The sequence below is a fragment of the Juglans microcarpa x Juglans regia genome, chromosome 2D (genome assembly GCF_004785595.1).
Source record: "Juglans microcarpa x Juglans regia isolate MS1-56 chromosome 2D, Jm3101_v1.0, whole genome shotgun sequence".
Classification (NCBI taxonomy): domain Eukaryota; kingdom Viridiplantae; phylum Streptophyta; class Magnoliopsida; order Fagales; family Juglandaceae; genus Juglans; species Juglans microcarpa x Juglans regia.
In genome coordinates, this window is record NC_054596.1 from 444,598 (window position 1) to 513,451 (window position 68,854).

The 68,854-nt window shown below is 36.6% G+C and overlaps 9 protein-coding genes, 1 long non-coding RNA gene and 1 pseudogene across 19 annotated transcripts in view; 1 reads left to right on the top strand and 10 right to left on the bottom strand.

The window, feature by feature from the left end:
• Positions 1–625: 625 nt before the first annotated feature.
• LOC121250877 (zinc finger protein 2) lies at positions 626–1,075 on the bottom strand. The gene has a single exon (XM_041150112.1). It carries the CDS (start codon positions 1,073–1,075, stop codon positions 626–628), a length of 450 nt encoding a protein of 149 aa, XP_041006046.1.
• A 7,659-nt stretch (positions 1,076–8,734) lies between these two features.
• Positions 8,735–16,004, bottom strand: LOC121249557. The gene is given in 7 exon segments (XM_041148265.1): positions 8,735–8,933; positions 9,678–10,043; positions 10,046–10,315; positions 11,509–11,589; positions 12,718–12,969; positions 13,088–14,882; positions 15,677–16,004. Coding segments are annotated over 6 exon segments (2,271 nt in total). The 5' UTR covers positions 14,336–14,882; positions 15,677–16,004; the 3' UTR covers positions 8,735–8,879.
• Positions 16,005–17,539: 1,535 nt separating this feature from the next.
• On the bottom strand, positions 17,540–20,624 carry LOC121249558 (probable inactive shikimate kinase like 1, chloroplastic). 3 transcript variants are annotated; one of them, XM_041148266.1, is made up of 10 exons: positions 20,266–20,623; positions 19,521–19,567; positions 19,242–19,296; positions 19,070–19,142; positions 18,898–18,985; positions 18,552–18,634; positions 18,307–18,433; positions 18,090–18,168; positions 17,938–18,002; positions 17,540–17,837 (listed from the first exon to the last, which is right to left on the bottom strand). In XM_041148266.1, exons 1-10 carry the CDS (start codon positions 20,501–20,503, stop codon positions 17,769–17,771), a joined length of 924 nt encoding a protein of 307 aa, XP_041004200.1. In that variant the 5' UTR covers positions 20,504–20,623; the 3' UTR covers positions 17,540–17,768. The 3 variants fall into 3 exon arrangements, with proteins under 3 accessions (XP_041004200.1, XP_041004202.1, XP_041004201.1); XM_041148268.1 differs by having other exon boundaries at positions 19,242–19,307; positions 20,266–20,344; XM_041148267.1 differs by lacking the exon at positions 18,090–18,168 and having other exon boundaries at positions 20,266–20,624.
• Positions 20,625–22,778: 2,154 nt separating this feature from the next.
• LOC121249559 (uncharacterized protein At2g33490) lies at positions 22,779–28,212 on the bottom strand. 4 transcript variants are annotated; one of them, XM_041148271.1, is made up of 12 exons: positions 28,064–28,212; positions 27,800–27,925; positions 26,726–26,798; positions 26,308–26,382; positions 26,091–26,152; positions 25,951–26,019; positions 25,549–25,577; positions 25,263–25,470; positions 24,920–25,153; positions 24,289–24,342; positions 23,133–24,142; positions 22,779–23,014 (listed from the first exon to the last, which is right to left on the bottom strand). In XM_041148271.1, exons 2-11 carry the CDS (start codon positions 27,911–27,913, stop codon positions 23,195–23,197), a joined length of 1,866 nt encoding a protein of 621 aa, XP_041004205.1. In that variant the 5' UTR covers positions 27,914–27,925; positions 28,064–28,212; the 3' UTR covers positions 22,779–23,014; positions 23,133–23,194. The 4 variants fall into 4 exon arrangements, with proteins under 4 accessions (XP_041004205.1, XP_041004203.1, XP_041004204.1 ...); XM_041148269.1 differs by having other exon boundaries at positions 27,800–27,977; positions 28,064–28,202; XM_041148270.1 differs by having other exon boundaries at positions 22,779–23,011; positions 23,135–24,142; positions 27,800–28,197.
• A 7,512-nt stretch (positions 28,213–35,724) lies between these two features.
• On the bottom strand, positions 35,725–37,473 carry LOC121249561 (annotated as a pseudogene).
• A 2,745-nt stretch (positions 37,474–40,218) lies between these two features.
• Positions 40,219–41,829, top strand: LOC121249562. Its single transcript, XR_005937617.1, has 3 exons — positions 40,219–40,518; positions 40,576–40,634; positions 41,609–41,829. It is a non-coding gene; the product is annotated as an uncharacterized LOC121249562 (long non-coding RNA).
• A 636-nt stretch (positions 41,830–42,465) lies between these two features.
• On the bottom strand, positions 42,466–45,698 carry LOC121249560 (glycerophosphodiester phosphodiesterase GDPD1, chloroplastic-like). Its single transcript, XM_041148274.1, has 7 exons — positions 45,480–45,698; positions 45,130–45,314; positions 44,176–44,235; positions 43,723–44,004; positions 43,529–43,624; positions 43,237–43,433; positions 42,466–42,810 (listed from the first exon to the last, which is right to left on the bottom strand). The coding sequence occupies exons 1-7, from the start codon at positions 45,574–45,576 to the stop codon at positions 42,594–42,596; spliced, it is 1,134 nt and encodes a 377-aa protein (XP_041004208.1). The 5' UTR covers positions 45,577–45,698; the 3' UTR covers positions 42,466–42,593.
• Positions 45,699–49,067: 3,369 nt separating this feature from the next.
• On the bottom strand, positions 49,068–51,356 carry LOC121249563 (double-stranded RNA-binding protein 5). 2 transcript variants are annotated; one of them, XM_041148275.1, is made up of 4 exons: positions 51,132–51,356; positions 50,711–50,958; positions 50,342–50,561; positions 49,068–50,248 (listed from the first exon to the last, which is right to left on the bottom strand). In XM_041148275.1, the coding sequence occupies exons 1-4, from the start codon at positions 51,190–51,192 to the stop codon at positions 49,251–49,253; spliced, it is 1,527 nt and encodes a 508-aa protein (XP_041004209.1). In that variant the 5' UTR covers positions 51,193–51,356; the 3' UTR covers positions 49,068–49,250. The 2 variants fall into 2 exon arrangements, with proteins under 2 accessions (XP_041004209.1, XP_041004210.1); XM_041148276.1 differs by having other exon boundaries at positions 51,068–51,198.
• A 1,000-nt stretch (positions 51,357–52,356) lies between these two features.
• LOC121249564 (probable protein S-acyltransferase 7) lies at positions 52,357–57,367 on the bottom strand. Its single transcript, XM_041148277.1, has 5 exons — positions 57,004–57,367; positions 54,841–55,023; positions 53,964–54,260; positions 53,295–53,528; positions 52,357–53,176 (listed from the first exon to the last, which is right to left on the bottom strand). The coding sequence occupies exons 1-5, from the start codon at positions 57,088–57,090 to the stop codon at positions 52,652–52,654; spliced, it is 1,326 nt and encodes a 441-aa protein (XP_041004211.1). The 5' UTR covers positions 57,091–57,367; the 3' UTR covers positions 52,357–52,651.
• A 2,003-nt stretch (positions 57,368–59,370) lies between these two features.
• LOC121249567 (serine/threonine-protein kinase PBS1-like) lies at positions 59,371–62,760 on the bottom strand. 2 transcript variants are annotated; one of them, XM_041148281.1, is made up of 5 exons: positions 62,627–62,760; positions 61,509–61,714; positions 61,157–61,346; positions 60,475–60,863; positions 59,371–59,891 (listed from the first exon to the last, which is right to left on the bottom strand). In XM_041148281.1, exons 1-5 carry the CDS (start codon positions 62,748–62,750, stop codon positions 59,520–59,522), a joined length of 1,281 nt encoding a protein of 426 aa, XP_041004215.1. In that variant the 5' UTR covers positions 62,751–62,760; the 3' UTR covers positions 59,371–59,519. The 2 variants fall into 2 exon arrangements, with proteins under 2 accessions (XP_041004215.1, XP_041004216.1); XM_041148282.1 differs by lacking the exon at positions 62,627–62,760 and having other exon boundaries at positions 61,157–61,363; positions 61,509–61,643.
• Positions 62,627–68,854, bottom strand: part of LOC121249565 — a 6,247-nt gene continuing 19 nt past the window's right edge. The window contains exons 1-8 of one of the 3 annotated variants that reach the window (XM_041148280.1): positions 68,369–68,854; positions 66,808–66,970; positions 66,193–66,393; positions 65,874–66,119; positions 65,009–65,156; positions 64,456–64,687; positions 64,033–64,323; positions 62,627–62,760 (exon numbers count right to left, since the gene is read on the bottom strand). The exon at positions 68,369–68,854 is cut by the window's right edge and continues 19 nt beyond it. In XM_041148280.1, coding sequence (XP_041004214.1) covers positions 62,759–62,760; positions 64,033–64,323; positions 64,456–64,687; positions 65,009–65,156; positions 65,874–66,119; positions 66,193–66,393; positions 66,808–66,970; positions 68,369–68,708 — 1,623 coding nt within the window. In that variant the 5' untranslated portion in view covers positions 68,709–68,854 and the 3' untranslated portion in view covers positions 62,627–62,758. Of the gene's footprint in view, positions 62,761–63,678; positions 64,324–64,455; positions 64,688–65,008; positions 65,157–65,873; positions 66,120–66,192; positions 66,394–66,807; positions 66,971–68,368 lie in introns of those variants that run through there. The other 2 variants (XM_041148279.1, XM_041148278.1) reach the window with 2 other exon arrangements.

A 68,854-nucleotide genomic window follows, 5' to 3' on the forward strand; every position in this document is an offset into this window, starting at 1 on the left:
GGAACATTATTGGAATAAAAGGTAAAAAAAAAAAAAAAAAGAGTATATGTATGCATCTATATATATATATATATATATGTGGTATGAAAACATATTTGATATGCATGCATGGCCATCACAATCAACAGATGAGAATCTGCATCTTTCAAAACTAACCAGCTCGAACAAAGAGAAAGAAGAGATGAGAGCTTAAGATGCATCAACTTCAAAACTTAAACCCAAATAAACATGTCAATATTCCAGAGTTCCAAAACCCAAACAAACACATCATAAATAAATATGTAAAACTACCAATTCTGAATCAACTTTAAAACTAATTAATCCCCGAAAACGAAAATGTACGTCGACTTAAAACCCCTTTAACTGATCATCAGTCCCTCCATCAACTTCTTATACGCAAAGCAAAAGCCTCCCCAACTCTTTCTCCCAGCTAAAAGCCTCTCTATTTCAACGTACTCTCACTTCTTAATTACTCACTTCAAGTGTTCAAAACCCACCAAACCAGAACTACTCCCAAAAGGTTAGCAACAGGGGAAAAAAAAAAAAAAAAAAAAAGAGTAAAGCAAAAAAACGAAGAAAAGACTTCATTAATTTTGTTTTGGTTTGTCTTAGAAGCTAGAGACATCTATAAGCGAAGGGTGAGGTCAAGGTTTACGTGGTCATGATTAGCATCAGAGGAGGCTGGAGAAAGAGCTTCTGGAGTTGCATTTCCATGAAGACCAGCAAGATGAACTGAGGTTGAGGCGCGGTTAAAGTGGTGAGTGGAGTGAATGGGGTCGAGCCAAAACTGTTCCACAAACGGTGCGACCGGATTTGCAGGCGGTTCGGTCTGGAGGAGAGAGCTAGCCAAGCGGTCAGTGGGGTAGCTTCTGCGAAGGGCGGCTCGCTCGCGCTTGTGGGCATTTTGGTGACCACCGAGAGCTTGGGAGGTGTAGAACTTGCGAGGGCAGTAGAGGCAAGGGAATAAGCGAGACGAGGAAGCTGTCATGGGCTGTCTCTGTGTTGGCTTTCTGGTGGGTTTTGAGGAAGCATTAGTGGGATGGTTTAGGAAGTCGTAGATAGCTGGGTCTGCCATTGAAAGCTGAGAGAATCGCAGAGCAGAGCTGAGAGAGAGAGAGAGAGAGAGAGGGGGGACTTGGATGTGGGGATTGGGAGAGAGGTTTATAAGAGGTTTTGGGTTTTGTTTTTATCTGTGCAGAAAGCTAGAGGAGGAATATGATTGGTTGCGAGTGAAATGACGGGAATGCCCCTAATGATTTGATTGGTTTGTTTCTCCCTATCTCCCATCTACGTACATCCATTATAACTAATGCCGATTTAAGCACGCATTCGATAAATCAGTGGCCAAGTTAAGAAAGTGAATTTTTTTGGGGGTGGGGGAGACAGTACTACTGCTAATTAATTACAAGTACTGCCAGACTGAAGTGTGTGCATGTTAGTTATTTCAGATGGATGTGATCCCTAACTCATAGCTAATTAATGAATACTGTAGCCTATCCATCTTCATTTTAACTCATAATTATATATATATATATATATATATATATGCTCGATGAAACAGATTCCATTCCACAAGCATACAATATTAGTCATTTACAATAAGTTTTGGAACGCTTGGGGATCATTTATGTAAAAAAAAATTCTTCACATCGATCACTATTTATTACTCCACATCTTATAAAAAATATTTTTATATTTTAAGAAAAAAAAAATATAAAAATAAATAGTAACTAATGCATAAAATTTATCATTTCATTCATATATATATATATATATAGTTATAGCTAGGTAGCTGAATTGGTTCACTGGTATTATAACTCAATATTGCATGACAAATGTCAATAATTGGAACATTTGGGCCCTACCTAGTACACGAGGCAGCAGATAGCAAAACAAGTGCAGAAAATAAAGCAATTATTCTTTTCATTTTTTTTTTAATATCTTTAAGAGGAAATTGGACAAGAAGTCCTGATGGCTGATCATATATGTAGTGGTGGTGGTTCCCGTACTAATGATCATGATCTTTTAGTTTTGGTAGAAGGCTCATATATATATATATATTACATTGTGAACGAAAGAGGGAAAGGTGGCTCCTTGAGGATGGTAAGGCTAAAAAATCTACAGTTATATGAGCCAAAGTAGCGGTACCCACACGATTCTTTTTCTTTGTTGGTGAGACTTGTGGGCATGGGAGCCTCACTCTTGGGCATATGAGAGTGAGAGAGAGAGAGAGAGAGAGAGAGAGATAGAGAGGCCATGAGCTCATCCTGATGGAAGTGGACGCGAGGCATGTACAGCCTAGAATTTGATACACAAAGGAAAGGTCCTCATTGTCCAATCACCTACAACAACTGATGGATGATGCAAGGACCAATGGAGAGAGAGGAGGTTGATACGTAAAGGACAGGAAGTGGAAACACTATCCCTCCTTCTGAGCGTAGATACTAGCTAACGAGTGTTGGTTCTGTGCTCAGAATCATCAATCAGCTCCTCTCTCTCTCTCTCATCCACGTACAGCACATGACCACAGCCCCGGGTGACTAAAAGGGCTCGTCCGTTTGGGTGGGGCCAGCAAATGCAGAGGAGACACGTGTGGAGCAAAGATAGGTGGGGAACCCACAGAAAAGTGGTAATCGTGGGGAAGGAATGGGGAGTCAGAATGAGTAGTGGGAGAGAGATCAGGTGATTGGTTGGAAGTTATTTGATTGAAAATATTAATAATAGTAATAATCCGTAATCCGAAGGAAGAGAATGGAAGCGAAATGTGAGTGATTCATAATCATATAAATAGACTATGCATGGGGGCATAAGATGCGTGCGAGACGTTGGCCGGTTGGATTGGCGATTGGGGTTGGGGAGAGAATATTATGAAAGGGTCAAGTCAGAGTAGACATCTTGATAGGGAGAGAGGTGATGGAAGTGAATGACAGAGTGATATTTGTTTTTCAGAAGATCAAGAAAGAGTGTTGGGGAGTTGCAGTCAGTCAGGAACTAGTTAATACTAAATAGCGAGAGTAGAGGACTCGACTCAGAGCCCCACTCCACCTAATTATAGTAACAGATCCCAAGTGGGTGTGTCTAAGACTTTGGAGTCATGTTATTGTAGACTCTTATCTTTATTTTTGATCGGTAAATAAATTTTTATTAATTAAAAAAGACAAAAATGTTCCAGTATATGAGACATATACATGAGCAAGTTTATGTCTAGTTTAGAGATACAAGAAAATCAAGAAAATCGGCTATAAAAATCAATTACAATCGACCAATAGAGTAAAGTATTGAAAAACAAAATTCTAAACTCTTTCATTGATCTCTATTGATCTTCAAAGTATCTTGTGTTCCGCTCCCTCCAAATGCACTATGATAAACAGATAGATAACATCTTCCATATGGATGCAATTTTAGAGTTGCTCCTAATACCTCTCCAAGGGGTTAAAAAATCACATACCCTTTCCGACATCACTCACGCTAACCCCAATCGTGCTAAGACTACAGTCCACAAGGTCATGGCAATCTCAAATTGTAGTAATAGATGGCCAGTGGACCCACCGCTCTTCTTACACATGTAGCACCAATTCATAACTATAATGTCACGTTTCCTTAAGTTATCTATAGTAAGAATCTTCTTCAAAGAGGTTGTCCATACAAAAAAAGCTGCCTTTAGAGGTACCTTTGTCTTCCAAATGCTCCTCCATGGGAACAGGGCTGAGTTGTGCATGTTCAAGGAGTGATAGAAAGAGTGTGCCGTAAAAACTCCCTTCTTAGAGGGACGCCAATATATCTTGTCTTCACCTTCTCCCCACACACAAGTGCAGTACACAAGGTCAAAAAATGCCAAAAAGTCATCCATCTCCCAATCTTGTGCATCTTTATGGAAAGTGAGGTTCCATTGGGAAGGACCATTGGAAAATATAACTAACTCTACTATTGATGCTTATTTCCTTCTTGCTAAGCTATAAACTTGTGGAAAGACATCATTGAGTACCCGATCACCGCACTATAAGTCATGCCAAAATTTTACCTTCACTCCGTTGCCGACTTTGAAGCAAGTATGTGCTGCATAAATGTCCCACCCTTTTTCAATATGTTTCCAAAGCCTAACTCCATGAGGTCCACTAATCTCATTAGAACACCACCCTTCCCATGATTCCCTATGCTTCAAAACAATAACGGTTCGCCACAAGGCCTCCCGTTCTTGGTGATATCTCCATAACCATTTGCCAAGCAAGGCTTGGTTGAAAGATTTCAGATTTCGTATACCCAAGCCTCCTTCTTTGATGGGGGAGAAAATTGTGGCCCATTTCACCAAGTGAGATTTAAACTCATCCTTGATCCCTCCCTAAAGGTAATCACGTTGAAGTTTCTCCATGCAATGAGCCACCTTGGCGGGGAGCGAAAATAATGAGATGAAATATGTTGGTAAGTTAGAGAAAGTGCTTTTTATGAGAGTTACCTGACCCCCTTTGGATAAGTACATCCACTTCCAACCAGTTAATTTTCTCTCTATTTTTTCAAATATATCATCCCATATAGATTTTGATTTGAACTCTGCACCCAACGGAAGGCCGAGATATTTCATGGGCAACTGAGATATCTTACACTCCAAGATGGACACCAGACTCTCCACATTGGGTACATACCCCACTAGCATTACCTCTGATTTAGCCAAATTCACCTTCAGCCCTGACACAGTTTCAAAACATAATAATAAAGCCCTCAATGCTCGAATTTGCTCATGTCTGGTCTCACAAAAGATTAGTGTATCATCAGCAAATAATAGGTGAGAAATGTTAAGTGAACCTGAACTTGCCTCTCCCACTGAGAATCCTGATATGAACCCTCTCTCTACCGCCCCTGAATCATCTTGCTAAAAGCTTCCATCACAAAAACAAAAAAAAAAAAGAGGAGAAATAGGGTCTCCTTGTCACAAACCTCGGGAGCTTTTGAAAAAAGCTTTTGACGTACCGTTCACCAATACGGAAAAATAGGCCGTAGAGATACAATGATGGATCCAGGAACACCATTTAGTGCCAAAGCCGCATCTCTCGAGCATATAAATTAAGAAACTCTAATTGACGTGATCGTACGCTTTCTCCATGTCTAACTTACATCGGAGTTCGGGCTCTCCCGATTTAATATGACTCTCCAGACATTCGTTGGCTATAAGTACCGAGTCAAGGATTTGCCTACCTTGAACAAATGCATTTTGAGGTTTCAAAATCAAGCTTTCCATCACCTTGCTCAATCTATTCACCAATACTTTGGATAAAATTTTGTATAGCCCACCCACCAAACTAATGGGATAAAAATCTTTCACTTCTACGGCACCAGGCTTTTTGGGAATGAGTGCTAAGAAAATTGTTTTCTCGAACTGCCCACTTCCATGAAATTCATGGAAAACCTCCATGATATCATCTTTAAGCACATCCCAACAAGTCTGAAAAAAGGCCATGGAAAAGCCATCGGGACCTGGAGCTTTATCGCCCGCCATACCCTTGAACACTAATCTGACCTCTACCTCCTCAAAAGGCCTTTCAAGACTTTCCACAACCTGCGAGTCAAGAACATCAAAAACCAGCCCATCAAGTCTCGGCCTCCACTCAAATTGTTCCGAAAACAACTTATCATAATAATTGACAATGTGGTTTGAGATCTCAGTATGGTTGGATAAGACCGCCCCATCTAGCAACACAGTATCTATAGCATTGTTCCGCCTATGTGAGTTGGCCACATGGTGAAAAAACTTGGTGCATCCATCCCTTTCCTTCAACCATAATGCTCGTAATTTCTGTCGCCACAATATTTCTTCCAAAAGAGACATCTATTCAATGTTCACAATCACTTGGGACTTGCAGGCCCGCTCAGTTTCAGAAAGAACCCTCCCCTCTTCTACACCCTCTAAGCCCTTAAGCTCCTCCATTAGAACAATTTTCTGACTTTCCACATTACAGAACTCTTGTGTATTCCACTCCTTCAAGTCATTTTTCAAAAACTTTAATTTGCAAGCCAGCGTATAGCTAGCATTACCATGAAAATGGTAAGAAGACCACCATTGACTTATTCTGTCCAGAAAACCCTCTGACTTCAACCACATGTTCTCAAATTTGAAGTGCCTTGGGCCTCTTTTAATTCCCTCGCAATTCAAAAGAATGGGAAAGTGATCTGAACATAACCTGGGTAGTCACTTCTAAATGAGATCCGGATAATGTGCCTCTCATTCCGGTAAGATTAGAAATTTGTCTATCCTTGACCAAGATGGAAGATCTCGGTTGCTAGACCAAGTAATGGAACCACCTGCAAGAGGAATATCCTGTAAATTCTGTTTAGAAATGAAGTTAGAAAAATCTACCATGGGTGAGTTAAAACCCGAAACACCTGATCTCTCAGTCGGGAAACGAGTGACGTTGAAATCACCTCCAATACACCAAGGTAAGTCCCATATGCTGCTAATATTGGCCAACTCATCCCATAAAAAGCTTCGTGACAGGTCAAGATTAAGCCCATAAACACTTGCAAAAGCCCACTGATAGACATCCATGATATTCTTAAACGAGCATCCACCACATAATCCCCTAGGAAATCTTCCATATTTTCCACCACTCTTTTATCTCACATTACTAGTATGCCCTCGGATGCTCCATTGGATGGTAAATAATGTCATCCCACTTGAAAACAATCCCACAAACTCATAATGATACGAAGAGAAATAACTGTCAATTTAGTTTGTTGTAGGCAAACAATGTCAACTTTCCAACTTCGCAGAAGGGATCTAATACGTAGGCGTTTATTTACGTCATTGATCCCTCTCACATTCCAAGACAGTATTTTAGGTTTCATTAACAAAAGAAGCGTCCCTCCCTTTTGCTCTCTCTCTCCCCGAAATTCCCTCCTTATTATCGTAGTTAATGGAGCATTGCAATCGTTTCAACTCTCTCTCCTTTCTAACAACTGACTTCATTATCGTAAATCAACCAGCTTCCATGGCTACTAAGAGAGCCATGAATTGGTCTTCATAGCCATCACAGGAAAGTCCCACCCAACCATGAAGCTCCTTTACTTTTTTTAATACTCAATCTGATGCTCGAGGTGCAATATGAGGTGGGAGCATCTGTAAGGGTGACGGGCTACCCATCTCCACCTCCTCACTACCCTTAGAATCCACAAAAAGACTCAACAAACTGATACTTATCTCCTTTTCCAAGACAGAATCCACTCCCGCCATGGCAGAATCCATTTCCTCCACTCCTAGCACGAAGAACACCTCATTTGACCCACCCATAACTTCCTCAACAGAAATCAAAACTTTCTGTGTCTGGTTAAAAGGCAATGACTCGACAACAGTAACCAAGGCAGCCTTGTATATTTGTCCCAAAACTTCCCCTTTCTCAAAGGGACTACTCGCACCCTTACCACTGCTTGCAACCATCTCCACAGGCCTCGGCGTAGTTGTCTGTGCGCCGGGACCTCCGTCGTGGTGGTCTATGTAGCTATCAAGCCTTCGTGAACATTAGAAACGTCTGAAATCCCTCCACCATACTCAAATATTGCAACCTCCAACGATGGGACCTCCATCGGAGCCTCTACGACCTTCAACGGGGTCGACTGAAGCCTCGTCGTCGACGGTGGCTCAGGCCCACGTGTTGGCCTGCTATTCTTGCCTTGGGTTGGAACCTGTTGCCCTCATAGGTCTGGCCCTTCCCATAAGGCCCACCATTTGAGTTCCGTGAGCTCAACTGGTAGCCCGAGCCCACACCCACTATCGCATAACCCTCAACGCACCGTATTAACGATACCACACTATTTGTTAACTCCCCCAACAAAGTCTGCATTTCACGTAGCTCATTCAATATTTTTTCCTCTTTCAGCCCGATCGACCCTCTGCCATCTCTTCCTCCACTCTGAGCAGCTACCGAAAAGGGAGGTGAGCCCTTTTGCATGTCTGCCATCACAATGTGCTATGCAGCTCGAGGAAACTCCAGAGCCTCCTTGTACAACCTCAACGATAGATCTATCGCCATCACTTGCAGTGAGTTTCTCCCCTGAACACCTATTCTGCCCATATCCTTTAGTACCGCTACCATCTTCCTTCACCCCATTCTAGCCTTGTCTTCAAGTATGAGTATGTAACTCCGGCAACCTCCCCCACCATACACTGCCAAAGCCATGTAGGAGCCATGAGAGTTTGAGCATCGCAGGGCAATGAGGCCTCTGTCACTTTCCCGTCAAGCAGAGTAGTAACCTTTGCTCCCAGACTTCCAACAAGCCTCCAGTGAGTTAGTCACCCAACAGATAGTCTCTAAACCCAGCCATAGACAGCTCACACATTTCCATCCTTTCTCAGTAATGCACAACTTACCCCATCTCTTCTCACCTCAAAACAATAACTAAACAACTAAAAGAACTCATAGCCATGCTTTGATACTAGATAACCCCCCGTCAACAGCCCACAACCACCATTTACAACGTGAAAATCTGTTCATAGTTTATGATGAGAGAATGCCAAATCAATATGGTAGTTTAAGTTTATAGATTCCTATATTGTAACTCCCCAAACAATAGAAAAGCTTCCTGAATGTTCCCCAACCTACAATACCCGTTCCTGAATGTTCCCTCGTAGACTCTTATCTATCGGTTAGGCTACTCCCTTGACTCTTACATAAATACATACATACATACATACATACATACATACATATATATCTTCCATCAGGGGCAGGGCAGGGCAAGATAAAGATAGTATTTAAACATCAAATTATATTGAATCTAATTCTTTACAAGCAAATAAGTTTGGGTTAGTGTGTTTTCCAGATGAGATTGACTATGGACACAGCAAATAGGCTTTGCTTGCTTTTGGCAAAGTTTATTTAATATATAGACATTCAGTTGATGTCGAAGTATCTCGGATCTTCGGGGAAATGATACTCCACGTTCAGCTGCCAAAAGAAAAAAAAATTATGTCAGACATACAGACGAGCTAAATTAATGACCAAGATATCAAAAGCTTCCTAATAGCATTCTAATACCATTGCTATTTGCTGATCTTTCAGCCAACATCACCCTACTAAACTGCTGGGCTCACATTGTTCCAGCAAACTACTCAAGCTAGAGTCCCGTTGATCTTAAAATCCAAATGCAAAGAGACTGGTTCTCCATACAGGTTCAATTTAGAATAGAAGTTGGATGCATTAGGCTTTGCCACGGAATTCTTACGTTGAGCAACAATTATGTAATGTCATAAGATAAGAACATTTTATACCACTGTTTTACTACTCTTTTACTTGATTAAAAAAGAATAAGAAAGCAGGTCAGCAACTCGACAATGTCTGAACTATTGAGGCAGGAAACAGCTTATAACCCATTATGGTTTTGAAGCAACAAAAATCAAATGACCATTGAGATCTACCAAACATGGTAAACTTATTACATATAACAAAAAGACAAACATGGTGATGGTAAAACAACCAATTAAATAGAGCTTAACCCCCCCCCCCCCCCCCCTTCCCAATCCCATAGTATGCAATAAAGATGAGTTTAAGCAATCAACCAATGCACTCCTAGCTAGCATTCACACCATGTATCAAAAGAGGATTTTTAGAATGCATTAGGGAAAAAAACGCACTCTAAAGCAATACTGTATGTGAATTCATAATACTATATGTGAATTCATAAGCACGTACCTTGCCCTCATCAGTATCTGAATGGCGTTGAGGGAACACAGCCTTTAGGTCATTGTATAAGTAGAATCTACGCACCCCTTTCACATCCTTATTTTCTTGTACGGATAGAAGATCAGATTTGCATCTACGAACTGGCCTTGAACAATTTTTTAGGAAAGGGCAAATAAAACGGAGGTGAAGAGCATAGCGAAGGGCACCGGCACCAGCAGCATTATCATTGGCCTTTGAGCAACCATGTGATTTCCTGAGAGTCTCATGGCATTTACCCCCACAGCCGCTGTCCTTCCCCTCAATCTTTTGGCATTGATCAGGGTCGCAACCGTGCTCAGACAAGAAGGATGGGTCACTTAGCCCTCCTAAATTAAGGGATTGCTCACACAGCTCCCTTTATCCATTGAATCAACCAATTTAGAGTCTTCACTTCCGCTAATTTCATTTTTTTTATCTATGGATCTCACTGCATGTACAGTGTCAACTCCTGTACTCCTTACTTCCTTGCTAAACTGTATGGGATGGCTTTTCTGCGAGGCTGGAGCCCCCTTGTCTATAACTGTACTATCTATATCTAGATTCCCTCGCTTCAACTGTGCAGAATTTGGGCTTGATGAAGCTAGGGTGAGCTTCTGGCGCAAGAATGTCTACTTACATTTAAAGAAAAGGAACTCAGAAGACTCACAGTATAATACCACATGCAAAAAATAGATGCACCATTAAATATTCCCCACCCCCACCTCCTTAAAAAGGGGGGTGGAGAGAGAGAGAGAGAGAGATGCACATATAGTAAAAAATGATATTTGCATGTACAGTCATAAAATGTAAGTGAAATCTTAAAGGACATACTATCCACCGATTGCAAATTAGAACACAAAACTTCAAATTTTGAATCTCAAAACCATGAAAATATTATTAATTTAAAAAATTTAGGTCAACATGAAAATCTGTAAGCCAAAATTATTTGCTACAGGAAAGGAAGTATAGCCACACTGGAATTTATTTCTTGTATAGATGCCCAACAATTCTGAAAGTGCATCTGAGACTGCTACTATAACAGCAATTTTATAACCAATAGTCTAGAGTAGTAGTTTTATATGACCCCGCTGATCCTACAAGCTAACTCAACAGTACTTTCATTAACACCACCCCGGCCCCAATTAATAGTATGTCCATATTGATAACTCAACAATATGGATGTAGCATGTCCAATCTATGTAATAAAACTGGTGATGTCTTGTATTCAAAAGAAACGCCTCTTCTTTCGGTATGTTTGGGAGCCAAAAAGATAAATAAGAGAAACAATCTGCTTAAGTTGATGAAATTGGCAATCATCAGTCCAAGGATAAATTATTTCAAACCTTTTTTTTTACAAGTATAAATTATTTCAAACTTAATATGATCTTAAGCAACAAAGCACCTGTAATACACAAGCACTAAAGACAGTTTCATGATAACCATGCTTTTTAGTGGGGTTACACAAGCACTAGCGACTGTAGTTCTGGGCTTATCTATTGCGCCAGAGTAAGCCGCAGAGAAAACTAGAAGACACAACAACAAAGGGAAAAAAAATAACAGAAAATATATGTTTAAAGGTAAGCCGAAGGGCAGTCTGCGAAACCATCAGGTTGCTAACCTCAGATGTCAAATTAGAAAAGACTGCATGAAACATTCTAATAATGTTATATTTAAGTAAATTATTGTCATGCAAATGGTGGAAGTTTTCAGGCCACTGCAAAAATTTGATATCATATCTTTGAAATGAGAAATAATAAATCCAAAATCTCAAATGAGTCACAGCACTCATTCAATCCATAATTCGGATGAGAGCTCATCTTACTTTGGTACCAGCTGGCATGTCGCTCAAATCATAGTTGCAAAGGAAAGTGTGAAGAGGTGTCTTCTCTGGATTGCTGAGAACCTGTGTGGAGAGCAATTCAATTTAATAGTAAACATCTTCAAACATCATCCGATGTTACTTATTAAAAAAAAACATCCTCGGATGTTACAACCATCATAAATAAGACTTCTAGAAATCTTCTACAAAACTGGAAAAAAAAAAGGGTGCAATCATGTGATGCAATATCGATCATGAAGAAATATTCCAATAAAGAAAAAAAGAAAGAAAAAGCAAACAATTACTCATCAACTAATTATAAAGCACTACATGATTGTTTTACCCATGAAAATAGATAGTGTTAACAAAAAAGATTGACCAATGCAAACATACCACTTAAAAATTCGCACAAAACCCCTAGGGGTGGCTCAAGTGGTAAAGGCCTTGGGCTTAGGGATATGACTCTCATGTCTAAGGTTCAAATCTCCTTAGGTGCAAACAATCTCTAGGAGCCATTGGACCGAGGGATTTTCTCCTTGAATTACCGCACTTGTGGGAATCTCCTTGCAGAGGGCCTGTGTGCCCCCGGGATTAGATGGGATGCTGTTCCCGGAACCCAATGCCAATCAAAAAATGAAATCTCACAAAATTGATTGCTCTGTGATAGAAACAGGCATGTTCTTGGAAGCATGAAAGCAACAAAAAAATAACATAATATTCCCATATACTTCCACGAATTGCCAACAACTCCATATTAGGGTTACTTTTTTTCCTAAAAGTTTATGGCAATGCAACCACTTGTAACTAAAAGATCGATATATGTTTAAATACGCAGTACTACATTCTATCAATTGGTTCACTGAAGTATTCCTAACAAATATGCAGAAATGTTAGATTACTTTGTAACTACCAGTTAAATAAATAAGAATAATATGTCATAAGCCATGAGAATAGACAAATCTTCAATGGATGCAAATTACGCAATGAAATTAAGAAAGACAATCTCATCAACTTGGCTATTCAAGGCTCTATGACTTAAATTTGGCTAGGTGAAAGAAGGTTGTACTGCAATACCTTGTCTATAAACCAGACAATCATTAGAAGGTGCAGCAATACTACAGACAGAAACTACAATTGTTGGCATGTTTAATACAACGGTCATATTGGTGATACAAGAGTTCATTAATCAGTTTCAAGACATAAGTGAAGTACCAGTTGTATGCGCCCTTTCATAGGAATGCGCAGGCGTCTCTTCACAGTTTGTGAATCATCATTGTTAAGTCCTTGTTTCAGTTTTTGGCCTCTGCTCTTGATCAATGATGAATTCCCCCCGAGATCTATGGATGCATAATACAGCAGGTAGCAGTCTCCATCTACACTGGTTACTGAAAATGGAAGCTTCCTTGATTGCGGTGAAAAATTCCCTCCAGTAATGCTTAGTACAGCTAGAAAACCATCAATTCTCTACATAAATAAGATGCCAACAATAAGCAGCGGACTCTGATGTCTGTGAAGAATAAATTCCAAAAACTCAATAGAGGATATAAACAAAATCACTTCGCAATTTTTAATCATTGCTAACCTGACAGAGTTTTCCACATAAGAACCGACCAGACAATAGAGATTCCTCAAATGAACCTACCAGGGACCTCCTAACGGGAAGTCCACTTAGACTTCTAATGAGTCTCACGCATTGGGAAGTTGGAGCTGACTCTTGGGGAAAAGGCCAACTTACATCGGTATTACTTTCCAAGGAAGATGGACGTAACTCTTTTTGCAAAATGTAAATCTCTTCAAATGATTTACTGCCAAACCTATAATCCTCTTCTTCACGGGCAAGGATAATACCTTTGTCAGATCTCCCAAATGATTGTTCTATATTTTTTAAGGTTAAATGACTGTTCTCGGTAGTCCTGCATCCTCGTGAAGTTTTCATTCTTTCAGAAAACTTAGGACCAAGAGGTGACAAAGAAAGTGATGGTGTGACGACCATTTTGGGAGATATCGATATTGCCCCACTTTGAGACCTTATCTTACTTGATTCTTTGAAGTGATCAAGACTAGGTGAAGGAAAAAAACTACTACAATCAGGTGGTTCTTTGTTTTCCAGCAAGGGGCCATCAGTGAATAACGTGGACTCCCTCCTGCCGTTATCATTCAGCGTGTTCTTCTGTTCCAAGAAACTTGTCCAGGTGAGATGGTTTTGGCTGCCCACATTTGCTTTCTTATTATCTTTTGCAAAAGAAATGCTAAAATTATCATTCAAGGTAGGTGAGTTTGCCTGAATGTTTCTGCACCCAATGTCTAAAGAATCGCCATTAAATTGATCTGGAGAAAGCATGCTACTCAATGGAGACAACAATCGCTTCCTGACTAGCGATCCACTAGACTCGGTTTCATTAAGTGTGACATTATTATTCACGGAAGAATGAACATGGCCATTAGTCAGAGATGTTCCGCCTGATCTAAAACCCACGACCCTAGAAACAGGGTTCTGAATATTCCGTCCACTTTTAGGAGTGAACCAACCACCTTTATCCACAGAACCAATCCTCATACCATGAATATTGGAAGTAACTTCCATTGCCCCTCTAAACTTAGCCGAGTTTTCATGAACTTTTGCAAGCTCCAAGCAGGTATTACTGCAGAAATCTATCTTAGAAGAGAATGGTGGATTCCCAGTGGATGGGCTCATGCTTTCACTGTGCATTCCATCCATATCAGAGGTGCTCACATCGGTAAATCGAGGTGGATTCTTCAAAAATGTATCTGAGGATGCTGCTTCAACTTCCGCACCAGTTTCACTTGAGGGAACTTGAGGCAAGCCCATGAGTAGTATTTGCAAAAACTAATCCGTATCCTTTCTAAAAGAAGAGCTTAATGACTTGCTTTTCTCTTTTTCCCTTCTTAGGTGCAGTTTCAGTTTTCATTCACCCTGCACCGCTTGTATGAATTCACCATTCTCCAGTGAGTCTTCTAATCAACAAAAACGCTTTAATATAATTTAATGAACACATGAAGCTGTCAATCCAAATGCCATCATTGTCACAGTTACTTGATAAAAAGATAAGCTCCACCAATTCTGCCACATTCACGCCAACAGCATTGATCCAAAAATCTAGAGAGAAGCAAAATACTATGTATCTACCACTGGCATCCACATTCCCAACATTTCTACTCCCATTCCCTTAAAAGGATGCAAAGAGAGACTCAAGCACATAATAACTATCCAAAAATCGCGAGTGGCACAGATCTTCCGACCACCACACCAGTATATTGAGCTCATGGCTGCTGAAAGAATCAATGCATACGCCTGAAACACATCGGAATCAAGATTTTGGCTTAGTGCCACATGCGTATCTGAACTTCCGTCCTTTCTGTATTGACACAGCCAGAGCAAAAAAATGATCCGTTTCAGCTCCTTTTTCATTGATCAAATGCAAATAAATCATAAAATTCTAAAAGTGATCAACATAGGCAATCACAAAAAAGTTGCTACACATGTTTTCGATTCACACCAGAATTTTAAAAATAATAAAATCGAAGCAAGGAAATTAAAGGACAAAAGCAGACTCTCAATGGAAGACGAAAACAACCCATAAAAGGGAGGGGAAGTCACATATGAGATGCTTCCAATATAGCCTATTCATGCCTCTAGAACTGATTTGAAATTTGTGGCATTCTCTTGCAATTAGATGCAAGGAAAAGAAAAGGACAGAGCAACACATCAGAAGCCAAAACAAGCTGCATATCAATTGAATCGATCAAAGCAGAATTCTCAAGCGAACCGCGGAATATTGAATAGCCCAGAAAACGTTCCCTCTAAACAATCAGCCAATGACTACGTCAAGAACTCACGAAGGGTTGGTTACTCATACTATTCACCATGAAACTACCAACCTTAAGCTCCTGATTCATCATCTACTAATACTACAAGCAGTTGTTTCTTCCTTTTCTTTTGTTTATTTTGAATTTTATTAAAAAGTAATAATATATTCCAGTTTTCACAGACCTATATAATCACAATTCCTCCAAAAACGATCAAATCAAGGCAGAATCAAACTAACGACAGCATTAACCCAGCTTGATCACCAAAATACCAACTAAGACAAACAAAATAACAGAAGAAAATGGGTTGGTTTCACATATTTAATTCAATTAAGAAACCCACCAACGAAGGCCCGTGATCAAAGACAAACCCAGTAACCAAATCATTTCAATGATCTCCCATGGCAAATTAAATCCAATCTTCAGATCAGATACCCATTTAAAATAATATAAAATCAAATCAAAGATAGGTTAGAAAAATGGGAGAGAGTAAAAATGAAAGGGCTGTTGAATGTTCCGATCAAATTTTCTTCTTTCTGGGTCTAGAAGGAGGAGACGGAAGATAAAGAGGTAGCAAGGGAAGAAGAGGTGAAGGTGAGGGTTTGGTATGGCTTTGCAAGACTGATAGGCAGACCCATCTCTCTTCCCCATGTTTATAATCCCAAAACAAAACACAATCGTCATCATGTTCATAATTCCCCGGACCTATTCCCACAAACTATTTATTTTCCGAGAATTTTTACAAATACACGCTTATACTTTGGAAAATTCTTTTGCTTCCCGCACCAAGTCTTTTAATAAAATGGTACGAATCGAAAATAGAAATAATTTTTATAAGATATATCAGTATGATGTGCAGTTTAGTGCGTTAAACCGTTTATACTTAACAAGTTTAAAAATATCACATTTATATAATTAAATGAAAATAAAATAGGAATGTAGTCTATAGCATTAGTTATTTTCTTTTAACAAATATGCTTTCTCAAATTGTAATTTAGACATAAATCGAACCTGAAAATATTTTTTATAATTTAGGTAGAGATCTATTGAGCTTTACAATATTAAATACTACTGTAAATAGTGAAGATCTCAATATTAATACATTAAAGTCTACGTGTTGTTTTTAATTATATTCAAATTATAAAAAAAAAAAAATCTCAAAAATTATAAGGATATCAAGTCGCATTTCCACAAAATATTGTTAGTAAACCACACTAATATAAATAGACTTATAATACACATCAAGAAATCTGTCGTATGAAAGAAATTTATGTAGAGAGATGTGACTTATTTTTAGTATTTTTTTATCAATTATATTGTCAGAAAATAACATGAAATATTTACTTATTTTTTTCATTATGATCAATTGTATCTATTTATTTCTTTATAAGACGCATTCAATTCAATAAAAAAAAGATATTGTGTGCTTCTGTATTCATACAAGTTTGTAAAATGAAATATGTTGTTTTTTGAGTCAAGTGAATCTCATGGAAATGAGGACGTAAAAAAAACTTTTCGAACTAAAAATAAATAAATAAACTAGCATTTAGACTACGACTCGATGCTAAGACGATTTTAAATGATCTAAATTAATATGTAAAGAGCTTTGCTATTTATAAATTCCACACACCACACACTATAATTTTTGTTATTTTTTATTTTTTTTAAAACTATTTTTGGTTTTATTCTTCTTAAAACAATTGAATTCTTCTACTCATCATTTATATACCACATATTTGGTAAGAGAAAAAATTAAAAAATAACAAAAAGGGCAGTGTGTGGTGTGTGAGGCTTATGAATAGAATTTTTCTTATGTAAATAGTAGTATTTTGTAAATCCTATTGAGACGTGCTTGAATGTTTGAATTGGATTGAGATATGTATTTGAATGTATGAAGAAGGTTTAGACATATTTAACTTTTTATGAAAAGTTGAAACTGTAGTTAATCTTTTCAATGATTACTTTGAGATAGATTCCACATCCAAACATAGCCTAGTATTAGACTATTAGTAGTAGTAGTACTTTGATCTTAATATTTGCCAATACGACTCTTCCCAAACCCCAGTTGCTTAATGATTTGAAGAGTGGCATTAATGATACTTTGAGAAAAGAGGGGTTGAATGTTGAATATTATTAATAGGTTCAGATTGGAGGATGTCGAGTCTAATTAGCGTGCTTTACGGCCTTACAAACCGAGCAATAAATGTATCAAAAGACATCTTATATTGACGGATTTGAATATATCTGTTACAAGTAAAAGGTCTTGTTTTCTGTACACATAAATATTACATGTTACTCAAACAGAGAAAAAACTTAGGTGATGACCCACCAAGACAAGCAGAAAAAGCTCTCTAGAATGGTTATCCCATAACATCTGGTTGAAATGTTGATAGTCACCACAAGTGATTTACATACAGGAGCAGAGCCGTGGCTGCCTAAAAGGGTCTCGCTGCTGATTCCATCATTTTCTTAACTCTTGTCAGTTTTTCAATCTCCTTGAGAACCTGAAATTTTTGCAAATACGGTGCAAGAAAGGACACAGCTTAGTCCTATAATCTAGTTCGCAAACCGAAGCATGTTCTCATTGTAACGATATCTCTTCACCTCTAAAGTCATGTTTTCCGTGGTTACAGCATCAAGATCATCATAACCTAATTGGCAAGCAACCTCTGCAAAGAATCAGAAGCTCTTAGAACCAACAAGAACATATAGTTGAATGCGTGATGGCATGAGTATGATTATGCATGGGGATATACTTTGTAGTGAAACAGTTGCATCTGCTGTAGCATATCCACCTCTCGTTTCCTCATATAAAGTTGTTAACTGAGTCAAGACCTGGCTATCATGTGTCAAATTTGTGAATGATTGAGAGGGCCAAGAGCATCAAAACTACTGCCTTAATTTTTAAAGATTAACAAGTGTGATAAATAATAGGCCAGATATATGACTAAAAATAATATAGGAAGTCAAGACCTCTGTATAAGCTTCAGAAGCAAATAATTCCGAGTCAGAAAGTTGAGACTGGTTTTCAAACACCCCTCTGGCCACCATGTCTAAGGGTACATCAATCCATATTGAAATTCCATGTCTCAGAAACGCCCTATATATGTAAAAAAGAAGTCAGAATAAGTAGAAAACTAACATTAATAATGGTGATAGGTTCCCATGCAAAAGACTACATGTGGGGAATTCAGAACAGATGGGAGCAGAACTCTTACAGATTAGTAGAACTCTGAACTGCGCCATCTCCAGCACAAACCACCAATCGTCCCATGGATGACAGCTGCTTCAATACTTCAGTCTGCAGAAACATGGAAGTTCAATTATAAGCCAGCTTATTACTGTGCAATTTGTATGTTAGATATTTTGAAAAATCTAGTAAATGTACTTTTAAAGCCTCAGCCAGCCTTAATAAGTAGATTGATCATATGTGTTCTTTCTATTGTTGAACTCCACTTCTATGTGGAATTGTCTTAGAACACAACTAACTTTACAGGCCTTAGAGGTTCATTACAAAGACAACAGAAAGCAACTACAAGTACATTTGAAAGTTCAAATAAATACCTCAGACTCATGAAATCCCTTTTTGTCGCTCTCCTTAAAAGATTTAACAGCAGATGCACCTCCAGCAGCTTCCTCAACCAAACTGTCACTGGGTATAGAACAACCCAAAACACAAGTTTAGCTGGTATGAGTTACTTGATTTCCTGCCTTTTCAATTTAAAATGAATGATACCTGTCGAAATAATAATATCGTAATGCATCCGCTAGAAGCTTTCCCAAACTTGTTTTTATTGAGCTTTTCATTCCTTAACACCATTGCAATCACCACACCAAAAGTACATATACCAGAATGAGCATGAGATTTAAGAATCAAAAAGTATTGCTATGTCTCCAGTAATTCTTACCCACTAAAAATATTGAAGTTCCTTTCAGTTCTGTAGACATATCCATTGCTTTGTTCTGAATTAAAACTGAACAGTTAAAATGAGAACTTCAAACCACAAGAAGTTAACAGGAGTAAATTCTTCTCACCCCGCGGTTGTCACAGAAACAATTAAAAAATAAATTTCCCAGCTTTCCCCTTGCGAAGCATTTTCTTTTCTTAGATTGGGTCATTTTTGTTTTCCTTTTTCCAAAAGAACAAAAAGCATGGTAAGATTGGGCAGAAGGGAATGACATCTCACCTTCACTGCAAAAGAGGGATCAATCACAGCATCCTTTGTCGTTGAAACTTTAATTTGGGCAAAAATGAAGAGAAGAGAAAAAGTATAACAAAAGTAAGGGAGTTAGAACTTGATAATATGTTACTTGACAACAATTGAATAGTGAAAACACAAACTCAAGTTGACTAAAATTTCACCATCCAATCCAATTATATGCAAACGGGTACTCATGTCGCTACTTCTTTTTTGCTGTAAATTGCCATAATGGAGACAACGTGATTATGGTAACTTACTTTGGCACACATAAGGCTGACAAACGCTATGGCTCACCAACGAGAAAACCAATATCAAACAAGTGAGATGCATTTCAGAGAAGATACAAATATTGATTACGTATACCTAGGTAAATTACTGAGAAACAAAACTCATTCCACCAAAATCCAAACAACACTTCAATCGGTAAAACGAGCTTATATGTATAGAATAAAGAATTACAATCGTCTTGAACAATTCAAGTAGTTCTGTAATTAAAAAACAACGGTTGATAAAGCAAAAGCAACTCAACACAATTAAAAAAAAATCAATTTTTTGTTTCTATCTATCACTCTCCCCGCCAAAAAAAAAAAACGCAACCTCAATGCAACGGAAAATTAACAATATTATTCAAAGGAATCGGGAAAAAAGAGGGGAGAGAGAGAGAGAGAGAGAGAGAGAGCCGGGGGAGTGGGGAGAAAAAAGAACTTATTGGGTGTAGAAAGCGACTCACGGAGAGTGCCATCGTTGGCCACAGAGCAAATCGAGGAGAGAGAATTTGGGAAGGGAGCGCGAGACGGAAGGGATGCAGAAAGAGGTGGGTGGAAGCGGAAGAGGCTGGGATTGTGACGAGTGGATAAGGAATGTAGGAAGCTGGGGAGGCCGAAACTCCGAGGTACCGCTTGAAAATGGAGCGACGGAGTACGAAATTGGAGGCCACTGCAGGAGGAGTGCAAGGTTAGGAGCTCCATTTAGGGTTCTGTTATCGGTTTCCCACTTTTGCTCGCTCAGGTTTTGCAAAATGCAAACTACCATTAGACTGATGATTGACACCAGTTCTTAACCGTATAAACTGTACCATTTTTTTTTTTTTTTTTTCTATTTGTACAAAAATGAATCTAAATATATATTTACAAATAAAATTGGCTGACATTTTGACATTGTTAATTAAAGATTTCTTTTACTCAATTCCAGATAAGTTTCAAAAATTCAAATAAAAACTTTTTATGTATGGTTTTGTTGCACTTAAATTTAAGAATAAACTTTTTCCAGGCCGCAGGTTGCATGCCTGGGCCTGTATGTGAACTCAAAGTGATGGGCCGATCTGAAATTACTTCTAGAGGGAGATTTCAAAACAGTAAAACAGTAGTGATGGCAGTGCAGACTACTCAGATGCCAGGACCTCAATTATTTTGATTTGTTAATTTCAGACTTTAAGACTTGATCAAATGCATCTTTAAAATTTAATTAATATTATATTTTTTTATATTTATCTATTTTATTTAAATTCAATCCTTATATTGAATTAGTCAATCACTTTCTATAAAATAATAAAATATTATTAAATTAATAATTTTTATTTAATTTATTTGTATCACATTTTATAATTCTACCAATTTAATATTATTAATAATTATATTCTAATTAAATTAATATTAAAAAAATCATATTTTCAAAAGTCATTTAATGCTAATAACAAAAAATATTTGATTAAACTCATCTAAATTTCTATCTAAATTTCTTAATTACAAACCAAATAATATTTTTGATTAGAGTTTGAAATTAATATTTTAATGTTTACTTGGAGTAAGAAATTAGTATTTTAATATTTGGTGAATCAATTATGGCTCTCCATCTTTGGCCAACCACTGTAGCAGAAGTCCATCTTATTTTAGATTTGGTCAATCTATGGAGTATTTTTTACATCAATTATATAAATTTTAGCTAACTTTCCTATTCAGCCAAGCCAATGTACTATGTAGATGCTCTTAGAGTTAAAATGCAGTGCTTTGAAGATTGCTCTATCAGACATATCAAAAGAGAAGAAAATACAATTGCACATACACTAGGAAAGAATGCTCTAAATATACAAGATTGTATCGTAGACATGGAGGAAACTCCTCAATGTGTAATGTCTCTTTTATAGAGAAGTTAATCAAGGGAAAGTATGTTTTCAAAAAAAAAAAAAAAAAGTGATGGGCCGATTGATTCAATTATAAACGACTAGGCATATCATCCAAAGCAGAAGGGTGACTAAATGCCTATACAAGTATAGAGTAGTGCTACTCTTTCGTCTGAGTCTTTATTTGACTGCTAGGTCATTTTGGCCCTTTTTTTTCTCATTTTTCTTTTCATATTTATTTGACCGCTAGGCCATTTTGGCTTTTTATTTTTTTTTTCTCATTTTTTTTCATATTTTTTAATATATTTAAATATATTTAAAAAATAAAAATAAATCAATCAATATGTTAAAAATCACTTTTTTAATCATTAAGTAAAAAAAAAACTGAAAAAAAATTAAATACATAAGTGATCAAAGTAAGTGGGCAAACTAGTATTTTCCTACAAGTATAAGGATGGCAGCAAACAATCGATTTTAGATGCTCCTTTTTTTAAATTATTAATTATCTCAAAATTTAAATTGAATTAATTAAATTATATTCTCTAATACTCTCCTCGTGTGTATAATTAGACACCACGTGCGCAACCCCCACGTATTTAAGAAAGAATTGAACATTTAAATTGAGATTTATGGTTTAAATTAAGTATGCTTAATTTTTTTTAATTGGTAGCAAGTGTTTGAAAATAAAAAATCCCGAAAGTGCACAAACTCTCGATAAAAAATTTTCCGCAAGTAAATCTCAAAATAGTTTAAGGAAAAGTTCTCCGACTCCTATCCCTCAGGAGAAGATTTAAATCTTAGACTTAGAGAAAATATACCACCAAGACCAAGATCTTTATCCTTTGAGCCAAACCCTAAGGTTTTAAGAACGCAAGTGTACCTCGGACAAGAATTACTATTCTGATATCACGTTGAATCATCAATTATTAAAAAAATGTAAGTTGATTGGAGAAGGCTCATTAAGTTTATACCTTCTAAAAAAAAATAATTTGCGGCTGTTTCCAATTGGTTCGGTAAATGACAAATTAACAATGTTGAGACAGATGTTTATGAAAGCAGAAGGTGAGAAACCTCAAATAGTCGTTGATCTGCTCCCTCTATTTGGAAGTTGGAACTCCTTGGTATAAATGAACAAAAATTCTTCATTTGAAGATACTCGTGAGACGTTACAATGTAACTGACTAGAGTTTAGTTCTCATCCTTTAAAATAAAACAAGCAATGGACAAAAGACTGAGATGAGAAACTAAACCATACATAAAACGTCGTATTTACAGACCTGTTCCCACTTCCCAACATGAAGACAATGACCCAAAAACAATCTTCCGCCAGGCCGACCCACGGGGAAAAATATTAGCTCTCTCACCTGCATGTACTGCAGATATTAACAAATAATAACGATGTGCAAAATTACTAATGCAAGAAAATAAATTCTTATTATTATGCATGAATCTGAAATATAACATCAATATAAAATGTTACCACACCAAGCTTGGGTTTGACCAGAGTGAGAGGCCACTTCATTAACAGTTTGATGCTGGCTTAACGTTTTGACAGGGAAATGGGTGTTAATGGAGGTGAAGCAACTTCTTCAGCCTTGCCTGAAACTTGGGGAGAATCCAAAAGCTTTGTAACTTGCATTGCCATCGCTCTCTGACCACTTGAGGGTATAGAGAAACTCCGAGGGACAATTAATGGTGGGATTGGAAGTGGAGAAGCCGCAGTTGATGCCTCCAAAGGAATTTTATTTATTCCAAATGGCTCCTGATTTCTGAAGGACAATGGAGCAGAGTGCCCCAGTAAGCCATGAGATTTTGCTGGCTTGGAGGCTGGATTACCTGGGGGTCTAGGAAGCTCGTGAAGTTCACTTATCTTGGGTGAAGACACAGGGGGAGGTGAAGCACTTGGGGATACTTTTGGAGATGAAGGCTGAGGAATTGGCAACCGAGAAGGCATTCCAGAAACTAGTTGGGGCAATTCAGCAGACGCAATGGGACCACTAGACGATAAAACAGGCTTTGTTGACCCCGGCTTACCAATTAATGGACCAGAAAAAGCTTGTCGCTTGATTTTGCTAGTGTCAGAAGCATTAAACGTCTCAAGCTGAGAAAGTGAAATTCCCTGCACCAAAGGAGGGGGTAGCGCAATGGTGGTATTATTAATGTTGCTCTCTTTGAGTACAGACACACCATCACCAGAATCTTTCTCATGCTTCTTATCTTCCAATGGGGAAGAATGCCACAAATTGTGGGTGCGTCCACTTGGCATCAACTGGGGAACTGAACTACTTGTTCTTGATGAACTTGAAGCCTTTGCATCAACTGGTGTGGGCAACACATATGTGTTAGGCCTTCGAGTAGATGAAGGTTGCATATTTATTACTTTTTCTGCTGGATCAAACATTTCTGTAGATATTGGGGCCGAATGGCTACCCACTCTAGGTTCTCTACTTGAGATTCTGAGATCGTCTTGGCTTTTGTCAAGATTCATCTACACAAGGAAAGACGTAAATTTAAAATTTGTGGTTTTGGTTATGTGATTTATATTTGTTACTTTTGTCTTTTGCAAGCTCAAAGTTGAATGACAGTATTTTTACACCAGAAATGTACACTAAGTAAAGGCATGTAGGGTACTACCTCAGCATTTTCCGTAGTCAAAGCTTGGGGAAACGTAAGGCCCGCTTCATCTACCTGTGTAGTGAGCCACCAAATCATAGGCACACGAAAAAGGCATAGTGGAAGTGAAAACAAGTCCAGACTGATATATGATTATCACAATGCCAAAAATGTTTACGTTTTTACCATTTTTGGCATCACACCGATGGTGAATCTACCTACAGGGAGGAAGGTGCCATACAGCCATGGTGCCCATGACTTTTAAAACTTCCTGCATCCCTTGATATATTTTCTACATATACAGCCTGATTTTTACTACCAAGCATTTAATTCTCATATAAAATTAAAAAAAAAAACTTATATAGCCCCAATTTTGTTGGGATATCAAGGGGCCACATGTAGTCTCCCACCCCCGCTCTCAAAAGACGAAAAGAAAAGAAAGAAACAAATCCTGAGTCCGCTTTGTTATAACCACATGCTGGGGTGGGCATTTTCTTAAATTGAACCACCAACCAACCTGACCAAAGTTGTTGATATTTAGAGGATTTAAGCAGGGTTCCTAACAAGACTCTTTAAGTATCTTCCCAATCAGTTTTGGGCTCTAAATAGTATCATGAACAAAAACAGATTATTGATTGCAATTGATACTCACCTCCATTGAACTCCTGGAAACAGCATCAAGCCCCTGCCTAGTTCGTCTATAGTCAAAACTCAATTCCCCAGCATCATCAGCACTATAGCTATTCTTGCCATCATCCTCACCATCTTCCACATCATCATCTTCAAGTCCACTGAACTGGTAATCAATATGTTGCTGTTCTGTAACCCGTCTAACATGTGGCTCAACAGCCTCAAGTGATTTGAGTCCCCTCCGAAAGAAATTCAACTAAACTCAAAGTAGAACAAAAGAGGGGAAAAAAGGCACATCATCCTCAAACTCATAAAAACAACTGTAAGTTATTGAAATTTGAGAATTTTGGACATATAAAGACAACCTGAGCCGCATGGTGACGAGCTGCTTGTGTTAGAAGACTTCGAGATTGCCCTTGCTTAAGAGATTTCAACCGGAAAACACATAGAGTGGCCTCCTCATTATATTCTTCATGAGCTGCTTGCAGTTGCTGTACAGTAAAGTTTTCACCTTTCCCACTCTTTGATCTTCCTTTTTCTCTCTGCTGTGCCATCATGTATTCATATACATCTCTGCACACAACGAATTACATTTAGAAGAAATTTTGCTTTCAAATCCAACAAAATAGATCATTTTAGAATCATCATGACCTCTTTTCATCGCATTGTATCTTCATCTCCTGCACCGGAAAACAAATGGACAGTTAGTCTAGATAATACAAGGTGACGGGGAACTTCCTGGGCTAGTGAGGCAGAAGCATTTAATTGGTTTGACAGATAGTATCCTATTTGTAAACAAAAGATTACTGGGTTTTCGGACCAACTTAGTTGAAGGTAAAAGGCACCCTCAGTCACTATGTCTTAGAAAGCCTATGGCCGTTGCCCAGCCCTCCCATAGATGTGAGGTGTTACAATTATCATCACCATAATCATCATTTCAACTATAAATGCTTCATTTTGGACCTTTTTCTACAGCCAAGTAAGAAAATTATAGGCATCTCAAATGATAATTGAGAGATAGAGAGAGAGAGAGAGAAATGCATATGAACAAACCTCAACAGTTCGAAGTTCATTAAGAAGAGACTCTGAAGGGTTTGTGATTGTTGAGAATATATGAGAGCGCTGAAGCACGGAAAGAAAGGTCAATATGAGTCCAAAGGTGCTAACTAAAAGATAGGTCAATAAGCACTTACATAGTTATCGACAAGTTTTTGAAGTTCGTACTGCACTTTCCCCAACATTAGCAAAACTTCACCTGTTGGTAAATGTGCAGCAATTACAACACCAGCCATAAATGATTTATAACACCTCAAATTCAACCTGATGAATAAAATACTAAAAGAATTCTCCATCCACCCCACCCCTCACAAAAGAGAAGGAAAACAAAGTAACAAATTTTGGTTCCCTTACCATTTTCTTTGTTATCATGTAATACAGTCTTCTCCAGCAGACAAGCACCCATTTCCCGCAGTGATTCTGAGAATTCTGAAAGTATAGATGGAGTCAAATGAAAGAGTCAATGATGTTAAGTTAAACAATTAATATATGACAATGCGGTCAGCAGGTGTCAAGCATATCCAAAAATACTTGATAGCTTATAGATGTTCTTATCATGCTGCTACATTATAGCTCATACAGAACATACAAATTGGTTTATACCTCACATCCCCCTAGTCTGTCAGAAAAGCAACCAGAAAAATTGTTGGCAGAATAAGGTCATCAAGGGAGATACTAGATTTTTTTTTTTTTTTTTTTTTATCAGTAAGAAGATACTGGATTTTACAAGATATAATAAGTAAGTTTTCATGGAAGATCATAAAATGGTTACCATATGCACTATTTGCTGTAGCAGCTGCTGCAGAGAGTATGCTATCATAGCAATTTCTCATCTCTTGCATGTCCTGCAAAGTAAAAAATAAGAATAATATAAAATTGATGACAATAATAATTTCACAAAGGACCTAGATAGCACATCAAAATTCATCCATATGAATTGGTGGGCATAATAGCTGGAGTACATAGAAATAAACGCTGTCAATAAAGTTCCTTTCCTGACAAGAACCATGAATAAGGCTCGTTTGGATAGTGAGATGAGAGGAGATGGTTTTAGATGAGTTGAATAAAATATTGTTAGAATATTATTTTTTAATATTATTATTGTTTTGAGATTTGAAAAAGTTGAACTATTTATTATATTTTGTATGGAAATTTGGGACAGTTATAATGATGAGATTGAGATGGGTTTTATATGTTCCCCACTGCAAGCTAAATAAATCCAAGAGGGAATCACAGTCGCAACACACTGCAGATAATACTAAGTTGTAAATGTAGAAGATATTACTCTGCAACAACAATTCACAATTTAGAGACGATAACGGAAAGCAAATATCATACACATTGAATGAAATATTCACACGCGAAGAGCACAAGGCAATTAATTGTAAACTTATTTTGGAGCTCCGCTAAATATTATCTCCTCAATTTACCATGACGAATGCATAGCCACTCCGAAACAAAATCTGATCATTCTATTACTAGAAAATACTTATTTTCACCGTTGGCTCCACCTAGATTTCTATTAATATAATTTTTACTTGATAAAAAACCTTAATTTCACCGAATGGATGTTTTTCAAAATAATATAAATTAAACTGAATCTTCATGTATAATCGTCCCAAAATTTTCACACAGCTAACAGAATCAATATGTTGCGGAGATTTAGGCAAAGATGTTTAATTATTTACTGCCGAATCTATTTTCCCAGGTAAATCCGGAGCTATCTTCAAGAAGCCTTCGATTAGAATAAAGCATTGAATTGAAGAAATATGAAAATCGTAATCAATTACAGTTAACCGAGTTTTATCGGAGAGGGAGAGCTTGAGAGGGCAGTTTGGGGGAGTACCTTCGCAGCCTCAGCGAGCTCATCCAAGTGTGCAGAAGGTAGAAACCCCGTCTTCTCCTTGGCATCGTTCTTGTGAAGTGCCAATCTGCGAAGCTTACCCAACGAGGACTTCATTTCCCCCGAACCCTAAGAACAATGACCGCAAACAACAGATACAGAGAGAGCCACCGCAGACGCCCTTAGAAATTAAAAATAATAATAATAAATCCGCCTTCCCCTGTCCCTGGGAATTAAAATCGAGAGAAACAAACACACAGATTTCACCTCCAGAAGCCACGGGAGGAGAGGTATGGGTCTTTTAAAATCGATAACTTCAACCACATTGAAGAAGAAGAATAAGGAGGAAAGAAAGAAGAAGAAGAAAAAAGCTCGCCCTTTGCGGGTCAAAACGACTCGTAACAGATCAGAGAGAGAGAGAGAGAGAGAGAAATCCTAACGTCATTCACCGAAGTGAAAAAAAAAATATTCACTTCTAGGACGACACGTGTTCGAAAAGGCCAATTTAGGTAATCCGTAAAATGAGAAAGAGTATAGAGTGTAGGGGTTGACAAGTGGACGTTGAAGAAAGTGAGTTCTGTGTTTTAAGTAGATCAGAGAGTATGCGATCTCTAGAGGAAGAAACTGGTTCTAGTACGCATCGTCTCATCTAGTTGTTTCATATGTTGTACTTGTTCCTCTGGGCCGCTCCTTTACTTTGAACAACCGTACCCGCTAGGCGCGCGTGAATCAATTCGTGTACACTCGCGGTAAATTAATTCAAATATGACTCGGCTCTAATATCAATTTGTTATTTTTTTTATTTTTTATAAAAATTAAAATTATAGTTATGAATATGTAAGTATCGTGTAATTATTTAAAAATAAATAAATATGATATTCATATAAAAAGAAATAATAAATTTTATTCTTTTTAAAATGATTGTATATTACTTACATACTCTACGAATATATATAATATTACTCTTTACCGTAAGACATGCATTTTATTTTGCACCATATGCACCATCACTACCGTATACTCAAAACATCCTCTTCATCGGGTTATGAATCATGCATGATACCATCTTCATTAATCGTCCATACATTTCTTTTAAACAAAAAACAAAGAAAAAAAAAAGTGGTTAATTCAAATAAAAGACTTTAGTTAGTTATTTTACATATAATATAGATTAGATCAATTAAAAATTATAATATTTAAAATTTGATTCGAAGAGGTGAAGAGAATAAAATTCACTGTAAAAATTGATTTATGAAAGAATTTAATTTATTTAAATTAAATATTGTCGTATTAACAACCAAGGCGATAATAGTACAAGAACATTAAAGTTGGATTCAGATGAGAAAAAGTTTGAAGAGAGATCATGAGAGTCTGATGTGGGAGATACAATGGGCGGAGAGGGGGACACGTGGGACAGGATGCTCTCTTTTAACTGTTGAATTAGTCGTCGTTTAGATGGAGTGATGAGATGGATTCAGATAATTTATAAATAATAATAATAAAATAAATAATTTATAAATAATAATAAATTTTATAAATTAAAATTTATGAATAATAATAAACATATCAACTCTACTCTCAAAACCAAACCGGTTCGTAAAACTGTATAATTAGAAACAGTCAAAAAGTCAAAGTTGCTGACAGGGGAAAGAGTAGATCGGTTCTATCTATCATTTCGAAAACTGCCATCTTTCCTACTTAATTTGACAGGCGGTAGGCGGTAGGCCATTTTCAACAGCCGCCTTTTGAAGTATAGGCCAAGCTTACCAAATCATGTTGACATCGATCGATGGGTGGTCGCCTGGTCACCGAGCAAACTATATAAGCAAGTTTTGTTTTGTTTCTTTAATGCGGCTTTTATCCGTCGGTTAATGCAATGTAGCACTGACGTTCCTCAATCGATCAAAGATAACAGGGGAATGCAGAATTTGACGTGCTGACTGCAATATTCATGAAGATTAGCTAGCTAGCTAGATTGATAACAAAGCCCAATTACTTTGTGTAAGATTTTAAAAAAAAAAAAAATTAAGGGCTTTTGAGTTATATATTCCCTTCTCGATAACATATATATATATATATATATAACCATATATACAGACAGCAAGTTAGGAATCACGATCATGTAGTGCTCGTCATGCATGTAACTTCAACTTCCCACAATCAGCTGCACGGATTATCCAAGCAATGTTGCAGCATACACATTACATATTCAGATCAGTACCGGTGTAAACCGCATATTTGTAAGACAATTTCAATTGATCCTCTTCATTTTTCGTTCTTTTCGGGCGTTGTGGCTTCTATTGGGACAATTTTGTACCCATTCAGCCCAATAATTCTAAAATCGGAATATTGATATTTTTATTTGATCTAAATTATATTTAATATGTCATATTAGATAAGTCCACGAGTAATAAATTATTAAAATTGATTATCAGTTTTAATTAAGTTTAATAACTAGATTAAATAAAATTTATTATTTATTGAATGAGTTAAACTCCTTTTAGAATTTAAAAATCGATCATTAGAAATTTATTCAATTTAAAATCATCACTGATTTAAGTCCTCTACGCAGTCTCACTCGCTGTCAATCCTATATTAAATAAACTACTAGATCATGTTTTTAAATTTAAATTATTTTCTTAGATGATCACGATTGAATGTTCAGCAAATTAATGTCACTACATGTATTAACCGAGTCCAACTCAAACTGATCGTCACCCTCTTCCAAATCTCCCTATAAATCTCATTTTCCCGTGTTATTTAGAAAAAATCATAAACCTCTCAGTCCAACACCGTGATCGATTTTGTGTTAAAAATTTTAGAAAGCAACACTACAAAGTAAGTATCTTGATCATAAATTATTATTAGCATACGTTAGCTAGTAATATATATTATTATTGAAGTCAATTATTTGGAAGCCAGTGTTTATGTACTACACATGTCATGATATCTACAAGCACATCATTCATCATAATTTATGATCATGTTTCATTTTGCATGTTATAGTTATGTATGTATTTTGCATCTCATGCATCTCACATTGCATAAGACACGTAAGTTTTCATAAGATCAATTGTAAGATAATCTAAGAACAGTTAATCAGATGACTATTTAGATACATGATACCAATACGAATTTATAGGTGGACATGCAAGCCAAGAACCTAAACATGGTCCACTATAGTATGCTATAATACTATTAATAGCTCCCCTTGTGGTCGCCGGATGTGGGGCTAGTGCACAACCTTGCACACAAGGTTAAGTATGTGGGTCAATATGATAAATAAGATAAGTCAAGACATGCATGTCAATGCATACGTATGAATAATCATGATTTTAAGTTCTAAGATTTTATGAAAGACTTTATATTAAGTATGTTTACGTTATGATAGGTTTTTTACTGAGTTATCAACTCATTTTAATTAGTTTTTATGTTTTTAAACCACCCAAAGTCAGAATATTTATGAAGATAGAGCTGCAAGACGGGACTTAGTCTAGGGAGGCGTGACAGTGACCTAGATCATGTACAGAGATTTTTAGTTATAATTTTTATAACACAAATTTTGAGAAATTTTAATAAATACTTTCGCGTACTCTCTTATTTATGATTTCAGTATTTTAATACAAAACGACTTTTTTTATTATAAAGAATATTTGTACATGACGCTTCTGTAAGAAAATTAAATATTTTTTTAAGTCAAGTTCAGTAGTAGCACGCCGACTCTCCCAACATTTCTTAAAGTGACTTTATTATTAACCATAAGAATCGAGGTGTTACAAATTATTTCCCTCTAATTTGGTTTGATAGCAAATAATTACTTTTTACTACCAAATTCATGTTGTTAGAAAAAGTTGACTGCAAATATTTATATTTGACCACTTTATTATGAGTTACCGTAAAACTCATATCATAAAAAATAGTTTACACGGTGACATGCATTCATTCATGATGAAATTGGTTGGTAACAACAAACTTACATTACGCATGACCAAAATTTGTGAATGAAATGCGATATTTAGTTTTCATGTGATATCCAATATGAAAATGCTTCTTTTTTAAAATGCTTCAATATAGCTCTAATTATATCATTGACTAATATTTTTAGAATATAGATAATGTGATTTAGGCCTTCTATTAGAGCGTTACATTTGATCTCAATGTAAATCACATTCACAACAACATATGCTCATTCAGAAAGTTTTCTTCCCAAATGCTCATGGATGGTGATCTGCTGGCCCTAAAGAATGATACGGAGTGCTTGAAGAGCGGATTTAAGGCTTCCAAGAGAGACGTGGATGCTATGGGGGACAATTTTTTAGATGTCAAGAAGCTTTTTTGTTCCTGCGTGACAATTGGAGTCCCTTATAGGCATCACTATATATGCAGGTACCAGGTTTTTGAACTTTTGAAGTTTTTTATTAGTGAGTAAAATCCTTCCAACAAGTAGATATTCTTTTGTTGAGCATATTGGTTGATCTGGTGGGGTGGAAACTTGGTTTGTCAAAGAAAAATAGTTATCACAGTTTACTAGTTAAGGCTAGCATGGTTTATACAGTTGTGTAGGTTGAGGCAAAACTTTTTGATAACTTAAGACTAGGTGGGAAAAAGACAAGTTGCTTGGTACATGTATACTTTAGTTTTTTCTACCCTCTCAACTTACGGTATATTTTCCATGTGTCACTAAGTGATAATATATCATAATAATATAGGAATGCATAGACTTTTGAGGGCATACATGGTGTTTGCACCAAGATATATCATATTTATGTTTGAACCAAGAAATTGCAAATTAATATGTTGCTAGTAAATCATTAGGGAGTATATTCTTGTTCCTAATGTCAATGTACAACATTCGCTGTCTGTTGCAAGTTATGGGTGGATTATGAGTAAGATCTAGGTGATAATTTATTCAATGGAAAATTCTCTTAGAAGTATATGAGATGTGTGTAGTAGTTTATAAAGGTTCTGCTCCAATTGATTTTCAGACGAAGTTTTCTTTTTAAGAACAAGAGAATTGGGGCCAATTGCAGTACTAATCACCAGTAAGGAAAATGGAGCAAAACTCCAGGTATTTCCCTATGTAGGTGTAATATACATTGGCAAATATGCATAATTGCTTTTATTTTAGACATCATATTCTCTGTTATCTTGAGAGTTAAATACAAGACCAATAGCAATAGGTGATGTTCCCCTGCTATGGGGGTAGTTTTCAAAAACATCTATTCTCCACTAGGTTGATAGGGTTTGACCAGAGAGTAGTTTTATAAAAAGACAATTGGTGAAGACAGAGTGCCACTACACAGCTACAGTAATAAACCGAGCCTCCATGCATGCAACTTCATCCAGGATGAACTTACAAGTTGTTTTAATTAATCGAGAGAACTCTTGTTGTCCATGTAAATGCTCTACAGCCTGGAATATAGACTTTATTCAAGCATAAACGTGTCTGTGACTATAATGACTACCATTAATATCAATATCAATATATGTACGTTGATTGTAGTAGACTTGATCTGGACTCTGGGGACATGAAATGATCGGAGTCGTAAGCGTTGAGATCAAGTTGTATAATCTGGCATTGGATTAGACAGGGCATAATTATGAATTGGCATACAGCTCTTTTAACCAGAACCATGATTATTAATACTTATTATTTGACCAAATAATAATTTGAGAATTAGTTTGTGGCTAATAATAAAATGAACATGAATACCTCATTATTAGTGGGTCAAATTGGCTGATGTTCAGCCTAGAATTTTGTCCACTAAAATACAATTTGGGAAAAAAAAAACAAATATTTTAGTTACAAAGAGATCACATAAAAATAAATCTATAAACTGAAATGTCTTAATGCAATATGTTAGATTGTAAAATTATTTTTATTATAAAATAGATCTGACGTATCATACAAAATTATGTAATTTTATAAGTTTAATTTTATTGAATCTCTTTACAGCTCTCATGAATATTTTGTAAATCACAGCAACTGAATATTATCTATCAAATAGTTGGCAGGAAATACTACTTTTCCTGCAATATTTGCACAAGAGTAATCATCATTCTTAACAACTGTGGGTGTTGCCAGAAATACTTTTTTCAGTAAGGTCAGCATGTAGAAAAAAAAAAAAAATTTACTAATCATGTATGCACATGATAAAAAAGAATTTTCCGGCATAATTATTGTAACAAATATTTATTTGTAGCGACTTTATTAGCTGCAAATAAAGCATTTGTGGTTGAATATCAGCAGGAAGTAATCAATTTCTGTGAATTTAACCGAAAAAATCTATTATCCACGAAAATAGTTGAAAATAAAAGCTTGTTTACGGTAATGCAAGCACACAGAAAAATAGAATTTATTGCTAGATTTTAATAATAAATCTTACCTTTTTGTTGAAATAATTACGTAATACTTATACATTCTGTAGGTGTCATTACTGATATTTACCATTCCATTGATGTTGATGCTACCCGCAAGGCCAAGCTAGAGTACTAATTATTGTGGCTAGCTGGGTGGCTGGACCGGTCCATAAATTGAGCAGAAAGAGCTGTCTCGTTTTTAGTGGTACTAAAGAAAGGTTAAAATTTTCTGAGAAACAAATAATGGGTTGGGCCTTGATGGTATAAGACATGATGAGCTAGCATTTAAGTCGAGAGACGTCCAAGGACCAGGATCCATAATATCCATTTTATAAGTCATCCGTTTCTAACATTTTCTTAAACATTAATTATTATCAATAATTAATAAACACGATAAAAAAACTATATATTATAAATTAAAATAAAAAAAAAAGGTCATATGTGCAGGCCAGTGATGCATGGTCAGGCGCCCATGCAAAAGATCATGTATTAATCTATATATATATATATATATATATATATAATACATGAGAAGCACATGATATCTAGCTATTAGGTTAAAAACTACAACCAATAACGTTTTGTAAGTTAATAAAAGAATGATCAGATCAGCAGCAATAAGTAATTTAAGGGAAGACAGAATTATCAATTCCATGCATGGATGTCTGATGGACAAAAAGATCAATCTTATTCTCAACCCCCACGAGGGTCGAGTTGTCCAAGCTGCTACCTGCTCTTTTGCTTCCTTCCAGCTTGTTATCTTCCCCATTAACACAACCTAGCTAGCTACACGTAGCATATATATATTTTTTTTAATGGAAAGGGGTGAGAATCTCTTTTTATTTTTATGCTAGCTAGCTGCTTATAAAACTGATTCACTAAGTGAAAAAGTCGTGGAGATTCGTTAAATGGATTAACTAAGAAATATTTATTAACTAATTATGATCAGATCAGATGCTCTATTTTTAAAAACAATATATATATATATATATATATTTATATATATATTTATATATATAATAGATGGATCGAAAATCAGAACAAATAAAAGATAGATAGATAGATAGATAGATAGATATTGTGAATCGATCGGGCGGCCCCATGTGCAGATCATGATGCTCAATTAATTGCAAAGGCATCTTAGTATGACGACGTTTCATTTGTCATGTTGTTGCCCGTAAGTAGTTAAAGCTGCTGGTTATATGTATTGCTTCTTTTGCACAACCTCATGATTAAAGCATACACAACGTCTTTGCTTCTTTCTTTGGATGCCTATCTATCTTTCTTTTCAATGTATTGATCCGGTCCTCCCTTCGATCTTTTCGTTACTTTCTATCATCTTCTCTCTCAAAAATTATTTGCCTTTCCAAACAAAGACACCTTTAATTCTGAGCAATAATCACTAGTACTGCCACCTCGATCGGCGCTATATTTATATATGATTAAATTTTAATTAATTCCATCGAATTAAAAAAAGTGGGTGGGTAAAGAATACAATGATCAGTAATTGAATTATAAATATATATATATATATATAGATAATTATGGATTTTCTTGCTAGCTGAAACATGATGAGTTAACATTCTTTGCTTAATTAATTTCTTGCATAACATGACACGATCGAGTAGTACTTCATGAATACCTGACATGACAAGTCTCTAGCTCACGACGTTTTAATTTAAGGCTCTCTCATGTACATTAATATGTGTGAAAATGAAGAAATCCTACTTCGGGAACAGCTTGTTTCTTCCTGATCTAACGCATCATTAGAGGAGACCTCATGAGTGATTTCACTCGAACATGACGAGGAATTAGGTACTTGAGGAGGGCCTAAGTAGTTATCAGATCTAGAGTTGTCTAATTCCAACATGCAGTAATTCATAAGATTTGGCCTCATGATCACCTCCAATCTCTCGCTGTTCTCGTTGTTAGATGACCGAGAAATGATCCCAGCTTGTTTTTCAAGTCTTTTCTTTCTTTGAAATACACGATAGACAACCCAATCTTCCATCTCCGTTTTAGACATGACCTAGATATGGATTCAGAATCAAAACCATCATCAGGCATGCATCAAGTTCACATGAAATCTTAAGCACGAAACAATATTATTTGAATTTCACAGAAAATCCTAGCTAGCTAGCTCAGAATTTCACTCAAAATTAGTCAAATAATTTTCCTTCAAATATATTCATGTAATATATATTATATATGGCTCTAATTCTAATATATATGAACTACTGCTAGCTAGCTTGCTGGTCCTATATATACCTGGGTGGATCCGAGGTTTGTTTCAGAGTCAAGAAGACGAAATTCGTGCATGACCCATCTTGTCTTAGTTCCATAAGAACGCTTCCTTTCACAGAAAATCAAAGTTCTCCTTGTCCCAAGTGCTTGGTTGCTCTTGGAAGCTAATATCTGCTTATATTTGCCAATAGATTTCCAGTAACCAGAACCAGCAGCTCTCTTGCACTTGCTTTCATGAACAGTACCACTCCTCTTTTTAGTGCCAAAGAAGTACCTCTTTTCCTTCAAATCACCTAAAGACATTAAAGAAAGAGAACACGATAAGCCCTTTTCATTTTTCGACCATCATTTCTAAAACAACGGTCATGAAATCATATTAATCTACCAGTAAAAATATACAAACATCGATCTAATATAATATATACGGTTCGTAGAATAAAATGCAGCTAAGCTATGTAAAATATATATAGTAAAGATATTGGAATTTAGTTTCGTACGCTTCTGTATTCCTCATGATCAGCTGTAAATATTACAACAACTAAAAACAAGACTAAAAGAAAGTCCAATCAATTGAGGAATTAAAAATTTCGAACTTAATATATATACAAACACACATACACACCTATATATAGAGAGATTTCCATACTAACCTGGCAATCCCAAGGATCAGTCTGGAAAACATCAAACTCGGGAATGACTGAAGCCGGCAATGGAATAGAGAAGATCTTGCGTTTCAAGTAGTGAACGACGAGCTCTTCGTCAGTGGGACGGAACCGATACCCGATAGGCAGTCTGATCCCTCCATTGATGAGAGAGATTGGTTTTTCCATGATGTCCAATATCCCTATAACCTAAACTAAATCTAATTATCTCAAACAAGATGGGCGCGCGATACAAAGAGATCAAATACAACGTCTCATGTTGGAATATATCATGTTATACAACAAATTAATGACAGAAGCAAGAGGAGAGGGAAGGAAGGTGGACTTGTGTCTGGCGTTGAAGGTGGGCTCTCATGCCTCTCCAGGGTGTGGAAGTACTAGACACGGTTCTTTGATATATATACCCAGAGAGAGAGAGGGGGGGGGGGGGGGGGGGGGGGGGGGGGGGGGGGGGGGGGGGGGGGGGGGGGGGGAAGAAGAAACGCAAACTACTGTATATTCTGACTGGGAAGTACTCCTTTCTTGACTTGGGAAATAGAATTGGTTTGGTTTGACGAGGGTTCTTTTTACAAACGTGTATTCCCGATCAATTCGTACGTACGCGGCCAAGATTTAAACCCCTCCTGCTTTCGGTCAATCTAGCACGCTAGATGCCGTGTAGTACGAGCTCCCATGTGTGACACGTTGTTTACCGACTACAAACTTTCTTCTTTATTCCCCCAATTCAATAAGCACTCGAATACGATGTTTCCATTACGTACCTACCTCTGCGTTGTAGTCCATATTATCCAGTATAGCATTATAAGGACAAAAAGAAAGTCATGGCGCACCTCTTCTTTTCTTAAAAAGCCCATCAATTTTGTGTTAAAACTAAAGTAAAGACTTGGGATCTCATATCATACGATCGACCAGCTAATGAAGATCAATCTGTTGATCATATATATGCAGTGCACACAATTCTTCCAGCTTCTAGATCTCTTGATTGATTAAGTTTCAATTAGGTCAACCGGCCTGATAAATTGATAATGATGGACATGAAAAGTATCATTAATTCATGTATCCCGGCCCCCATGCATGCATTTCGAATTTGTCATTGGAAAAAGAAGTTTGTAAGAACAATACAGTACCTCTAGATCGATGCGCGTTTGAACACATAAATATTATATATATATATATATATATTTATAGAATTAGAAATTGATTAATCTGATCAAGAAACGACACATTGAATAGTGATATTATTATGCCTCATGTCGTGGGGTGGTCATGTCCTTAATTAAAATTGACAACTCATCAGTCCTACTGCCAGATTCGTTTTTATCATGCATGAGTTTATTTATATTATCATCTCACTCCTCTTTAATTAGATCAGAGCACTTGTTTTTTTCACGGGAGGCCTAGTACGTTGTTTCCAACTCAAATTAACTAGGAGGCAGGCAGGTCCTAATTGGAATTTGGAACGACCTGTTATTGATCTCGATCGATGATCTATCTACATGCAATTCGATCTTCCTGATCTACAATAATGCCGTACTACTACTACGAACAATGCCCATAATAAGTTTTAGAGGAATTGTATGAGTTTTGGAATTGGTTTTGTTACTTGCATGTTTCTAGCTACAGAAATCATTATTAATATTACTCGGCTGCCATGATCATAGATAGTAAGCAGATCATCAAGCTCTTTCTTCGAATTGTTAACGTACAATTTTTATTTTTTATTTTTTATTTTTTGGTGGTGTGGCTCCTCATGAAAGGGAATGAATTGGTAAAAATCAAACTCAATGGACCTATAAATCGGAACCCAACCCATGCACCACGTATATATGCCTATAGGCGTACATGAGTTACATATTAATTAGTGCCAATAGTATCACTGCCCTAGGAATTAATTATATCTGCCCAATACATTGTTTGTAACTGATCTCGAGATTGTTTTTCCCTATTCCTCGATCCGTCTCTGACGTGATTAAAATAAAAGTTCAATTGTTTGAATTTTGTATCCTCTAATATTATATTAAGCATAAGCCTGGCTTTCTTGAAAATAGTAGGAATTATTATAATCTTTGTTTTTTCAGTTGAAGTTTAAAAAACTTTAAACAAAGCTTATATTATATATAAGCTTGGGCTGGATGCATGGGTTCTCAAATTATATGTCAAACCCAAGCCCCGGTCCGTGATTATGTCCGGTAGGACCAAACCCAAGATCAGATCACATGCATGTTTATGTCGAACAAGATATATATATATATATATATATATATATATATATATATCTATATGGGCCAGCCAGGGCAATTAAACTTGGCTAGCTAGATCAGCATATGCCGTAAACATGATCATCACGATCATATGCGTTTTACCAAAGCTATACAAAATGATATATGATCCTCATGTCCCTCGCTAGCTGGCTGGCTACTGCGTAGAATGCACATTTAATTTAATATGTAAATAGGGATAAGAAGGCACCCAAATATACAGTTACATGCTTTTAGAATATTTAGCTTTCAAATGTTAAAGCGACGCAATGAATGCACTTTGCTTTGAAGAATCAAATGCTAATTCTGTTCCATTATCATACTTGTTTTTATTAATCATATTCCTAAAGCAGCAGATTCTATATATCATTATTGTCAGCTAGCATTTATACCATATCATCCATTCTGCATGCGTTCCTGTCTTGCTTTCAAAGGATGCATCTTATATTTTGCTTAACGTGTCCCAACATTTAATTTCATTTCCTTTCCATCTTAAAACACCATTTGCTTCGCTATTTTGGGCCCACTCATAATACAGTAACACACTAAACACCCAATTTCTTATGCGTGTTTTTTTATTTTTATGGGATATTTCCTGTCTCACGTCCCCCATAATGCATTGAAAAACTCTGTATGTAAGCTAGTTTGCGCACGACCCAACTTGGCGATCTACGTTGGATTAACGAAGAGAAATAATATCGTGAGTACACAAGTGCCACACAATTATTTTAAAAAAAAGTTAATAAATAAGAAGCATATAAGAAAAAAAAATTATTTTTTAAATAACAAATCTCACTCTTTTTCAAAACAATTACATAATGCCTGCACATTTTACAAATATATATATAGCATTAATCATTAATGAAATGCGGAGTACATCCTTGTATTGTTCGCTTATGGGGGTAGACAGTAGACACTAGAGAGGGGGGCTGCGTTTTGGGCGGGAGATAACTTAAACGCGAAAATGCTGGGCAGGAAAACAGTCCCTCCCTCCCTTCAGGATCATCTCGATTCCCTTTCCTTCTCTTAACCCTAACCCTAACCCTCCTTTCACCTTCATCATGATTTCGCTGACCAAATCTGAACCTAATCCACGCGCGACAGAGTCCCTCCCTCCCTCCCTTCATCTCGAAGTTCATGACCAAATCTGAAGCCTGCAGAGCAACAAAGCTAACGTATCTTGCACTCTCGTTACTTGGTGATTCTTGTGAAATGTCCATTTGTGCTCAGTCTAAGAAGTTTTCTTGCTTTGCAGGCTAACACAAGTTCGATTTTCAGCATCTAATTCTGAAGGCTCTGCTTGAAGTTTCACGGGTACTTCACTTTTCTCCCCTATCCAATATTTTGCTTGAATTTATTTTCTTCTTGGCTTTCTATTTTATATCTTCGGATTCATTCTAGTTTGATAACTTATTTTTGGATGCGCTTGTTTTGCTGGCACACTATTAGTTTGAGAGCTTATCTGTTTCTTATTGATAAGTGCATTTTGTTTATTAAAACTTTGACTTATATTGACACGAGAGAAAATTGAACATAATGAAGGAAATTGATGAAAAACAATATAGACTAGTTATCAAATGCCTCTGACATCATCATACAATAAGGGTTTCTCATGTTCTCTTAGAGCATCCTTATTGGTTTGGCTAAATGCATCTTCAAAATTTAACCAATATCACACTTTTTTGTATTTACATATTCTATTTAAATTCAATTCCTACATTGGATTAACAATTCCCTCTCTATATAATAATAAAATATTATTAAATTAATAATTTTTTATTTGTATCATATTTTCTAATTCTACCAATTTAATATTAATAATAATTATATTCTAATTAAATGAATATTAAAAAAATCATATTTTCAAAAACCATTTACTGCTAATAATATGTGGTGTTGGTGTCACAAGACACAAGCTGCACATAACAATGCATTAAGTGCATCTGTGACTATTATTAAAAAAAAAAAGAAAAAAGAAAAAAGGGTGCATATGTGACTTGTTTGATTCAATTCTTCGATACACGTTCTGTAAAGTCATAAGTATTTGATCTGATTTTTTCAGTATTTACTTTGTATCTTGTTATAAGCGCCTGGTCCATTTTGTTCTTTGACTTTGCAAGATCTGTTAGCGGTATATTTGATTTTGGTAGTGTTATTTTGTACCTTTGAGTGTCCAAAGTATAATACAGATGTGAATATAGATGTAGAATATGATGAACATAACATATACATGTTGAAATAAAAATGTTGACTTCCACAGTAATCCTTTTTACATGTAATATTAACAGGGAATACTATATTGTAATTATTTCAAATGGGTAGATAGTAATAAAGACAGAGAAATGAACTTGTAAAGAGAAAATGAATTGTTGAGATAAGAGAAAGAGCTCTACAAGAGAGAGGATGGGATCGAGAAGAGGGATGTGCTTCACTAGAGAAATGATGAGATTGAAAAAAGAGAGTTGGCTATCCACGATGATCAAGTTGGTCTTCTAATGAAACAAGCACCTAGAAGAACTGTATAAAATAGGAACGTTCATCCACGAAATCGCCTGCACTAGAAGAACTGATAATACATGTAGTGGTCCTAATTAAGAACAACCACCAGTACTATTTCATTTCGGCCAAGAACTGATAATACATATAGTGGTTCTAATTAAGAACAATCACCAGTACTATTTCATTTCGGCCTATTCCAATTGAGTTGCTACTGATTCCAATCATAATTGTTGTTCGACACTTCGGTTCATTTGCTTTGCAAATTACTTCTTCCATGAAGGATTATATATTTCACAAAATGTTTGAGGTTGCTAACCGTGTGAATTGTGTTTCAAATTGACAACTAAGATTGATTTTTGCTCGATCAGGCCATGTTAAGTGCACTCTCTGACTTGAATATAGCTCGAGCAAAGCATCAAGCCATATCAAGCAAACTTTCTGACTTGATGTCGCTCGAGCGATAGATCGAGTGAACTTCTAATTGTGAAGACGTGTTGACCCCCTTTTTCACTTTACACACTTCAACACTTGTTATAACACAATTTATAAAAAATTTCACAAAAATATACCAACACACTCATTTTTATAGTAACAGCATTTAACATCGTTAGAGCTACAAATGGAGGACCACGAATTGTAACTTTTGGGAGATGGAAATGAGCAATTTATGTACAATGCAAATGTAATTTATGTGGTAACCTCCACGCCTAAGAATTTTAGATAAAATACAAAAACAAAAAACAATTCGGTGTGTAGTAGTGTAAGAGCCAGGGACTAGTGCTGAATCAACTCTGGAATAAGCTTGAGGAGAAATGCAAGCTCCCGCTCCGAGAACTGAGGCTTCGCTGCTGCCTGCAACTTCCCATCCTCTTCACCAGCCTTGGATGGCTTTATCATCTCGGAAACTGCTTCAGTGATCTCTCTGACTAGATCGACTATCACACCGTCGATTCCCATTAGATGTTGCACGTAAACTGCTTCAGGCACGTTACTGCCACAATTTCATAATATAATCAATCTTAAAAACCAATTCCATCTCATATAAAATTCAAATCCACACACGCCATGGCTATGACGCATATTCATACTGAGGCTCATTAGCAAATCTTCCATCCTAAAATTCGTGTTGAGAAGTGAAATGTATATATATATATATATTTAACAAATTGGGTATTGAAAAAAGTTATAATATTCTTTTGTAGAAAAAGAAACCAAAATCCAACAAGGCTGCTTCATTGAAATACCAAGCAATGACCAAATCAAAGTACTCGGGAGTAAAATGGACATTGGCTGGCTGTATATGACTTTGCATCACAATAGCTGAATTTTCAAGCAAGAATATGGCCAAGGTCTATCAAATTTCCTAAGGAAGAGCTTCCATGAAGTAATTGAGATATACTGGAACGCGAAAGCTTACTTCAATTTGCCGTATGTAAGGAATGAAAGATTGGCCTCCTTGGACTTGGTCACTGCCCCTGGATTTCTAAAAACTCCCTTAACCTCTGAGACAATTCCTTGCAAACCGCCCTCCAAACACAGCTTTATGGCCTCCTCCAAGGAGTTCCTCCTCACATCGTAGTAAATCTCGGTACCCCCATTTGTCAAAAAGAAGACCTGGTACCATTTATAACGACAATCACCACTTGCTAAAGACCCCCCATGTCCCCAATAATAATAAAAGAAAATTATAAATAACAAAGAGTGCTTACAGGGAAGGTGCTCTGTAATTTTCTAACGATAAGTGCCGCATCTGGCTGGAAGCTCGAGAACAGAATGGCTCGATCTTTAGCGTGCTCAAACACCACCTGTCGTTCCACAGAATCCACATAATGTTTTTAGAACCGAATTCAGCTAAAAAGAGGGGGAGGGGGGGTAATAAAAGAATTGTTCGAAGTAATAGAACCTGCAAAATGGTTTGGATGACATGGATGAGATAATCTGGCTGGTAGACGATGTGATCATCGAATTTCAACTCAATATTGAAGCCCAACGAGGGTTCCACTTGCTGAAATGCCTCTTGAAGGGTACAAAGAGGGTCATCCGTGTCAACATCCCACTTCAGAATTTTGCCATCTTTGGTTTTTCTCAGCAGGGTGTTTCCCTCCTTTCCGGGCTCACTTTGGGGACCATAACAAAGGAATTCTGCAAGAGAAAGTTCTGTAACCCTTCTCTCAAACACAGTACCCTGAAATGAAATTTTCCAGAATCATATATAAAATTTTAAAAAAAACAGAGAGAGAGAGAGAGAGAGAGAGAGAGAGAAGCTCCAAAATTAAACGTAGAATATTTATAGTAAAAAAGGAGAGACGTTGCAGAAAAGATTGAAATATGACAGAGAAAGGCGAGAGGAGCTTACGTTCTTTTCAGAGAGAATCACGTCGTCGTGGAAAATGACTGGGCAGCCATCTTTAGTCACCTACAAAAACCACCACATTTTGATTTTTTTTTTTTTTTTTCAAAAACTTCGCCGTCTCAAGCTGATCTATGCCTCATTCATCTGCAAACTTCTATTTCTCCTTTTTAAATAATTTCTCTTTTTTTTAAAAAAAAAAAAAGAAAAAAGAAGCAAACAAACAAACAAACAAACAAATACACACATCAGCACCCCCATAAAATAAACCGAAAATCCGAGTTTGTGAAGAGCATATATTGTTTCCCTAAATTAAGTTTTCCAAGATTAATAAAGAACTTCCGGACATATTGTAAATTTTGTATTAATACCGTCTTAGGTTAAAAAAAAATCTAGATTAAAGTAAAAGTACGTAGAAAACTTCAATATTGCTTTCCTAAATTAAAATTTTCAAGATTAATAAAGAATATGCGGACATATGGTAAATTTGGCCTTTTCTTGACATTTTAGTAAAGATCGCATCTTTTATAAAAACAAAAAAAGAAAAAGAAAAAATAATCAATTATATAAAAATAACTTCACATAAATTTATAAAATAAACTAATTGGATTTGTTATATTAAATAAAAATGATCTCTATTATAAATTAAATTAAATAGTTAAATAAAATAACATCATTTTCTATATTTATATTTATGTAATTTTACGAGGACAAAGACTTTTCTCGCAAAGAAAGAATGTAATCCGTACGTAAAAAAACTTTTGATTAGAGAAAAAAAGTAGGTAGAAAATTTAACGTTTGGTGGCATCCTGGTGAGTATAGACAGTTATCCGTTTACGCGGCGAGTCTGAAGTACAAAGACCGACAAATCATACGTGCCCTCGAAGTTTCCGTATAAATTCCAGAATAGAACAAATAGACTCGCAGACGCATCGAGAACAAAAAGAAAACAAGACTGACCTGGACGTCGAATTCGATGAAATCAAGAGGGAAACTGGAGGCAGCGTTGAAGGACGCGATCGAGTTCTCTTTTATGGCTCTCATTCTTTTATCGGAAGACTGCAAGACGTTCATGCCGTGGCCCCTGTGCCCTATCACCAAAAATTTGGGTATCCTGTACGCATTACCCCTCCCCATATCCACACCTTTTCCATTATTAAAACCACACAGATCAGATAAATAAGAAAAGTCTCGCAATGAAGAATATAGACATTTAATCTTGAGCCCTCCGGTCCTACCATATTAAAAGATTTAAAAAAAAAAAGGGCACAAACGTTCAGATAACAAGAATGATGGTGTTGATCACGTACCTTTGGGGAAGCGGGTGGAATAGAGAGACAGAGAGGCATTGTCGGGGACCTGGTCGAGATTTGGGACGTCGGAGACATGAACGGCTTTGAGAGCCATCTGTTTATGCAAAAGGAACGTAGACGGGCCGGGAGAGAGAAACACAGAGGCAGAGAAACGAGAAAGAGGGTTTTAATGGAGGAGGGGAGAAACGAGGATTATTGTGTTTAGAAGAATGATTCTTGGTGGAATAAGGGGTTCGAGGATGCGTATTTATTTGTGAGAGTGGTGGCGACGGAACGGGATCTACTCAGTATATTCCCACAGCTCGTCATAATATGCCTCGGATATTCTCCGGTCTTTATAAACGTCGGTTTGTCCAATCACAAGTTATTCCAGAGAGAAAAACTTCCCACAGGTATACCCGTTTTTCTCCAAATAATAGACTCCAATTATAACCTGCCACGTAGACCTCACACCTAAACTATTCTGTAATACAGTTCAGAGGAAACATTTCTTCTTCCCCCATTACCCCCCCCCCCCCCCCAGGGAAACATTTATTTTCCCCCACCAAGCGATTATCTTTCCTCCCATTCTCTGCGCCCCTCACTCTCTCTCTGAAACATTTCTTCAAATATCCTATTTCAGTTCTGCATATCCTCTGAGTTGAGATTATATGCTCTGTTATTTGTTATGGATTTTTGTGGACATGATCATGCACCCATCTGTAAATGGAGTAGACAATGAGCACATGGAAACACAAAAAAATCGTGGTGACCGTTTGGTAAATAATCAGTTCAATAAAAATCATAGTATTGATAGCTTCTTAGTGACCGTTCGGTGAAACAGTTTTCTGGCTTACAAATTTATGTTTTTCTTCTTGTTTATTTATATCGTTTTAGCTAGATTGTGTTGGATCTGGATATTTATCGATCAATGCGATATTTATGGGTTTTTGCTGATAAAAAACAAAAAGAGAGGAAACAAACATGGGAGACCTAATGCATTGGCAGTTCATTATTGAGAAGAAATATTTCAAAGAGAGAGAGAGAGAGAGAATGTGGGGGAAGAAGAAAGAGAACTGGGAGGGGGGATTTCTGTAATTTGCTATTTTGCCCTTGCTATGTGCGGCCAGATTTAGATTTAGATTATGTGTTTAGCTGAAGTGTCATTTTCTTATTGGTGTCCGATAAACCCCTTCTATAGGATATACCTGCCCAAAGAGGAACTGTATTCCAGAAGTTGATCAACGTCCCGTTATACTTGACGGGTCACGGGCCCTCAATTTTTTTTTTTTTTTTTTAAGGTTTCCTTATTGGCCTAGAGGATTGCTTGAATGCGGACATGGTTCGCGATTGAATTCGTAGGATTCGAACACGTGGCTACATAAGGAAATTTAAAAAATAAAAAACAAATAAAAAAATTTAGTGGAGGTGGTTGTAGGCTTGTAGCCTTCTTGGCGTAGGTGGTGGGCGGAGCTGTAGCTGATGCAAAGCCACGGTGGGGTTATGATCTTATCTAAAGAGGTGGGTTTTCTGACCAAAATGAAAATAAAAACAAAGGGACAAATCCCAGTCAGTCCCACACCGTGTCGTGCATGATTGGTCTAAGCATATCTGATATAATAATAATAAAAATAATAATTTTAAAAATAGACATGGAATAGTTGGTTCCAACTTCCAGCAACAAAATGTTATGATGATCTGGTTTCGTTATATATTATAATAAAGGATGATGATGCTGGTTGAGGTTCCCATCCACGAGAGAGAGAGAGGCTAGAAATTGAACCGGCCAGCTCACCTTCAGGTTCAGCCATAAGACGAACAAACAAAGATAATATTTTTTTACAAAAAATATATATTTATTTATCAAATAATTATAAAAAAATAATAAAGAAATGTTCAATTATTTGATAACATGTAAAGAAATGTATGAAACAACGATGATATAATATATAATATCAATGTATAATTGTGTGTATTACGGAAGTAATAATATTATTATGTAGAAAGGAGCTAATTTTTTTAAATTTAAAAATAAAAATAATATTAAAAAAATATATTTTAATAATATTTTATTTAATTTTTAACTTTTATCTTAATTCATCTCATTTTATCTGTAAAAATAAACAAGACCTAAGTATTAATTGTAGTAGACAGATGGAGCACGATCCTAATTAAGCATGATCCAAAGGAAGGCCATGAACAAATGCTTACTTTATGCTTAATTTGTCGGTCGTAATTGTGATTGTGGCCTAGCTGCTTATATGTTAATATAATCACCGCTAGTTACTGTAAGATGATATAAAAAATGATAATATATACAGATTTTTTTATTATATTAATGTTTATAAGCTGATTGTAAATATCATTTAACAAACTTTTTTTTTTTTGGTCTTTTAAGAAAAAAATGTTATCCGATAGAGAAAGCAAAAGAGGAGGAGGGGGAGTGGGACACACAACAGAATCACAATTATATATTATCTTTCTTTCACGTGATGGTGATTTGTTTTCTAATCTTTAACACAATTGTTATTTATATCCTTTCTTATCCAAAATTCAATTTACTTTACTTGAAGTTGGGCTCTCCTCCCAAACTCCTTAATTCTACCCATCAGCACCAATTATAACTAAAACATCCATCACATACTTAAGCCCAACACGAGGACTTGAGAGCCCAGACCATAACATACTAACGTGAACGTACATGTTTGTGACTGGGCCACTGGCCCAATTAAAATATCTTTTATTTTTCTTTTTTACATCAGTTTCCTTGCATAATTAATATCTACTGTATTTGTGGGCCGTCCTCCTCGTTGCATAATTAAAATACCGATAGTAAGAAGAAAAGGCACGTGCCATTAATGAAATGGAGTAGACCTGTGAACATTGGTTATGTTAGGTAGAGGCAGAGGGCCCACCTACCTAGCTAGCACAAACTGCATGTTACCATTCCAATGCTGTCTACACTTTTTGATTCCCTCGCCTACTGACTCTTTTATAAAATGGGCCAGGCCCAACATACAAAACATTGGACAGCTACGATTGCAGATCGGCCTCATTTGTTCATCAACAACCATTTCACTTAACGGCTACTTTTCATTCAAATATATAGTTGAAAAAACCCCCAAGCCTCTCTCCCTAGTCCGTAGGGGGGAGTCGATTTAATAACGAACCGTTAGAGGAGAGAAAGAACTGAGAGAAGAGAAATTAACCCAACTACCCCCAATAAAAAATAAAAAATAAAAAAAAGAGAGAGGAGGAGGGAGGCTAATAAATGAAAGGAAGAAGATGAGAGGAAGGAAAGAGAGGCTCTCTCTCTCTGTCTCTATGTGCGCGTGTATGTGAAAGAGGATAGCATTAATGGCGAAGACAGGACCATTAAATATTTCTGAGGGCACCTTAATTACTAACCTTTATCGCTGAAATTGTCCGTTCGCCCTCTTCAGACTGCCTTCATTGCTACCCCCATCTGCCCCCCAACTCTACCCTCACTTTTTCTCTCCCTCTCTTATCTTCTGCAACCCACTCCCCCAGATCTCATTTATTGCGCGCTCTCTCTCTCTCTCTCTCTCTCTCTCTCTCTCTCTGTGGGTCTCTGTGTGCAGTAAATACACGTCAAGGTGAAAATTGTATTATATCATCATCTTTTACAAAATCTCACCATAGGCCCATGAGACAAAACTATGGTTTCGAAGGGCCAATACCTAAAGTTTAGATAACAACCAATAACGTAAAACAAGTGACAGAAAATGCTTAGGCAGGCTGTATAATACGATTATCACGTTGTGTACCTCATAACTGTAGCTTGTTGAACTCAGAACCCAGCTGAGTTTCGCCCAACTGTGGCTTGTTCAACTTCGAGCTAGATGATGAGAGCCCCTCTCCTGTTGGTGTGGGCAATATTGAAGTAGAAGGACTTAAAGCTGAAGGTGAAGTTTCTTTTACTGCTGGGGGATTTGAAGGTCGGATAATTGGTGGTGGTGCTGCACAAACTGGGATCACTGATCTGATATTAACTGCTGGGGCAATCCTGTGAGGACTGAACCGTCCAGTGTACATAGTCCCGGCCATGGTGGCACCAGTACTGGGTGCCTTGATTGGAGTTGTTGCCAATCTAGATGGATCTCGCGAACCGAAAGGCCTTGTTGTGATGTGGCTTTGTTCATGTTGAGCGGTGTTACCAAGCATTATAGCCGCCATCTTCCCTGTACTGGACAAAGGAAATTGCCTGTATATTGAACTTGCCCCGTGGGCAGAACTTGAATTTGAATTGCTTGGACCTTCAGTTTCTGTAGGTTTCTTAATTACATTTGATTTCCCACCGAGCCACTCTTCTTCGTCCCTTTGATGCTCTTCAATTGGAGGAGTAATAATTTGTGATCTACCCCTGACTCTTACTGGAATAGGCCTATTTGATGGATAAGGAGATGGACTGTCTCTAGGTGAAGTTGGTGGTAAGATCTTTGAAGCTGTTCTAGGTGGGGGAGGAGGCAGAAGAGATACAAAACAGTTCTGTTTTTTAAGTGGACCTTCTGGGACAGAGTCCATAAACAGATCCATAAGCCTCCATGGCTGTTTCTGCATATGGTTACTAGATGAGGATGAAGAACCCCAACTTATGTCTCTCTGAGCCCTGACCATTCTCCTCTTTGTTTGGTTCTGATCCCTCCTCCTCATATGTTTGCATTCATCTTTGGGACTGAAATTTGACAGAACCCTTGCCACAACTGCCGGATCCTGTTCTTCACTAATGTCTGCTTCTCTATTAGCGAAAGAAACCAAGTTTGGCACTGCATGAAGATGTGCAATGACATATACTTGTTATGGGAAATCTCAATAATTAATAATAATTAAAAAAAGCTACAAGTGAAATAAAAACTTACTTTTTTTTAGGGCAGACCAAGCTGCAATTGCAGCATTCTTCTCTGCTTGCTTCTTTGTTTTGGCTGGTTCACCAGTAAAATTCATACCAGCAAGCTCAACGGTACAAGTGAATACTGGGACATGGCCAGGACCCGATCGTACAGTGGTATATACAGGAAGGTTTAGTCCAGCTCTATGAGCAGTTTCTTGAAGGAGGTTCTTGTAAATCCCAGTTTCATCCTTCATAGGATTTTACAATAGAGGAAATAAAATGAGGAAAACTAAAGAAGAGACGAATGGGTAAGCTTATATTTCTAGACAACCAACCATTCAAGTAGCAAAAATCAAAATCAAAGTACATTAGAGAGCTCGTTACCAGAGAAACTTACAAGAACTCTTGCAGTTAGAGACCTTGCAGGGCCTCTCGTGGACAGGACATTGAGAGCTACTTCAGCAGCTGCATGCTCTGCCTGTCTTAATGTGGTGCAATAACTCGGGCTTTCAAAGATTTCGCCGTTGAAATTCACAGAAGCTTTGAATCTTGGGGCATGATCAGGCCCTTCTCTGATGCAGGCATAAGAAGGAAGGTTGAAACAGCTTCTCTGTGCCAATTCCTGCAGCTGATTTTTATACATATCTGCCATGAAAAACCAATCAACAACAAACCAATCAAACCCGCATGAATCCGTTCCATTCCCATTATCCTAAAAGGGTGAGGAAAGAAAAAAGGAACAGTAGATACGAACCCAAAGAAAGAGTTAAGGAAATGAATTAAACCCCAGGAATCTGAGACAAAATCAAGGAACCCACCTACTTCGCCTGATTTCTCACTCCTACATTGGCATAGGACTCGTCTTTCAGGACAGAGCATCTCATGGAGTAATACTTAATGTCATCTGTGAGACAGTGAGGAAGAAATAAAAGTTTTAAAGTAAAAAATGTCAAAATGGAGGTCCAAGCTATTAAAAAAAAGCTTTTTACAGGCTCCTTTTCTCTTCTATCTTTACGAGTGTTTTTTTTTTTTTTTTTTTTTAACCCGGAAGGGAAAGACTAAAGAGGGCTGATTCTTAACAGTTTTTATTTGTACTAAATATTTTTCTCAATATAGCTGAGTTTTGTAGCAGTGAGAGCCAAATCCAGCTCGGCTCATGGGGGATGGGGTGGTCATGACATTTTGCACCGTTCTAGATTTGATCGGATTACATAAATGGTAACACTCCCTGAGATATAAAACAAGTTGTTATAAATAAGACAGCATTTTTAACATCATTGAAAAAGAAAAAAAGAAAAAAGAGAAAAACGAAGACAGACAAGACAGACTTTGATAGTTTAGTTTTGCAAATGGCAAGGTAACATCCAGTTTGACTTTATTGGTGCAGGCGTTCTGTTGACTGGGCAGTTACCTTCTCAGTCAGACAGATATTACAAAATTACAAAAATGACTTGGGATCCACGAGGTCAAACTCATTCCCCACACTCGGAACGCAACTGTTGTGATTTCAATAAATGAAATGAAATGTCGATTTTAACGTTTCAGGGATAGAAGAAATGTCGGGTTTGAAAAAGAAGAAAACATGGCAGTATTATATTCTCTTTTTTTGCTTAAAATCTTCAAGGAAAATTTTATTTTATGGCCTGAGATAATAATATATTTAGAAATTTTATTTTTAAAACAACACACAATTGATATGAAAATATTTCACATAAATGTGCTAAAAACTAATTTATATTTTATTTTTTAAAAGTTATAATGGATCCCAGAAATTTAAACTAGAATAATCAGTTTTTGATTGTCTTGTTTAAAAAACTTTAATGAGACAACAGATTTTTTTTTTTTTTTTCAATAATTGAAATTTTACATAAATTACTTCGTAGGAGAAAGATTTTAAAAGTTTTGAAAAATGAGACCCACCTGTAATTAGATGAAAAATTATTTTGGGATTTAAAACATATTTCTTTCAAAAGTTGAAGAAAACAGATATTTTTTTTTTTCCTGGTCATACACATCAAAAGTCCAAAACAATATACAGCCTAATTCCACAAATGCAATACGATTAGCTGCTAACTAACTCCACAAATGTATTACAAAATCATGACTGACGGAAAGCTCACTCACACCAACAACACACCATTCCTTCCTAAAATCACAAAGGACAAACCAGAGTTGACCAACCCACCCCCCCAAATCTAGCGAAGTTCCCCCATATCGCACATAATCTTAACGCACGAGTTCAGTGACCAATCGCGAAAACCTCAATGAGCCCACTCCATACCAACCAAATCAAATTCAATTTCATTTTTTTAAGTCCAGTTGATCCATCTCTCATTGACTATGAATGTCGGTTCTCGGTTGTCAAGCCACCGCTGCTACTCCCACCATTACGATTTGGTTCCCCAACCCTAGCTGCCAAAGCAAGAACTTCAGGTGACATTTCCCAGCTTCCACTTTTCCTTCCCCAACTGGATCGCCGGGGATGTATTGCGGAACGCTCCCCTGGGTCCTCTACCATCATCCTTACATCTGAAGAGATTTCACCTAATTCACCATCCTTTATGTTCACGCGTTCATTGTTTCCAAGTTGCCCTTCGCAATGATCTACCCCGGCACCCATGTCTCCCCACACAGTTTTCCTGCCCATTTCAATGTCCTCCACAGCTTTCCCCATGTTTGGACTCATAAAACCCCCACCCACTGACCTAGCAGGTAACCCAGTTTCTCTCGGCACCTTTGCTCTGAAATTGTTCTTGGATGGGGCAATGCTCGTGTAAAATATTTCCTTGATGTTCTCCACCACACCTTTGTTATAAGGATTACTTCGTCGATCATATCGATATCTGAAATTTTCGTAAGTGGTCTGCAAAAATGACAGATAAGTAGAAACTTGTCGTTACTAACAAGGGAATTTATTTCAGGCATGCATATAGAGCTCAACACTAAGGGATTGTGACATGAAGAATTATCGGGTATCTTACCTGATTCGTGCTGATGAGATATAAATGGAAGGCAGTAAGGCCACCAACAAACCACATGCATATGAAAGTGTAAACTATTAGCACAATGGAGGCCGGTGTTTTGACCATTGCTTTCCAGATGGTGGTCTGCTCTCCTCCCATGATCCTTCTGATGTAAACCCAGCAGAATGCAAAGACATATACACAAAGAAGGGTCGTTGAGAAGACGAACATGAAGAAGAATCGATAATTTCGCTGCAACCAGAATCACCAGTTGTCAGATACAGACAAGTAACCAGATGAGCTTCAGCTCTTATCAGCCTATGTTGAGGTGGTGTTTGGATTCAGATCTGGCTACCTCATAGGATGCATATTCGAGCTCATTTGATTTGTGTCCACATAATTATATCCCTTTGCTATGACGAGAAATTTTGAAGATAAACAAAATACAACCATCTATCTCCCAAACTAATTTGATAAGTAAACAATCTCTATCCCAAACTAATACAAAAAACTACCCATCCATGAACAAATGATGCTATGCTTTATTAGTGCAACTCCTATGAAAACAATCGATGCCTGTGCTTTATCAGTGCTACTCCACTGTCCAAAAAAAATTACATAATAAAGATAAAATAGATTTTCAGAAAAGGGAAATATAAAAATGACATCAGGGAACGGATCACTTACCAGCCCAATACACTGCCCAACCCATGGGCAGTGGTGGTCAAATCGCTCCACACAATTATTGCAAATTGAGCAGTGCGAGCAGCGAGGAGGTCTATAAAGCATGCAGGTATCACAGTATTTTATCTTTACAGCCATCCCATTAACCTCTACTTCCTTAATGCGAGGTAAACGCAACTGTGGAGTTTGGCCTGCCCCAACTTCTACACTCCCATCAAAGCCTTCAGGCTCTGGAGGGTGCGCATTGCGTGGAATTATACCAGGATCTCTTCCAGAGGTCAGCAGCAGAAGAACTAATACCTGAAAAATAAAGAATTAAATCAACTAAGTATTCTGTATGCCAAAAGTCTGTTAGTCCTCGGTATTTAGAGGTTAGTAGCGCCCTGGGAAGCATCTTAAGTTGTGTGCCCTTTGGAGGCCTGGCATACTAATGAGTACTAACTATACCCATTATTTATTATTTGTAAGATAGAGGGAGGAGTGTGATTTGCTGGAAAAGTTGAATGTGCGTATAAGAAATATTGTTAAAAGTGTAGCAAATATAAAACTTGCCCGTGCAAGATCAAACCAAAAGATGAAAGAAAATAATTAGTCACTTTCTCTTTTGTGACAAGGTACCCCCCAGTCCATGGTCAAGTGAACAGACAAAATACTTGCTGCTAAAATGGGAAAAGAAATCATATATTGAAAAGTTAACAAAGCTATTCAATTAGCAGAATTTAAATCAATCTCATGAGTATGAAGAATTCCAAAAGCAGACTGGTCCTTATGATATGTAATAGAACATAAAAATTTTGGAAGACAACAAAACTGTAAAAGAAGGCAATAAGCTCTGTGTGTGTGTGTGTGTGTGTGTGTGAGAGAGAGAGAGAGAGCTCACATATACTGTGAACACAACAGCAACAACCATTATAGATATTCCCAAGTGATGTGAAAAATCATTCATCAGTTTTCTGGCAACAAAGACACAGAAAACTGCAACTGGAGCAACAATAAGGAATATGGTAAATCCCAGCGATCTTACATCAGGTCCAAATATGAACCTTCCCTGAAGGAAAAATATCTGCAAAAGAGAAATGAAACAACAGATACCTCAGTAGAAGCATAGAATTATTTTTTCTATCACATCCAAAAACAGTTTCAAGTGTCAAAACTAAAATATCAACAGCACTTCGGTTAACCCTCACCCACTCACCCCAAAACAAAAGATCAAAATAGAGAATGGCTCTGGCTGAAAATTTGAATAATTTAATAATGCCAAGAACACGTTTGTTTCACAAAATGGGCCCCTAGAATAGAATAGGTATTCCTATTCCATAGTTTGTTTAGGCTTTTTGAAAAATAGCTACTGCAAAGGGAATAGCTATTCCTCAAAATGAGGAATAGCTATTCCTCTGAAAAGTGAGAGTGATACCATTCCTTCGGGGCAACGAATGCAATTTTTAAAAAATAAACTCATAAAAGTTTAAAAAAATCTCTGATATTTGGGAGGAGGCCACCGCTACAAAGTGGCGGGTTTGGTCAACCACAATTCAGAATCCAGATCGAAACCAACCTAGAGTGGAAATTGGGGCTGGTGTTTTCCAACCCCAATGCCCTGGGGGTGGTTGCACCAATCTCGGTAAAAAGCTGTGATTTGTTTTTTGTTTTATTATTTTAGGGTTCAAAACTTTTGAAAAGTGATTTTAAAAAAAAAAAAATAGTGGGGCTTGGATATTTAAGGAATTTTACTTTAATTCCTGTGTAAAACTTATCTATCGTCACCAAATAAAAGAATATGAATGTCTATAGAAATGGACATTCCAATTAAAGAAATTGGAATAACCATTTCGTGTACCAAACCTACCTTTTCTTTTGATAAATGGAAACCCAAGCCTACCCATGCTACTAAACTCTAAAAAAATGCCATGAAATGAAGAAAATGGCTTTGTAAAGCTAAATGAAGGTGGAAAACATGATTAGAGACTCTTGAGAACATAATTGAAGTTACCGGATTCAAGAATTTACAGGGCTAGAAAATTCTTATTATTTGAAAGGAATCATTTGAGATGGTTTCAATGAACCGCATAATGGCGAGGATCGTGAGTAAGGGATATCTTCCTTATCTCCTAAAAGTTTTCTATGTTGTCTCAACTCAGCATTGCGAGTAAATGGAAAATCAATTAAACCCAAATACCATGTATAGATCAATGTTAAGTTCTTACTAATAGTTTATCTAAAACATTACTAGGTTCATCAGTCTTATACAATTTCGTCACAAAAAGACCTTCCTTACTCTAAGGAACAACTTAAAAGAAATTACAGTCGCCCAATAACTTCAAAGGCACAACTGGAGCCACACCTCAGCAGCTTGGTCCAACAGCCATATGCTAAAATAGAATCATTCAAACGCGCATGTACGCTATCTTTTTCTCTGTTCTCTTTAGTTATCTTTCTGAAAATAAGGCTTTGCTTTCTTGCTATTCATGTATTTGTTGATGTCAAATATATAATTATACACATTGAGGCAAAAAAATTGGTAGTTCAATAACCGCTGACTGAGATGATCTGTTCAGCATTTGGTAACATCTACGATAAAGTTCCGTGGTTTTTAATTGAAAGTGACGCAGAAATACTTACATTAAAAAAAAAAAAAAAAAAAAAAAAAAAAAAAAAGAAAAAAAGAGGTGCGACTGAAATCAGTCTAAAAGTACTAAACACACACCCTTAGTTTTCCAAAACAGGAGCACTAAAGCAAAGGGCCTTATGCTCTCAAGGCTAAAATTTATTTTTCATTTTAAGAAATAGAGAGGAAATAATTCACTCAGCTTCTAAATGATAAAAAAGAAAGAAAAACGCTGTTTCTGACCAACAACAACGACCAGGAATTTAATCCAAAGATCCATACAAAAAAAAAATGATAGTATACGAAAACTAAAAATAGTAATAACAATAACAAAAACGATGAACAGAGTAATATACACATTCAAAGTAATAAAAAATAAAAAAAATAAAAAAAAAAAACTGATATAAAATCGTAGGGCAATTGAACTGGAAAACTTACATTGCTGCCTTTCCAAGCTTGGTAAATACGTAAATCAGTGGATCCGGATTCCGGATCGGATCTCTGAGGTGGAGGAACCACGTACATAGTGTGTGTATATATAGGTATATGTATATATCTCTTTCGGCCTCTCAGCTAAGGGTTCTTTTAAAATGCATAAAACTAAGGAGGGGAAGTAACGAGCTCCAATTGCTCGCTTCTATGGTTTGGAAGTCGGGGCCAAGGACACGTCATAGTCCGGCGAGCAAAACGGCTAGTTTTTGGGGATTCGCCGACTGGACATGAGGGTAGGCTGTTGGCAGCGAGAGAGGGTTTGGGTAGAGAGAGGGAGATGCTTCGATGGTGATGATGTGCGTGTGTGGAACTTTACTTGGGTACTTACTGCTTACAGCAGGGAAGGTGTCACGTGGGGGAATGCGATTGGGCCGTGAGATAGAAGGACGGGTTAGGATGGGTGGTACTCGACAGCGATGTCCTTTTTCCTTTTACTTTGAAAATCTTGAAAATAATTTTGAGATATATAAATTTTAATATATTTAATGTTTTGATTTATGATTTAAAAAACAAACCATTTAATAGTGTAAAATTCATAAATTATGTTCTCCAAATTTGTAAATAAGTAAATAAGTAATTGTCAAATTTTTTTTTTATGTATTTCAAATAAATAATTATCAATATCATTGGTCCTTTTTAATTTTTTTATTTGCGTTGCTAGAGAGAGAGAAAGGATACGAGAGAAAAAAATAATAATAAAATAATATTTAAAGAGTGAATAATATTTTTTAAAATTTTAAAGATGTATAATTTAATGCATAACAATTTAAATATGCACATTATCAATACTCTTATTTGAATTTAAAGATGAGTTAAAATAGATTGAGATGATTTATGAATAGTAAAATAAAAATTAAATTATTTATTATATTTTATATAAAAATTTAAAAAAAATTATAACGATAAAATAAAATGAATTAAAATAAATTTTAAATGCAAACGGCCGTTAATCCATCTGAAATTACAGCCTTTGCTCTCAATATTTGAATTTTTAAATTTTATTTGACCCCACAGGTGTATCTCACTCCGTTTCCGTCTAGATTTAGATAGTTAACAGATCGAAGAGGGTGTTGACAGTTGTACGTATTTAACGCATGCACAACATAATAACATATATAGCATATATCAAAAGCAACCTCCCAATAATTTGTTGGTTAGTGGATAACAAAGTCAACAGCTAATTTAGCTGCAGTCTTAAATATTTGATGCTTGAATTGTAATCTTTAAGATCTAGTTTGTTTTTATAGATGAGATGAAATGAGTTAAAATTAAATAAAATATTATTATAAAATATTTTTTAATATTCTTTTTATTTTGAGATTTAAAATTTTGAATTATTTATTTTATTTAATGTGAGAATTTAAAAAAGTTGTAATAAGTAAATGATCTGAAATAAATTGAAAGGAGTTGTGAAAATAAACGAATCTTAACTGTAATTTGTAGTTGTAGCCAACTTCAACTTCAATCATCCTAATTGGCTATTTGTAATCTTTTAGTTAATACTTATCCATTACGTCAACATAAACTTGGTGGTTCAATATTAGGTTGCGGTCTATACATGAGTACGTAGTACTACTTTTGTGTGTGTATATATATATATATATATATATATATATGTAGAGAGAGAGAGAGAGAGAGAGAGAGAGAGAGAGAGAGAGAGAAGCCGCTAGCTGCATGGAATGGATTGGTGAGTTTTATAAATAAATAAATAAAAAGGAGAATATTAATATATAGGTAGGTGGTAATTGTTATGTCAACCCGACTAGTTTCATGCATGCAGCAGCAGCAGTTTGTAGAATTTTCTGGTGTGATTCATATCTAATTTAGAGGCCATGATAGATGAGTGCGTGCAAGTCATGCATGTTTTACGGCCTTCTGGATCCTAATTTTCTTTGGCAAACTCAATACAAGCGAGTATTATAATATATTATCGCTAGTACTGCCTGGCTGGCTCTAACATCATAAAATGGCACTCCACAGAGAACATTCCTAGTCTCCACTAGTTTGAAACTTTCCCACAAAGAGTGTCAAAAGACATCATGATGTGCTAAAGGAAGAATCTGATTCCTTTATGTTTGAAAGCAATGGAGCATTTTGACAGCTTGCAGCTGAAGTACTTAGTTGATTGGGAATTATACAGACATGGTGAAGGGTTAAGAACAGTGCCTACATCTACTAGAGATCAGATCGGCAATCATTGTATGAGCTTACTAATAAATCTGACGAAAGATATATATATATATATATATGTATGTATGTAGATTAATGTAGAGAGAGAGAGAGAGAGAGAGAGAGAGAGAGAGAGAGCTTTCGAAAAGAGCAATAGTTTCAGGCTTTCAGCAATGCTTTATCATGTTCCTATACCACTCTAGACCAATCAATCTCTCTCTCTTTCTGTTTTTTTTTTTTTTTTTTTTTTTTTCTCACTTAAATTACATATGGAGGCTCAGGATCAACTGCATTTATAAGCCATCAGGACTAGTCTGTGTACTTTGACGTCGTTTATCTCTCCAAGTCTCTCCCCAACTCCTGGCCTCTGCAACAGCTTGCTCCCTTTTTATGCCCTTATCCAACATATCTATTTCATTTGGAGAGTTATCTTCAGTGCCCTTAATATCAGCCTTGATAACCTTATTTGTGCTATACTTTTGGGACACCAGATAATTCAAGGCAGCCACCACATCCTGCATGGAAGGCCGATTATTGGCCTTTTCTTGGAGACACAAGATTGCCACATCTACAGCCTTCTTCAACACAGATTCCGAGAACTGACCTCTCAGCAATGGATCTGCTAATTGCACATATTTATTGCGTTCATTGAATATAGGACGTGCCTAAATACACAAGGAATGCGAATAATTCAGACACCTTATGAGTTTAAAAATAAATATTTTGTGTAAAACTAATATGGACATATATAGATACTAAATGGATAATAACATAGTAAGCTTTAGGCACGGGAAACCTCCAAGATGAATACTGTTAAAGCAGCAGGTTTGCAACTAATGATGCTACACAAATTTTTTTTATTATTTATCATGGCCTCTAATTGACAGAATTTATAAACTCAGTGGCACAAACCAATTAGAATTCACTCAACAGATGAACAAAGGCATCAAGCAGACAAGAAAAGATCAATAGATCCTGTAGTCCTCTGGAGAAAGATCAAATATACAACCGAATGCAGTGATACTATGCATATTCACTCATCATAATCGGTTGGAAATTTGCCATTGCCATGCAAGTTTGTTTATAAAGGTGATTACTTCCTCAGGCATGCGCATGTAGCTATGCTGATTTTACTGACAGACTGCTCTAAATAGAAAGGGCAATTAAAAATTTCCTCTGAGAATCTAAAACAAAATGTAATTCTTTAAGCAAACTGATAAAAATCGAGATGGACATCAAGGGAATTACCCACTCAACAAGTTGTCGATCACGGCCATGGCTGACATCAAGTGCTTTACGTCCGGTAATCAACTCCAACAAAACTACCCCAAAACTGTAGATGTCAGATTTCATTGTCAATTTTCCACTTGTAGCATATTCAGGGGCACAGTAACCTTGGGTGCCCATCACCCTGGTGGAGACATGTGACTTATCACCACTTGGACCAAACTTTGCAAGCCCAAAATCAGAAAGTTTTGGGTGGAAGCCCTCACCCAATAATATATTAGATGATTTCAAGTCCCTGAATATAACAGGAGGTTGTGCTTGATGGTGCAGAAATTCCAATCCTTTGGCTGCACCAGCAGCAATCATCATCCTCGTGTTCCAGTCTAAAGGCTCCTTATCTGGTGGACGATCTGCAGAGAATCATAGGATCATCAGTTGAAAAATAGGTAATCAAGAAATGATGAGTGACAAAGTTCAGCAGAATACAAGTAATGTTAATTACAATCTGCCCCCACTTATATTTTGTACTACATTGGTCTGTAGAAGTGTCACTATGTCTTTACAGCTGCTCTACTGTAAATGTAGCTTAAACTCTCTCGTGTTATCCCATTGTAAATGCAACCTAGGTTTTTTATATGGTGGACATATAAAAAAACAATATATTGTTTGATAAAACCAGAACCACAGGCATCTAAAATATTACCATGGAGGTGTTCTTCCAAGGATCCTAAGGGCATGTATTCATATACAAGAAGACGCTGGTTCCCTTCAGCACAGTAACCATACAAAGTAACGAGGTTAGGGTGACGCATAAGAGTGAGCATGAGAACTTCCACCAGAAACTCTGGGTCCCCTTGGAGACCCGAATGGTCAAGCTTCTTGATAGCTACAACCTGCTAATTAACACCACCTTCATCATGTAAAAGTAATTATAATAATTAAAAAGAATAGATCAACCATGGAACAAGATTGGATATGGAGAAAATAAAAAATTTGGTCACTCTTTAAAGAGAATGTGGTCCAGAACAAGAAGCATATCATCAAAAAATTTTTACCTGACCAATGCTCTCTAACTTCCCCTTGTACACAACCCCAAATCCACCCTCTCCGATGAAACTTTCGTCCCTAAAATTTTTTGTTGCAGTTGCAAGCTCTCGATAGGTGAATGTTGGAGACTTGGCAGGATTATTTGACTCATCTTTTGTGTCGTGCAATTGCAATCTCGATTCATTGTTGAATTTTGAGCCGAGCACATTGACTTCTACAACTTCCATAAACAAGCAGATGAAGCACATCTTTAAGTACAGGGAAGACTTTATCATGTCAATTTGACTCAACATATTTCCCAAAACCTTTTTAGCTCTCTACAAAATAAATCATGGTCCTACGTACAAGCTAAAATCACAATCAAATCATCATGTTCTGTGTTTTTTTTTTCCCAAAGTTATATCTATAATCAGTATTGTTGTTATTTTAGTCACTGATTTTGGAATATACTTCAATAATGCTTTTGTAATTCGCCTGAAAACAAGTGATTGGCTTTTATCGAAACTCATCTATGAATGGATTCAAAGGAGAACAGGCCCCAGACAAGGAAGAGGTATTACTAGAAACAAAGAGGAACAACTTGGGGTTACAACACGTTGGCACTAGAGGGAAAGAGCCAAAGAAAGTGTTTCATGTGTAAATATGATTAATGGATGCCCGAGTTTTTAAGTCTGGGTTTTGTCGCCTTATAGTTAGTGTGCTTGGAGAAGAGCTTTATTCGAGATCCAGAATTAAAGCTTCAAGAACCAATCATCTCCACTCTACTGATAAAAAAGATGTATATCCAATGAGTGTTTCATTCACAATTTCCAAAACAACTGAGATGAATAACTACCATCCCTAGGATAAAGTTGCTTTTGATGTCCTTGTTTCAATACTCTTTAATCCCTTAACAACGTAAGAAAAAGCTTCATGATCCTGGAAAGCCCAACTCCAAAGGTGCAATCTTCAAACTAGTGTCAATTAATTTCCCATTCTTTTTATCTTGTGGTTTCTTTGAAGTAATCATGCATCCTTATTCATATACAAGCCCAATAAATCCAAATAAGATCAAGAAATAAAAGAATGATGGGAAGAAACGAAAAGAAAAAGTTAATCGATTTGCATATAAATCAAAGAAACTAACTAGAAGACGATGGAGGAACATTTTCTGCAGGCTTGCGATTCTCCTTAACCTCTCTGGCCTTCTCGCCGGCCTTCAGCTTTGACCCCTCCCCTTTCTTGCACAACCCAAAGCAAGGGCAACCCATTCTCTATTTTCTGACGATAACAAAACAAAACAGAACGTGAATGTATTGATCAAAAACAAGATCCAAGAATATATATTAGGTACCATTGAAAAAAAAAGAGTCACAACAATCACACTTGCTACGTTGAGATAACGGAGAAGAATGACACAGTTTTGCGGGGCTCCAGTTGGATAACGCGTGTGCAAACCTCTCTCGTGTAAACGAATGAAAACGGCAATGCTGGATCCTCCCCTTTTCTGAACGCACGTTTTCCAATATAGTATATATATGCACGCCACGATGTTTCGACAGAATGTCAACGACTTAAAAAAGTTTTTTTTTTTGAAGCGACTTAAAAAAGTTCTTGTTATATAAACCTGACGTTATCTCTTGTCCAAGAAAAAATAAAACAAGTCCGACTTTAATAATTGTCACGGACAATTACATGCCATTTTTTGTATGTTTTTAGTTTTTGTTTTTAATGCTACGAATTGAAAACGCAGCAGTTATTTTGCTCTGTAATCTTCTCGTTTGGATTATGGTTTTTTTTTTTTCAATCTCATCTCATTTCATCATTATAATTTTTTTTAATTTTTACAAAAAATATAATAAACAATTCAATTTTTTCAAATTTTAAAATAAAACTAAAAACGACTTTAATATTATTTTTTCTGTTAGTAGTTAAATATATTTAAAAAAAAAAAACTAAAACTAAAAATCTCCTTTGCACTTATGTGCATCATATTTGGAACGCACATTTAGTATACACCCAAGCATTGTCCATATTTAATTTACATATTTAATTTTTGTATTTATTTCTATTTAACTCTGTCTTGTAGATGAATGAGATATAGGAGTGGAAACATATTCTAAAATGAGAAATGATATTTTTAATCGTGAAATTCGAGTTGTAAAGCAAGAGATAGTCCATTAATACGCAAAGAATGCATTCAGAAAATATCTCGGTTACAATAAAATTTTCTAATCCCTTGACTTGAAAGTGGAACATGCAACACAACTCGCATTATACTCATTACTCATTCCCATAACATGTTTTCTAGTGCTCGTGTGATAAGTTGAGAAACAAACAAATTTGGGTCCTCAATAGTTCATGCTATGGCGCCACATCTGTCCATTTGCAAGAGAAATGCTATCATTATGAGAAGTGGAAATTCTATTTCTCATCGTCAAAGTTGCAATGCTAAACAAACAAACAAAAAAAAAAAAAAAAATGAATAAAAGTTACAACTCAACAATTACAGTACGAATGGGATGGTTCTCACGACAGTTTTTCTTGACTTACAGAAAGACCGGAGATAATCTTCATCAACTGTTCCAAAACCCGATAATTGGACACCATACGCAGCCAACCTTCGAATATCACGTGGAATGGGGGACTGCCATAGTCCATCCCACCAAGCTGGAGGCAGAAGCGGTGTGAAAGCACATTGATTGGGCTGGTGACGACAACTCAACAAACCAGCAAATCTGCTCCAGACATGTCCCCACCCAACCTGAAGCCTCAAACCTTCCGTCAACAAATTACCTTGGAAGCTGCTTAAGAACGAAAAACTTGAACTAGTAGAATTATCCCCTGAAAGATAATGATGAACTGTTTAAATACTTGACAGAAAATAAGATCCAATTGCATATATATATATATATATATATATATATATATATATATCTCGATATAAAGATCAACGAATGAAGGGCTGAGAAATACCAAGACCGTATGCTGCAGCCAGCGCTGCTGCTAACTGAGCATAGGTAGTCCCAACACGCCTGTGAGCCCCAGAGATAACAGCATACTTAGCACGTGATGCAAGAAAGAAGTCAACAAATGCAACCCATCTAGGTGCGGGGCCCCAATCCTTCACTCTAAAATCTAAATTATGCAATCCTTTATCATCACTGGATATATTTCCTTTGAAAAGCTCAAAATCAAAATGAAGCACCTGTGAAAAGAACAGATGAATTACAATTATATGAGAATCTTCAAAATTTGCAAGGTGTAACCAATCTTGGGTTTAAAGGTAAGTCAAACTAGCTACAAGTGTAAACAAGTAGGCCTCAACTTGGAGGTGGTGTGTTGAACAATGTGATGAAAGCTCCAATGCGTATTTAAGTTGTGATGGTTACACAAGTAACAAGACATGTATACACTTTACTGGACTTAGTTTTTTTTTTCTTTTTTCCTTTTGGAATGGGTCGAAATTTAATATATTGATGTCAAGTGCGATGTGTAGGCTTTATGATTGCTACACAGATCAAATTACCTCTGCAAATACACTCAAATGTGGTGTGATAATTTTTATAAGAGACGGGCTATCTGACACTAAAACCACTTTTGGTCTTGACGTGAGGTGTTGCATGCGCATGGCTTTTCTCACGCAATTCAATGCTGCCCATACCGCTCTCACGGACCTGAAATAAAGAATGCAAGAACCTGAATCAATAATCAACTGAAATCTTACATTTGAGCTGATTGGACGATACATAGCATTTTAATCATGTCCATTGAAAGAGTGAATGCATGCCTCTATGTATGGGCACACACTTTTTTCTGGAGCATTTTATATATTATGGTTCTTAAAATGTATGAAGAGAGAGACTTAAGATTTTCATTAATTAGCACTTCTTTGATGACTCCAAACTTGTTTTAAACAAGGCTTTTACGACTCCAAACAAGAGAGTGCATCTTTTCTTTTCTTTTTTCTTAATATTTTTCCCCTTCAAGAAAAAGGATTAAAAAAGTTCAAATCCAAGGGAGTTCCACATGCATTCTCACGGAAGCAACACAGGAAAACTAGATGTTGGTGTTTGATTATAGTTAAACTCAATGAAATATCCAGTGTCTATTTGAAGCAAATATGCGGCCAGCTGTTTCAGGAACTATTCCTTCTAGTAAGGGTTCAATCTCTTACTAAGCTCTAGGTTGTATCCGGTGATGTGAAGTGAATTACACTGGATAACTATGATGTGGAGCTCAGTCATAAATCATTAAGTATACATGCAAACAGGCACATGCAAATACACTGTAACGGAACCTCAGATTTAAGCCAACCCCAACCCACCCAACAGGGGCTAAATCTTTAAGCCGTAAGTGTCCCCGGCCAAGGAATTGATTATAAGTTGCAATACCTATTTGTAAGCATCCGCATGTGCAATGAGATATCAGGATCCACCCCCCCGCCAATTACCCAATTGACTGCTTCCTCGACATCTTTTGTAGGAGATATCAGAACTCTCATCAGCTCCCCAAACACATTAGCCTGAGATTGGAGAAGTTCTGGCTGTCCAAATAAATTAGAAGCAGCATTTCTCATCTCAGGGTGTATGTTCTTCAAGAAAAATTGAGCTGCCATAGCATCTGTGGTATCTTGGAACCTGCAGCATTGAGGTTCATGATCAAGTGATGATAGCAAACCATGAGTGGTAGATTAGTACCAAAAATGTTTACCAAATTATTGGTTGTTTCCATTTCCTCCAATTGCTACAGAGGACATTCGTTTCAGATGGCTTCATAAAATCATCAGTCCTCATTATCAGACGCCTTCTATATATCCTCTCACAACCGTTGCGTCTCCATAAATGCTTGACTTCTTTCAAGGTTAAGGTGAGGTTGGAGTAAGAAATGTAATCCCCGAAAGGATATTTACCCCTGAAAACAGAAGCAAAGCAACAATCAGATCAATGAAATGCATTGATATGTATCCAACTCTGTCCTGGGATGTGTATATACTATTCCAAATGAAGGCTCGAGAAGAAGAACAAAAACCCCCAGAAAGTGAACAGAACACAGTAAAACAAATCTAAGGCAAATTAAGAGCTTTACCCTCTGTTTGAATACACTATCTCAGTTAACTGGTTAAACTGTACAAAGTTAAAAGCATACATGGAGCCTAAAATGAACACCTTGCAGTACAACACTTGAAGCCATAACACTATATGAAAGTGATGATAAGGGCACAACCCATAGCATTAGCTTTTTCGAGAATTCATGTGGTAACCAGGGAGGATAATAAAGACAACTCTATAACACAAAACAGAAAGGCTTGAGAAAAGACCAATATGCCTGGTTTGCCCGATGATCAAGGACCGGTTCAACATTATGCTCAATGTTGCAGCAGTTAGGACCTTGTACATTTCATTCCCAAAACCTGCTTCGGATGATTTCCCCAACACAAAACCATGTCTGCAGAACTGCTCTGGAGGAAGAACTCGGACTCTTGAGGCCCCTGAGATAAAAGTAATCATGTGACCCTCTGACTCCAACAAGTGAATCTCAAGAAAGCACCAGTTTAGAACATAGAAATGCCATGCCTCTGAACCATTGCACTCAATGAGAAGTAATGAAATTACAAAAAAATTGCTGGATTGGTATTTAGGGATTATAATAAATGCAAGAGAATTTTGTATGCAACTTAAGAATATGCAAAAAGGGAACCACATACTATCTGAAGCATAAACATATCGAAATGGTTCAAAACAATTTCTTTTTTGGCAGAAGATGTACAATCTGTTATTAAGGAAAATCAAATCAAATTTCTCTTAGAAGAAGCATAGAAATCAATGTGCTCTTGAGGCGTTGTCTGATTTTCACCCACAATTCTTCCGTGCATACTTCTAATGAGATCATTATGCCGACTAAAGTATCTGTGGCAGGAGACTATTAATCTGAAACTGATGGCAAAAATGGAATCTAACAAGGTATTACCATTTTGAAGGGGACCATTATTAGATCTTATACTTAAAAAATCCACAGACATGATGATAGCCACAGCTAAAGCAGGATAATTCTATATCGTGATTAGAGATTAATTTAAATGGGATGATTAACTCAGATGTCGTGATCTTCACATTTCTTGTGAAAAACTAGGAAGCAATCAGATTTATCCACCCATCCATAACTCTTTGAGTGCCTCTAACCTTTATTGTAGCATCATGTGGGGTCCTTGTAACAGGGCTAGGATTTCTGTAGATTCTTGAGGGTAACTAATTCTTAAATTTACAGCGTGAATTGTTCAGAAAAATCTGTTTTATTTCTTTATTTATAAGTAAACGATTGTATTAATATAATAGGCATAGCCCAAGTACACAAGATGGTATACAAGAGGAAACACCTACCTAGGATGAACTGTTCAGAAAAATCTAACTTAAATTTTTAAGTACAAGATCCTTATTTTTATCGTGTCAAACTAATATATAATTTAAGTGGTAAATCTGAATTATTTAATTAAAACTTCAAGAACTCCAACGCGGTATCCCCTTCATTTCGTGATCTTATTCACAAAATCTGACGTATCCTCATTCACTTGTAACAAACAATAGAGTGGGTGAAACTTGGACTAGATAGGCAAATACTTAAAGCTTTTCGAAATATGCTTTTACCAACGTTATATAAATCCGGTAATAAAAGGACAAACTATAATGTTACTGTCAATCAAGTTCAAATGTATGCAAGTATGCAACACCACTCGATAACCGCATATGAACCGTTAAAGATGTCGTTAATATCATTGTTATCATAAATATAAGTTTTCTTGGAAACCAAACAAAGCGAGAGTCTAGCTGAACATCACATAGAAATGGAAAATAGCAAGGGGTAAAAAGAGGAGAAAGAATAAAGTAAGTACCATTTAAATCGAAGTGTTCCCGGATAATGGTTCTGACGCGGAGACTTTCCTTCCAGAACCCTCCTTTAAAGAGCTCTCCCATCTCTTCAACCGTGGCGCACTTTTTCTGCGATTCCCCAGCTCTGTTTCCTGCACTGCGATCGGGATTCGGAATATCCGCCTCACCGCCAACGACACGAAGAGAAAGAGAGGGGAAATCAACATCCAGGGGAGGATCACCAACAGGTCTCAGAGCGACCATCAATAGCAAAAGAGCAATACAAAGGGCACACAGAATCAGACATGAACGTACGGACACTCGTCTCCTTCTATATCCACCGGAAGAATAGTTAGACCTCATGCTTTGTTATCTGTTCAAGTAATTTGCAAATTGAGTACGAATTTGAGTATGAGTATGAGTTTGAGCATGAGCTGAGCTCGAGTCCTGGCTGAGTTGATGGATGGGGATCTGGAACTTTGAAGAGAAGAGAGACGCTTAATTTTTCC

Excerpts from the sequence above, each read along its gene's own strand:
- LOC121250877 (XM_041150112.1), bottom strand. The coding sequence starts at position 1,075 with ATGGCAGACCCAGCTATCTACGACTTCCTAAACCATCCCACTAATGCT.
- LOC121249564 (XM_041148277.1), bottom strand. The coding sequence starts at position 57,090 with ATGTACGTGGTTCCTCCACCTCAGAGATCCGATCCGGAATCCGGATCC. Across the intron at positions 55,024-57,003 it reads AAGCTTGGAAAGGCAGCAAT|ATATTTTTCCTTCAGGGAAG; the intron begins GTAAGTTTTCCA and ends TCTCTTTTGCAG. Across the intron at positions 54,261-54,840 it reads CTGTTGTGTTCACAGTATAT|GTATTAGTTCTTCTGCTGCT; the intron begins GTGAGCTCTCTC and ends TTTATTTTTCAG.
- LOC121249559 (XM_041148271.1), bottom strand. The coding sequence starts at position 27,913 with ATGAAGTCCTCGTTGGGTAAGCTTCGCAGATTGGCACTTCACAAGAAC. Across the intron at positions 26,383-26,725 it reads TACAGCAAATAGTGCATATG|AATTCTCAGAATCACTGCGG; the intron begins GTAACCATTTTA and ends CTATACTTTCAG. Across the intron at positions 25,154-25,262 it reads CTCGTCACCATGCGGCTCAG|TTGAATTTCTTTCGGAGGGG; the intron begins GTTGTCTTTATA and ends CTTTGAGTTTAG.
- LOC121249567 (XM_041148281.1), bottom strand. The coding sequence starts at position 62,750 with ATGGGTTGCCCTTGCTTTGGGTTGTGCAAGAAAGGGGAGGGGTCAAAG. Across the intron at positions 61,715-62,626 it reads TGTTCCTCCATCGTCTTCTA|AAGTCAATGTGCTCGGCTCA; the intron begins GTTAGTTTCTTT and ends TGGAAGTTGTAG. Across the intron at positions 60,864-61,156 it reads CTTGGAAGAACACCTCCATG|ATCGTCCACCAGATAAGGAG; the intron begins GTAATATTTTAG and ends GATTCTCTGCAG.
- LOC121249560 (XM_041148274.1), bottom strand. The coding sequence starts at position 45,576 with ATGGCTCTCAAAGCCGTTCATGTCTCCGACGTCCCAAATCTCGACCAG. Across the intron at positions 44,005-44,175 it reads TGATTCTCTCTGAAAAGAAC|GGTACTGTGTTTGAGAGAAG; the intron begins GTAAGCTCCTCT and ends ATTTCATTTCAG. Across the intron at positions 43,434-43,528 it reads AATTACAGAGCACCTTCCCT|GTCTTCTTTTTGACAAATGG; the intron begins GTAAGCACTCTT and ends AAATGGTACCAG.
- LOC121249563 (XM_041148275.1), bottom strand. The coding sequence starts at position 51,192 with ATGCTCTGTCCTGAAAGACGAGTCCTATGCCAATGTAGGAGTGAGAAA. Across the intron at positions 50,562-50,710 it reads CTCTAACTGCAAGAGTTCTT|GATGAAACTGGGATTTACAA; the intron begins GTAAGTTTCTCT and ends AATCCTATGAAG. Across the intron at positions 50,249-50,341 it reads TTGGTCTGCCCTAAAAAAAA|TGCCAAACTTGGTTTCTTTC; the intron begins GTAAGTTTTTAT and ends ATCTTCATGCAG.
- LOC121249558 (XM_041148266.1), bottom strand. The coding sequence starts at position 20,503 with ATGGAGCTCCTAACCTTGCACTCCTCCTGCAGTGGCCTCCAATTTCGT. Across the intron at positions 19,297-19,520 it reads ATCCCTCTTTTGCAGTGAAG|AACAAAGCAATGGATATGTC; the intron begins GTGAGATGTCAT and ends GTTTTAATTCAG. Across the intron at positions 18,169-18,306 it reads CTTCTGAAGCTTATACAGAG|GTCTTGACTCAGTTAACAAC; the intron begins GTCTTGACTTCC and ends CATGATAGCCAG.